This window comes from Urocitellus parryii, chromosome 12 (assembly GCF_045843805.1).
Source record: "Urocitellus parryii isolate mUroPar1 chromosome 12, mUroPar1.hap1, whole genome shotgun sequence".
Lineage (NCBI taxonomy): Eukaryota > Metazoa > Chordata > Mammalia > Rodentia > Sciuridae > Urocitellus > Urocitellus parryii.
The window spans coordinates 54878653-54950165 of record NC_135542.1 but is presented as its reverse complement, the minus strand read 5'-3'; the positions used below and the strand labels follow the sequence as shown (position 1 = coordinate 54950165).

The 71513-nt window shown below is 46.6% G+C and overlaps 1 protein-coding gene across 1 annotated transcript; it reads left to right on the top strand.

The window, feature by feature from the left end:
• Nucleotides 1-14345: 14345 nt before the first annotated feature.
• Capn13 (calpain 13) lies at nt 14346-70837 on the top strand. Its single transcript, XM_026414005.2, has 21 exons — nt 14346-14543; nt 30484-30556; nt 31641-31756; nt 37231-37367; nt 43026-43200; nt 44061-44135; nt 48291-48376; nt 51657-51731; nt 52856-53001; nt 54732-54874; nt 56127-56138; nt 58189-58391; nt 59289-59325; nt 59667-59723; nt 62652-62718; nt 62808-62857; nt 64424-64492; nt 66781-66856; nt 68731-68859; nt 69850-69905; nt 70811-70837. The coding sequence occupies exons 1-21, from the start codon at nt 14346-14348 to the stop codon at nt 70835-70837; spliced, it is 2007 nt and encodes a 668-aa protein (XP_026269790.2).
• The last annotated feature ends 676 nt before the right edge of the window (nt 70838-71513 follow it).

Here is a 71513-nt window from a genome sequence, read left to right as displayed (position 1 = left end):
AAAGTGGTCCTAGAAGATGCTTTAAGAATGAGGGCAAAGGACGAGTTCACTTTCTAGGAGAAGCTTATAGAGATTGTGCCCAGTTGCTGCAGAGAGAGGACCTCACAGTCACTGAGCCATCTTTGCCTTCTGCTCAAAGTCAAAGCCTTGAGTGCACCATGGACCATGAGAGAATTGTGCCCCTGTGTTCCCCTATGTATCATTTCTGACCCATGTAAGTGCTTAACGAAAATTTGCTAAAAGGAGAAAGGGGGCCCAGGCCTTCTGTTTTCTAAAGATGTAGCAGAATAGTTACATGAACAAAGTGGCAAAGTCTGGACTAATCACAAAAGACAGATCACTGCAGTTTCAGAGAGTCAGATGCTTCCCTTCCCCCTACAGCTGTGTCAGTCACAGATTGGTCCCTGTGGCTGCTGGAGTCGGATCATTTTTGAAATGTGATGCTATTCTCAGGGAGATAGTCCAGCTGCTTAACTTGAGCTCAAATGCAAATGTTTTCCAACTTCAGTCACCCTAGTCACTGACTGCCCTGTTTGTCCTGGGTCACAAGAAAAACTTTGTTCATCCCTAAGAGAGATTAAGTGGATCTCTGACCTGCACATTTTCTTGAATTGCTCCACCACAGGGGCATTTTTTAATTTTTTTTGGTGGTGGAGGGGTGCATGGTAGCTGTAGGAAGGTTTAGTTGTTTGTTCATTCACTGATGAGAATATAATAACCTAACAATTTCTAATAGGCATGAGTTACATGTAGCATGAGCTCATGGTTCTCAAGTTATAGATGGACAAAGCGTCTACCAGACACAAATGACAGAACTAAAGTTCTATCATACCTCAATTTGTCCCATTAGCTGATAGTGTTCAATGGCCCATTTGGAAGAACACCTTAGAAGAAGAGGTGATATCAAGAAAGGAATTCACTAATGACCCACCTCCCGGGACTGAGGGCATATTCTGTGTCAGGTATTGTGCCTGCTACCCTACTATATGTGAGCTGAGGGACTCTGGGCCTCAGTTTTCTCATCACTGAACTGTGGTAGCCATAGTATCCACCTCATACCATTGAAAAAGTTAGATGGGGTTGGATATGAAAAGTACTTAGCTATATCTGGCTCATGGTAAGTGCCCAAGAAATGTTAGTTATCACTAATGATATTTCTTTAGACTGGTTCTCTGTGAAGCAAAGCCCAAGGTGAAGCATCAGCAACATGCACTCACTTCCCTGGAGGTGTGATACCTGGGCAATGGGAGTGAGGGAAATGGGAAATAAGCAGAGAATCACGGGAAGCAATGCAGGCCACCCACCCAACCTGTCTTCACAAAGAGGCATGGAGGTCACTTGGCAAAGCAGGCCATCTCTGGGCTAGCTTTTCATAAACATTTTGGCTTAGAATAGAGAGAAGGTGGAGAGGAGATGATGATACACCGGCTCCTTGTCTCCTCCCTCGTCTGGTTCAGAGGAGTTTTCTCTCTTGCTTTCCTGGCTTGTGTCATTTTGCTCCCTTGGCAGCCTCTGAAAACTCAGATCTTCTAGTACTTGAGGCTGAGGCAGAATGACCAGTAGAGCCATGTCCTTGGCTAGAGTAGAAAAGGAAACTTAAGAGTCCTGGAGACAGGTGAGGCTAGAAGAACCTGAGATAGCACTGGAGATATGCTCAATGAAGATCAAATTACCATGGTTATTATTTTCTGAACACTGGGCCAAGAACTAGTGTTTCCTGGGGTCACCTCTTTCTCCCATAAAGAGAACTGTGAAGGGTCATCTGAAGTCAGCTGCTCCATCCCGTTTCTTCTCAATGTTTGGAAGTCCAACAGAGTACATTCTAATGCTATCAAACTTCATGGTGGAGCCTACCACTGAGAGGTGGTAAGGAAGCCCAAGACCATACTAAAAACACCAGAGCAGAATCAAGAGGGGAGTGTTGTTTTTCTACCACCCTGGAGACAATAGGGTCTCCTTTTCTGTGGTTTCTGCATCTGTGCATTTGACCAACTGCAGCTCAAAAAGATTGGGAAAAAAATTTGTGCTGAACAGAACAAGCTTCTTTTCTTGTCATTATTCCCTAAACAATACAATATAACAACTATCTGCACTGAATTCATATTGTGTTAGGTGTCATAAATAATCTAGAGATGTTTGAAAGCATACAGAAGAATGAGCATAGGTTATATGCAAATGCTATGTTAACCTTGAACATCCTCAGATTTTGGTATCCACAGGATACTACACTACACAGTGTAGTCTTCTCAGTATCCACTGGGGGACAGGTTCTAAGACCTCCTGTGGATACCAAAATCTGAGGATGTTCAAGGATTGTGCAAGCATAGTATTTGCCTATAACCCATGCTCAGGATACTTGGGCTGGGAGAGAGACAGAGTTCTAGAGCTAACATCCTTACTCCACCAAATAAGCCCAAGAGGCTTTAAAACCACGAGTGGCCAAGACCCTTGTTTGCTTTTCCTCTGAAAGAATGGTCCCTTGGGCAGCAGTCTGCCCTCTGATCCTATTAGGTCAGCCCTGCCAGGCCCACCTGCCAGTCCTGACCAGGACCTCTCCTTACACACAGAGAACAAGCTGACCCCAGCACACATGAGGGGCATCCTCTCCCTCAGAGTGACCTCACCTGCCTTCAGTGACCACATCTGGATCCAGTGGACTATCAAGGGCCTGGGGTGGGAGAAGCAATGAGGTCCCAAGCCATAGGAATGTGTGCTCCAGATCTCTGTTCAAACACTGGCTTTCCCCAGCAAGCCTTCACCAGCTTGCTGCCAGCGTTAAGCTCCACTAGGACTTTTGTGGCATTACCTGGGGGAGAAGTTCAGGGCAGAGACTTTCTGGGTCCCAGGACTCTGGTGGGCAGGCTGGCCCATTCCATCAACTCGGTCCATCTTGACCCAGCTCTGCTCTCTCTGTCTCACCTGTCTGTGAACCGTGCCTATTCCCTCAGCCAGGTTGCTTTCTCCAGATGGACACAGGCCTCTCCCACGGCTCCCTGTCAGCCTCTTCTGTACTGGAAGGCTGTCCAGGCTGCAGGAGGGCCCTTCTCAGGTAGAGGCTCCCAGGCCTGTCCACCCTCGTGGGCCTGTCCTTCCCTCACCTCCCCTTCGACCTCCCCACAAGCTGGTTCTTAGACCATTTCCGTTCCCCTCTCTTTCCCTCTTGCCTGAAGCCCCTCCTGCAAACGCTCCGGCCCCCACCCCACCCCCACCTCAGAGTTCTAAGGGATGGGAACAGATGAAGGAGGAACACGGGGCCCTTCAGAGTCTTTTCTTTGCTCCTCTCTCGCACCCACAAACGCTTGTGTCTTCCACACTGCTCTTTGTCATATTTAATCAGAAAGCTGTCACTTTATTCCCTCTCACTGGTCCACACACCCCTGTCCCTGACCCCAGAGGTGTGACTCAATCTGCTTGGATGGAAGCTTTTTTATTCAACCCCCCCCGCCCCCACCCATCTCAGAACTTCTCAGAACATTGAGACCCTTGGTTCCATGCCCAGCGCCACAGAAAAACAAAAACAAAACAAAACAAAGGCACCTGAAGCCCAGGATTCTCAGAAAAAAATCTGAGAAGAAGCTCGGCCTGGGCCCTCCTGAGAGCCACCACAGGGTGACCTTGAGCTCCTGGATGGGACAGAGATGGCTCCCTTGGCCAAGGTGCCTGGCTGCTGATGCTGATTGGTGTTTCTCCCACCCCTGCCCCATGGTTGGGGGGGGGGCATTGGCAGAGCCAGGCTCCCACTCCCAGCTCTGCCCATGCACCTCTGTGGCTGCCAACAGCCTGAGATGCCCAGAATGACCAGGCCCAGGCTGGTGTGCCTGAGGTAACCAGGCCAGAGGTCCAGCTGCCAGCTCAGCCGCCTCTCCTCCCTGCTCTGTTGTAGGCAGTGCTCGGGGGTGAAAGGGTGGAGTCTCAAGGGCTCCTCCCAGGGGTACAGCAAGCAGGTGCAAGTCTCTTTTCCTGCTGTCCTTCAGCATTCCCATGGGATGGATGAGGCACAATGACAGTGAGCCAGGGACACCCAGGCTACACATGAACGGCTGCCTTGTTGTGTCTTTGCCCTTCATTTCATCTTGGCCTCTCCTGGGCCATTCTCCTCCTTACAGTCCCTCTCCCCACTGACTGGCCCTTCCTTTCTCTCTTGGCTCCTCTCTGGGTCTCCCTGCCCCGCCCCTTCCCGCTCCCTCTGCCTTTATCTGCCTCATCTATTTCCTTTCTCTGTCTCACTGCAATGAAAGACTAAGAAGACAGGCCAAGAGGAAATTCTTTAAGAATAAATGGATAATCTAATTGTGGCCTCAACTTCCAAAAAGCCTTTGGAAGGGGCAGGGAGGGGAAAAGATGCCTAACCCAGTCCTCTCTGGTTCATGCCTTTTGGATTAGATCAGGTGGGGAGCCTGGGGAGCACTGGTCCAAAACAGAAGCTCTTAAGACCCAGCATTTTAGGTTGACAAATGGGCCCCATCCTCCTAAGTGCCCCAGTTGACTCAGTAAGTGAACAGAACATTCCTTCATCCATGCCTAGAAATCTAGGAAAATATCAAATATTTCACAGTGTCTTTGAGAGGCATATAATTGCAGAACCCAGGGAGAATGCTCTATCTACTTTGTTTGTAGAACACAGTTGACTGTCTACTCAAGAATGTTCTAGGCCTCTTTCTCAGTTGAATGACACAAATCAAAGATGTCTAGAGGGGAAAGAGGAGAATAGTTTTATGCAAAATGTGTTTCTTTTTTTTTTTTCATGTTGCCACACGATGAGCCTAAATTTAATGGCAAAGAATAAAAACATTCTGTGGGTTCTTGTTTTATCATCTTCCCAACAATATCACTTAGGCCTTAGAAGAGCCCATATTCTCAACTCCAGAAGCACAGAACGTTAGGGTTGAAAAACACCTAGAAAAGGAAATCCAACCTTCTTAGTGTTCCCAATGGGGGACGTTGGGCCAGAGGACGGAGCCCAAGGCTCAGAGACTTTAGTGGAGCTGCACATATCTTTCTTCCAGGCAAATGTTCTTGTTCTCTTTGCTGCCCCATGGGAACTTCTGAGAGGAACCCATGTGCTGCGGTCTCTGAGCTCTCATGGTCCCCATGCAAGGGCAGTGGGGAGAGAGAGGATGTGGCTGCTCCAGGCCTGGCACCATGGGAGGTAGCTTCTGTGTTCTGCTCTCTCTTGCCAAGCTGTTTATCTCCTTGGCAGCCAGCCCTGAGGCCGAACCCAGTCACTGGCAGGCTGTGGATAGTTCCATTCTGAGCACTCACTTCTCTGGCACCTGCTCCAGATCTGGGATGCTTTGTAGCATTCTAAATCTGCCTCTTTCATGTCTCCCACTTCCGTGGCCCCTGGTGGATTAGAGATTATCTTAGAGGATGAAAAACACTTGCTTACCTGCACCCATCTCAGCCCCGAAGAGTAGGATGCACAGGGCCGGGCCCTGCTTACAGGCCAGATCTCCAGCCTGCAAGCTGGGGCAGAGCAGGAGTCTCCTACAAGTGCTGTCCAATTCTCCTGATTGATCTTGAGCCTCAGTTTCCCCTTCTGCAAATTGAGCCCAGCAGAGTCTTCCTCTGAGACCTGCCTTTCTGGGGGTCACAACCCCCACCCAGAGTTTTTAGGCCACCAAGGCATGAAAAGGCTCTGAGATGACTCAGATGCGTGGGAGCAGCCTGGGACAGCACCCTTCTGGGGTTAAGTACGATATTCAAAATCCAGAATTAGTGCTCATCCTCCCTTAGCACCGTCTCCCACAGTTCTCCCGAGATTAGTCATGTGTCCCCTCTCTCCGTCTCTTCCTCTCTCTTGCTTCTCTCTCTCTGCTTTCCCCTTTTCCTTGCCATTTCTCCTCTGTTTTCTCTTCCCCTTTCTCTCCCCCCTCTTCCTTGCTTTGTCTGACTCTCACCCTCTCTCTCTATTCCTCTCCCCCACATTCTCCCTGCCTCCCTTTACTAGCTTCTCCCTCACTCCTTCCCTCTCTGTCCCCGAAGCCCTGAGGTGTGCCGAGGTGGCACATAGCTGGAAGTGATTTGCACTGGTTTTTTTTCCGCCAGAGAGCAGTTAAGTGCCTTATTTTCTCCACTTGGGTGGCTAGATTATTCTCCATGTGTTAAACAGTGTAATTAAACACATACACACGAGAGTGCGCGGGCCCCTTCCCCCACCCTTCCTTGTTCCTTGTCAGCAGAGAGAGTGTCAGCCCCAGCCTTCAAGCTCTGTTAGTTTTAATTTGAGTTGTGGAATTAGTAATGGGTTTTGCTGGAACACTGTTGTGGGAAATAGATCGCTCCTCGTGCAGGGCTTGGGCACCATTTCAAATGAGTATTTGTTAAGGGGAAAACCGTCCCTTGTCGTGTTCTGCTACATTACATCAGATTTATTTCCATTGTTCTGAAAAACACCAGCCACGGGAGAGGGCTGTGCACATCACTCCTGGGCAGACGACGATTGAACCGCTGCTTCCTGTTTCTTAGTTTATTGGGAAAAAAAATGCAAACAAAGTCACCCTTTGTGGCTGGGAGATGCTAAGCAAGTCTAATGGCGCAGTGGCCAGGCCAACTCCTGCACCCTCACTGTGAGGCTGGGGCAGCTGCTGTCCTGCATGTGAAAACTGGATGCTGGAGGAAAGCACCAGAGACGAGAGCCCAGTGGGTCAAAGGTGAAAGGGAACTGCCCCGCTCAGGGATGCTTCTGCACCACCTCTGCTTGACCAGCTCCACTCAAGTGTCCTCACACCCTTGTTTATATCATTCATAGCTTCTTTCTTGGTGCTGTCCAATAAGGCAGCCACTAGTTGCATGTAGATATTTACACATTTAAATGTAAATGAAATAAAATGGAATAAAATTAAAATTCAGTTCCTTAATTGTACTAGCCATATTTTAAGGGTTTGATAGCCACACGCGGCTACTGGCTACTGTGTTGCCTGGCGTGAGTTTAGAACATCTTCCTTGCTGCGGAAAATTCTATTTTAAAGATCCTTAATCCCTTCCCCCCAAATCTGAGGACTAGTTGCACCCTCTAAGCCACACAGATGATGTGTGCCTCCTTTGCCTTCCAATTCTTTCCACTGGGAATGTGCTTGGCTTCAGGGGCATGCTGCCCATCATGGCAGGACAGGGTGGGCACGGAGATGCAAATGCTCTGGGACAGGGTGGAGGCTGTGGGATCCGGGTGCAGTTACAGGTGCTGAGCAATAGTGCAGTGTACAGCTCAACTGCGTGCCCATGTAGGTGGGCACTCAGAGTGGCTACCAGGCAGAGTGGTGAGCGTCCAGACATTTGGGAGGAACATGACTCTGGAAACCTGATGTTGGAAGTCCAGAGGAAGTCTGGCCAGGGCTTGGGGTACCCATCACATGGTATGGAGCCCCAGTCAGTGGACTCAAGTTCAGTAGGCCAGGCAAGATACCTGAGGACTTCCTGATAGGATACTGGTCACAAGATTTTCTACATGCCCCACCAAGAGTCTTCTCCCTTAATACCCACGTGGCACTATGAGGCTGGTTTTACTACTTTCACCTCCAGTCTATTTTATATGTTAGGAAAGGAGGCTCGGAAGTTCCAGTGCCCAGGGTCATGTAGTCAGTAAGACACAGCTGGATCCAAACCAAAGTCCCCACCTGATTTCACCTGCTTGTGCCCACCACCTCATTCTGCCTCTTTTGCTCTTTTCTTTCCTCTTTCTAAAAGGGCAAGGCAGAGCACAGCTTTTCCACACTGGATCTTAACATTGGGACAGAGAACTGCCAGGGAGACAGGAGTGGGGAGCCCTGTTGTGGGTCCAGTGGTGGTTGAGCCTCTGTTGTCTCGGTGACATCCATCTGGAGGGCCAGGGAAGGGGGCTGCAGGGACAAAATGATGAGTCTGTAGACGTCTCCTCAATCTGCATTTCTCCCAGTAAACTCTGGAACTCCAGCTCCTCTTCCCAGGAAGTGACTTCTAGGCTCCTGGTCTACTTGGCTCAAGTCTGGATGGCACCCTTGTGCCAGTTAGATGGCCATCGCCTGTTCCTAGTTGGTATAATGCCTGCCAGGAGAGCTTCCTGCCAGCACAGTGCTTGCCTCCCTGGCCCGGTGACTCCATGCCACTCAAAAACTCTTTTTTTTTTTTTTTGGATACAACTGAGAATGCTGATGAACTTCTTGGAATGCAACTTCTAGAACTCAACCCAGACATTAACGCGGCTCAAGAGAAGCTTCATACCTGGGACTGGAGCCTGGATCCCAGTCACAGCAATGCTGTACTGCCCTAAAGGCTGTCAAATCTCTCCTAGTTTTGCCTCATTATAAAAAGGAAGGCAAGGAAAGCATGCAAAATATTTTTTAAATGAAATGTAGCAAGACAGACCCTGCTCACTGTGTACTTGCACAATTAACTTTGAAATGTGAAGACAGGTTTGCAGTCGCCTGGAGTAAGTTTCATCTCCTGGGTTCTGAGGTCATTTAGGGTTTTAGTTCTTCCCTCTGCTTGGTTAGTGGTTCTTCCTTTATTTCTATTATTAAGCCTGAAAGAGATGAAAAGGATTTTTAAATTTTCATTTCAACACTTTCTTCCAGGATTAAGATTTAAAAAAAATTTTTTTTTGAACAGGAAAAAACAAGGGGAAGAGCTCTGTGACCATTATAATAAAATGATTCCAAGATAATCCAGAATCTTTCATCCATAATCTCTGCAGCAACTGTGAATTCTATTTACTAAGCTCTACTCTACCTTCCTGTGCTACATTTCACAGCTCTACCATATGACATGATGTACAACTTAGCCTGTACAATCTGTTTTCACCATCTTATATGTAAGAAATAGGTGATTTCATCAAATGATTTTTAAAGATTAAGAAATTACACACACACACATCCTCTTCATTCAGCATATCAACTAAGTACTCAAAATACTCCTTTGTAAGTCCATTTCAGGTTTTTGCTATGAATATTAGACTTCTTAAAAATATAATTATGGAGCTACAAAAATTTTAAATCAGTATTTGGAAAATGATGGCCTTAATTGCAGATAAACTTTCTGTTAGGAAAAGAATCTCTCACAAATTATCTTATGTTAAATTTCTATAATAATTAACATTTGGCTCAATTTATAATAATTAAACTTATCAGCAGATGTTTGTAATACCTCTGTATTTGCATAAGGTAAAGAATAACTGTGCTCTTCAAGAGACACTGTTTAAAGATTAAGAAGATTAGCTGCAAACTGGGAGAAGATATTTGCAGCATATATAACCAACAAAAGATGAATATCCAGAGTAAGTAAAGAATTCCTACAAATCAATAAGAAAAAGACAACCCAATAAACAAATGGGCATAAGATATGAATATTCATTTCTCCAGGGAGGGAACATGAATGGAGAAGAAACATATTGAAAGATGCTCAATCTTACTGGTAATCAGGAAAACAAATTAAGACCATAAGGAGTTGCCATTTACTCCCACTAGACAGACACAAATAAGAAGCTTGCCAATACCAAGAGTTACTGAGGATCTATAGCAATGGGGGCTGTTTGCAATGCTGGTGGGATTGTAAATTGGTACAACCTTGAAAATCATTTGCCATACTTAGGTTCAGTATGTGCATACCCTAAACCCAGAAATTCCACCCAGGAGTATACCTGGAGACATTCTTGCATGTGTTTATTGAGAGATCTGCTCCAGAGAGGAGAGGTCTAAGTAAATTGTAGAATGATTATTTTTTATATATACAGCAATGAAAAGGAAAGAAATACAACTACTTTTTAAATTTATGGGCTTATAAAAAAAGGAAGTTGCTGAAGACTAAGCTATGTACAGCATTTGATTATTTAAGATTTATTCTAAAAATTAAAGTATATATGACATCAGAATGCATTTTGATTCATATTACACATATATAGTACAATTTTTCATATCTCTGGCTGCACACAGCATAGAATCACAGCATTCATGTCTTTAAAACAACCTCATTTAGGTGCAATGAATGTACAAAAACTGCACATATTTAAAGTATAAACTTCAGTAAGTTTGATATGTGTGTTTACGTGTGAAATCATCACGACAAAATGGTAAATATTTACATGGCCTCCCCAAATTTTCTAAGAACCCCTTTAATCCATTCCTCCCTCCACCCTCATTTCTGAACAACCACTGAGCTTCTTTCTGTCATGGTACATTAGTTTGCATTTCTAGGATTTTATATAAATGAAATCATAACAGATGTACTCCACTTTGCCTGGCTTCTTGCACTCAGAACAATGATTTTTGAGATTTGTTCATGTTGTTGGATGTATCAGTAAGTGTCTAAGGCCCTTCCACCATTAAGGAACCCTCATTATCTTTAATCCAAATGATGTCTGCATACTCTGCACGTTAGGTGCTGCTCTGCCATTTTTGTGTCTGCTGTCATCCTTTACCTATACCCCAAGGTCCTAATTAATATGCTCCAGTTCCCCCGTGGTCTGCATTCTTCCTGGAATACACAGTCAGAGCCTGAAAAGTCAAGTCAGCCAGGGGTTAGTCACTGCTGTGGCCTGAACCATGTTTACCCAGAATTCATATGAAGCCCTGGCCCCCAGTATGACCATGTCTAGAGATAGAGACGATTAAGGTTAAAAGAGGTCATAAAAGTGAGACCTAACAGGCTAAGACTGTGTCTCCTCCCCTCCTCCTTTTTTCTTAACATGTGAGGACACAGAAGCTGACATGCTAACACGCTGGTCTCAGATTTCCAGCTTCCAGAAAGAATTGTGAGAAAATAAATTCTGTTGGTGAAGGCACCAGTTTGCAGTATATTTTTATGCAGCCCCAGCTGATTGTGCCTGTCCCCCGACCCAGCAGGGGAATCACAGAGGCCTAGAATCAGCCTCTTTCACAGACCCTGAGGCCAGCAGAAGAGGCCTCATGGCCGCACTGTTCCTCCTGCCTGCTTCAGCCTGCTTCTGAAGCTCCACACATCAGCTCACAAAAGTTCTCGGAGGAAGACCTTTGTGTCAACTCTCTTTGCCAATTTCCGAGCTCCTCCTGTATCATTTTTTCTTGCCAACCCAAGAGATCCCTCTTGAAATAAGACAGACTTTAACCTTGGTAGGTCTTTAGGTAGGCCTTTTGTCTCTTACTTCCTCTTTCTTAAATCAAGGCAGGGAGTCTCCTCCAGCCTTTGTATATCTTACACGATGGGGCAAGCAGGAGAGAGGTGGGGAAAAGAAACCATCAGCCCTCTCCAAGTTGACCATGGGAAATTTGGTTGGTCTTTACTGGGTAACAACAAGTGAAATATTAAGTTCTGTAGACCCTTTCTGAGAAAGTGAGCCCAGAAGCTATTCCCTGGTCAAGCCATGAGCAATTCAAGAGAAAGCAGACCCTGGTAGCCATGGAACGTGGGTGTGAAGGCTGAGCTAACTTCCCTGTCTGCCTTCTCTGTTCCCCAGGAAGGTTCTCCCCCAGAGCAGCCATTTCCTCCAACAGCCAACTTCCGGCCGGCCGGATGCCTGTCCTCAGAGCCCTGCCCTGCCCTCTCGGCTCTGGGCAGCTCAGTGAGCTATCACAGAACAGCCAGGCATAGTGGATCACCCAGGCAGCCCTCACCCCTGCAAGCCTCTCTGAGCCTCGCCTGTCCTTGGCCATAAGTCAGTCCTTAGAGGGTGTCTGGCTTCTGCACAATCCTTCCAAGCTCCAAGTGATAATGATCATGGAACTAATAGCCATTATGTATTGACTGCTTTCTATTTACTAGTCACTGTGCTAAGCATTCTATAAGCATGATTTCATCCGAGCCTCACAACAACCCTATTATGTGTGTAATATGATTATGATCTCCATTTCACAAATGAGGAAGGTGAATCTTAGAACAGGGATTCCTTAAGTCTGACCAGCCCACCCTCCAACCCAGAGTGGGCAGCGAGGTCCCCCAGATGGGTTTGGAATGGATTCTCACATGAAAGGCCTTTGTATAGTTCTGATGGAAAAATGAAGCAAAATTCTTTAGACTTTTATTTTCACCTAGTATTAGGGCTGCTTACCAGCAATCCTATAATTGTGTTATTAAGGGTAACTACAATTTGGTTTTCATGAATCAAAAATAGCTCATTGCTGGAGTCTATCACACTCCAATTTGACAGAGAGGTGGGAGCTTGGCAATGCTGTGCTGGTGCCCCCATCCCTGAGCACGCACAGAGAGTAGAAAACCCACAATCTCTCAGCTCTTCATTACCAGGGACCATTGCCTTTGTCTCGAATTGACAAGCAATTTCTATCACTATTTTCTTGCTCTTGAATGATAGCTTGCCATTATTTTAGCTTCATCACTATTTATTTAATTTGTTGTGGGCTCTCCATGTAACTCCATTGCGAGTGGTGGGACATATTGAATATTTTGGTCTGTTATTTTCCAAAGATAAGATTGAAGAAATTCATCTATCACATTAAGTAAGATCAAATGAAACTGCCTGTATTTAACCACTATTTACCTTAGCCTATACCACACGAATACGACTCTATTCAACTATTTTGGATCAATAAAAATGCCAGTTTTGCACAGTTCAAATGAAAATTATTCACATCCTTTTTGGAAGACAATTGTATGTACTATTCCTTCCAAATACACTTGTATAATGACACTTAATCGGTGATATTCTGCCTATGAATCTGCTAGCTACAGAATTTGCCACATACCATTATAAGAGAACTGCAAGATAATTGTGAAGTTATTTCAAGTTTGCATGTGTTTTTCTAAGATTCAAAATCTTGATTGCAAACTCATGCTCTTTCTTTGTAAGTTATTTATGTTCTTTCTTCTTTATCATTTGACTTTTTTTTTTTTCACTGAGATTCAGTAATCAAGTGGGACACTTGGTCCTCAGGGTTTTTTGTGCCACTCAAACAAGCTTCCAAAACACTCCTTTGAGGCCTGAGAAGCCATCATTAATAAGGTAGATTTGGGATTCAAATCTAGGCTAATCTCATGATTGAGGATATGATGCATATTTTGGAAAACAGCAATAGTTGCCTCCCTGTGGCTATCTGAATGAGAAACCTCACCCATCCTTGAAATCTCTTTAGGGAAACTGGACACCAGCATTTATTGAATGCCTACAGTATGACAGTCCCTCAGGTTGATTTATTAGGTCAAATTTGAGTTAATTCCCCAATGAACCCAATGCGGTTGGTACAGTCATTCCATACAGATAGAGAAATGGGTCCATCAGCTTGAATACTAGCTCAGGACTATAGAAACAGGAAGAGGTGAGAGCAGAGAGCAAACTTCAAAACCCATGGTGCACTGCCTTTTCTTCTCCCCACTCACCTCCCATATTTGATTCAATCTCAAATCCTATTGGCTCTACCTATGAAATGACACTGGAATCTGGCTCCCCTCCATCTTCTTCACCACTAATGCTCCATCACGGTCTCACAGGGACAGAGGCAGCAGCCTCCTAGCCTCATCCCTGCTTCCAGGCTCCACCTATACCCCAACTTGTTCCCTGCAGCACCGTCCTATCTACAGATCTGATCAGGTCCCCAGTCTTCAGTGGGGCTGCAGTACCTGAAGGGTATAAAAACATCTCAATCCAGCTTTCCAACCTGCCTTTCTGGCCATCTCTTCCAATGCTCCCTAAACCCAACCCCCACCCACCAATCCCCCAGTAGCTCCCTGAGCCCTCCACACCCATGGCCTGCCAACACAGCTCCTGGGCCTTCAAGCCCTTGCTACCCAGGGCACCTGCAGGTAATTTCTAAGAAAATAGTTTACCTATCCATTCTCCATTTGGCAGATCCTTCTTCCTTAAAGGCACGACTCACTCTCTGTAGGAGAGTCATGTGGGAATATCCTCCTCCAACTTCCTGTGGGAGGATAATCCCAGACTGTCTACGACAGCTGCTAGCTCCTCCTCTTTAGGTCCACAAGTTCTTGTACACATTTTTAATTGACAGCTTATATCAAATGATAGCTGGCTGCTGAAAGGTCTAATCCATCTTTTCCACTTGATAATGAGCCCTGAAATTATAAAAATCATGATGTGGTTCTCTCTGGATTTCCAGAATTCAGAAGAGTGCCTGGCCCAAGGTCAGTGCTCAATAAATGCTCATTAAATGTACAAATAACCCCCATAGCCTTTCATGCATGCGTCAGCACACTGAGAGGCTGCTTGGTACAGCGGACCGAATGCTGAACTGGAAACAAGGATGCTGAACTTCAGTTGAGGCTCACCCATCCACTGGTTATGCCACCAGCACAGCATAAATGTGGGGAGATGGGAGTGCCCTTCTGGGACTCACATCTGATGATGCAAGGCCTGGGCATCTCACCCCTAAAAACATTCCTTTTTCTCACCAGAAAGAAAAGGCGCCAGAAGTCTTCTAAGGCGAGTCATGGCACATAACCCAGAGCCTCTGTCAGAGACCTCTGTCATCAAGTTCAATGATCAGGACTTCCACTCCTTGCGGGATCGTTGCCTACGCAGGCGCCTGCCATTTGAGGATGAGACTTTTCCAGCTGAGGCTTCTTCCATAGGACAGAAGCTGCTCCAGGGAAAAAATCTTTCCTTCCTGGAGTGGAAGCGGCCATGGGTGAGTCCATACCCCGAAAACACACCCAGCTCTGCCGCCCTCAGAGCTGCCTGTCATGGCACCTCCCAGTGAAAGGAGCCATTGTCATGGGTGGTCCAAACCAAACTGGAAGGAGGATGAAATACGTTGGGACCCTCTGCTACAGTGTTGTGTCCTCTCAGTGGGAAGGGAAGATCCCGTGCCAGGAGCCAGAGCCCAGATCTTCGGTTCTAACCCAGTTCTAACCCTGGGTATACCACTGGATTAAAACGCCTCAGCTCTGTCATGGAAAAATGAAAAGCCATTGGTATGAGGACTGTGGTAGTTGGTCTTTAGGGTCTCTCCCTCCTCCATAATTGAGCCCATCTATCAGTCTGTCACCCTTTATTCTCTTTGGATGTCAGTGTCTTTATATTCTTTTTTCTGTCCCTATTAGGATGCACTCAAAGGGGATATATCATGCTGGTCATTTATACTATGGGATGAATTTGAATAATTGCCTGGCCTCTTTTATATTCACATTCTCAATCTTGTAAAGGGTTGATGGCCTATAAAAGAATTTCAGACTTCCACTGTAAAATTAGGGAGATATTTCAAGGCAGCATTCGAGCTACCCTGACTCCTCCCCTCAGCAGACGGCCTCTTACTCCAGCTTGCAGCAGGGTGAGCCCCACTAGTTTTTCTAGAACAATCGTAGTTTTAGAGCATGAAGCTCCACAGGGAATTTCTCAGCAGATTCAAACTTCTCATAATCTCATGAGGACTACTACTGATGAGAAGGGGACAGGTAAGAAACACTGTGAGGATCCTGAGACTCCAACCTCCTGTTCATGCTTCCAAAAGCTCCAGTAGAACCTTTAATAAGAAAAAAATAACCTAAAATCTAGTAGGTGAATGATGGTCAGTATAAATGACTGACAAGACATAATTAAGTAAATTCTAATAGGGAAGCAGAAGAGACTATAAAGACACACTGAGCACAGATGAAATGCCAAGCTCTCTACTGAGCACATCCAATAAAGTTGGTTCAGGTATTTTCTGATGATGCCCAATGAGATGCCCAGTGAGAGTCCTAATGATGCCCAATGAGGGCATTTTCTGATGATGCCCAATGAGAGGCTGTGCAACCCCAAAAGTATTTGTCTGGTGTATAGATAGCTAACTCACTTCTGCCCATGAGAAGGACAAGTCAAATCCTCCAGCTCTGGAGACGACACCTCTTGCTTACATCAGGACAGATTTGTATGGGATTGGGGGCGAGGGTTCGTGGAGATCAGGTGAATCATAGGATGGTGCTCAAAGGAAAATGAAGGTGTTTCAGCCTTCCAGGGTCCATTGCATCAGCCAAGGGCAGTAAGTCCACACCAATGATTTCTTCTGGCCTTTACCTCCTGTGCAGAACTGAGGCAAGTGAACTGTATTTTTTTTTTTTTAATTCTGAGCAAAACCCGGTGGTGCACACCTGTAGTCCCAGTTACCTGGGAGGCTGAGGCAGGAAGATCATAAGTTCAAGGCCAGCTTGGGTAACTTGTGAGACTCTGTCTTTAAATAAATAGTAAGTAAATAATAAATAGATAGATAAAGGGCTGGGGATGTAGCTCAATGTAAAGCACACTTGGGTTCAGTGCCCCATACTGAAGTAAAGGAAGAAGAAGAAATTTTGAAGGGTCATTCTTTGTTATTTTATTTCAAACACTGAGATTTTTTTAGAAGCAGTAGGGTTTTTTTTTTCTCACCCTTACAGGTGTTGAGCAATAGATGTGAGACATATTTATAGTGTTGAGGAATTTATAACATTTCTATTTAGAAAGAGTTGACTTTTTCTTACTATCTAATTCCAGCAATGCCTCAATCTGTGATGCATTTTAGAAACAAGGAGAAACTGAGGCAAATAGACGTGAAACCATTCATACAGAATCGTACCAGGAGCCTAAAATAGAGGCAGCTAGGGGCCATTGTGTTTTTCCCCTTACTCTCCTTGTCCAAAAGCTTTCCTGGATTCTACTGGAGGTCATTCTTCACTTCAATGTTTCTTTTTAAATATCACATTTCTATGTGTCCCTTTTCAGAATCGACAATACTTAACATTGTACAGGACTTTCCATAAAATCTTTGTATCCTTTGTTTTCTAATTTTATAGAAAAGGAAACTGAGGTTCAGAGAGGTGCTGTGACTCACCAAGGTGACCCAGTTAGGGAGGGAAGGACCCAGGATTTTAACAAAGACTCCTGACCCAGATGCTGCCCTCAATGCCCCTCTCTCCCTCTTTCCCTTTTCCTACTTTCCCTTCCTCTGCCGAATCCATTTTGCTGATCAAATTTTGGTTTAAGAAGAAGCTCCTTCTCCACCTATTTTGTTTTGTTTTCCTTTAAAGAATTTCCAACCCCTCCCCACAGCCCCACTCAGCTTCTTAAACAGCCTGTGACCTTGTGGTGAAGGGACTCAACAACTCATCAGTCTCCGTGCTTCCCGTAACCCCCGCTCTCAGCAAGAGATAATACTAAAAATCATACTTACATCTGGGGTGTCTGTGCCACATTCCCCTGAATTAAATGGAATACTTAGAGTAGCTCCCTTTTAGGAGAAATTTTATATCATGGATAGCAATAATAAATCCGTTTATCGAGAGCATGCATGTGTTAGCTTTATTTGCACTTTTTGTGCAGTTTTCATTTAATTCTCCTCACAGTCCTGAGAAGTAGATGATATCACCCTCACTAAATCGATCAGCATTGTCCCAGGGACCCTTCCGTGATGCTGGAGACGTTCTTTCTGTGCTATCCAATGCTATAGCCATTAGTCACATGTGGCTTTCGAGCACTTAAAATGTGGCTGATGATACTGAGGGACTGAAGTTTTATTTTATTTTATTCTATTTTTTTTAGTCTGAAGCATTATTATTTGTTTATTTATTTTTAAATTTTTTAAATTTATATACAACTGAAGAATGCATTACAATTCTTATTACACATATAGAGCACGGTTTTTCATATCTCTGGTTGTATACAAAGTATATTCACACCAATTCATGTCTTCATTCCTGTACTTTGGATAATGATGTCCATCACATTCCATCATCATTTCTAACCCCATGCCCCCTCCCTTCTCCTCCCACCCCTCTGCCCTATCTAGAGTTTGTCTCTTCCTCCCATGCTCCCCCTCCCTACCCACTATGAATCAGTCTCCCTGTATTAGAGAAAACATTTGGCATTTGGTTTTTTGGGATTGACTAACTTCTGTTAGCATTATCTTCTCTAACTCCATCCATTTACCTGCAAATTCCATGATTTTATTCTCTTTTTTTGCTGAGTAATATTCCACTGGGTATATATGCCACATTTTTTTATCCATTCATCTATTGAAGGGCATCTAGGTTGGCTCCACAGTTTAGCTATTGTGAATTGTGCTGCTATAAACATTGATGTGTCTGTGTCCCTGTAGTATGCTGTTTTTAAGTCATTTGGGTAGAGACCAAGGTGAAGTTTTAATTTTATTAAATTTAAATCTGAATAGCCACATGTGGCTTGTGCCTACTGTATAGGATGGCCCAGCATTGTAGATGGTGGAGCTTCACAATGGTCACCAATGTGTGTCAGACCAAGGGACAAGAAGGTCATCTTTGTCCCCATTCTATAGTGAAAAAACATTCCAGTTTTCAATGACAAATGGGCTGAGTGCCAAAAGCATGTTGTCTACTGGGCACTCAGAGCTCAGCAGCAGCCCCGTTGTGGGTCCGCCTGTGGCCGTCCCAGAGCCAAGTCCTGCCTGTCCACAACAGTGTTCATCTTCACACAGCCAGAGCAGTTTCTGATGGGATAATTCACTAGAAATGATTCAGCTTGGTACCAAAATGTGTTTTTCAGAAAAGGAAGAGGTTAAAGAGTGGAGAGATGAGTGTAGGGTGGATTGCATAGATGTCCCATCAGGCAACAGAAGGTGACAGAAGTGTCTATGCCAACAGCCAATTGCCACTGAATCAAAGAACTTTGATAGCAATATAGCAAAGCCCTCTAGGAAAACTAAAGGGCGTGAAGTTCTACCCGTCCAAGGCTTACCTCTGGACACTGTCTGAAAGGGCCACATGTCAAGATGCATAGTGTGTCCTCATCCAGAGCAGCATGCAGTGTGGGGAAGTCTTGAGCAGCCTTTGAAGAGAGTGCAGAGGGATGCCAATGCTGACACATTGGGAGAGACACTCCAGAGGCAATGGGGGGACAGGGGCTGAGGAACCACTTCAGAGGGGCTATTTACTAAGATCCCAGGAGCCCTTGCGTTATAGGAGCTTCTGAAATAGCTAATAGAACAGAGATCACCCCAAACTTTGCTCCAAAAATGCTCCCCCTCCAGAACTCAATTTCTGAAATTACTTAGTTTGACTGGGTTCTCCAAGACACAAAACCAATGATATGTATCTCATTGAGACACATGTGTAAGTTATAAATATTGAATATTTATTATTTTGATAAGTATATTGACTGTATGTCCTATTACATAGCCTAACATATATACCCTATTATACACACACACACACACACACACACACACACACACCCTATTGATAGAGTTATATATACATCCTAATATATATGTCCTATTGATACATTTATTAGAAAGATTTTTTTAGGAGCTGTTGGCTCATGTGACTCTGGAGGCTGAGAAGCCCCATGATACACCATCTGCAAGCTGCAGCCGGAGGAGGGCCAGAGACAGACTTACATCTGCATTAGGGGCTGGAGAACCAGGGGAGCTACTAGAGTCATTTCAGTCTGAGGACAGGATAGAGCTCAAGCTGAGAAGGGGCTAATTCTCTTTCTCAGCCTTTTGTTCTATTCAGGGCCTCGGTGGATTGGAAGATATCCCCCCACACTGGGGAGGGTCACCTGCTTTAGGAGCCCCACAATTCAAATGCTCACCTCACCCCCAAACACCTGCACAGACACAGCCAGAAATCATATTCCCCAGCTACCTGGGCTGCCTCTGTTCCAGTGAGGAAGACACATCAAATTCACCCCCACAGCTTCCTTGTGTACACCTGGGCATTTCCAAGCCTCCAGGGCCCAGGCCATCTCACGGAGTCAGAGACCCTAAAGCCCAGAAGACTGTGACTGCTGCTGGGGTTAGAAGGAAGAGCACGGCTCCCCGTGGGCAGAGTGCCCAGTTCCTAGCCTGCTCCCGTAGGAACTGGAACAAATCACTCAGCTCTCCCTCACCCTCGCTGGGCCTCACCTGGCCTGAGGAACCGTGTCCATCCTGCACCACACCTCTGGCTGACCTGGGAAATCAGACCTGGGAAGGCGGGGCTGCCCAGGGATCCTGAGTCACCCTTAGGCGGTAGCTCAGTGTGATCTGATCTAGCATCTGATCACGCTGACTTCACCACTGCTCTAGTGCCCTGCCCACCTGGTCACCGGGCACCTGCCCAGGCCAGGGCTTATTTTCCTTATGAGCCTTGTCTCAGGTACTTAGTTTCATTATGGGCCTTGTCTCAGGAAATCAGATGAAAGATAAAAATGCTTCTGAGCATGTCTATTCCTCTTTGTGGTGGTCTCTCACAGCCCACGGTAGGGAAGGGACATGTGCCTAGAGGACATGAGACATAGGTGCCCGCCCATCTGGACACAGATGATTGCAGGGTTTCTGTGTAAACTTGAGGTTGACTATTGATTTCATGTTTGAAATAATCTCCATTTAATTTTCATCGCACTAAAATAGCCTCTGTTCCTAATTCACTCATTTTTTTTTGTTTTTTAATTATAACTTTTATTGTTTCGGCAAAATATAAAAACTTGTGTATTAAATGCCTTCATAGCAATTAGCGACATGAAATGTCAACGCTTTACCCCTAGAAATGCTAGTTCATGTTATTAGAAGTTCTGAAGTCATTTTTGCATTCTGCATTTCTACAGCAAATCCTATTTGATGGTAATATATTAGGCAAAATCAGTCTGGTGTATATATGTATGTATACACGCACACACACTATGTATATAGTGTGTGTGTGTGTGTGTGTGTGTGTCTGTGTTCTCTCAGGTTGACCATCAAGGCTATACTGGCTTCTTAATTGGTAACAAGATACTTTTTTCTTCCTAACACTGAACTAGTAAATGACACAAGAACTGTCTATTCCCTATAAGTCTGAGAGACTCAGCAGGAAGATTGCATGTACCTGGAAGCCTTTACAGATATATTAGGGAGCTACTCCTTATCGTAAAAATATTATCCCAAAGGTATTGGGATTTCTAGTTAGTAAAGAGTCATTTCAGCCATGTTAATTTTTTAAAATTACTAGTATAAAGTTATTTAGAAATTACTAGTACTTCTTAATTGACTAGCATAGAATGTTACCTTTTATTTTAGTATTTCCAAAGCCCATTTTTATCTAATCTTGTTTGGGTTTCTCTACCACAGGTGCCAAAGGTTGGGTTTGTGTAAATTGCCTATCCTGAGTACAACTTTTTTTTTTACTTGATTAATTTTGCTGTTCTTCTGATTCATCTCACAATTCACAGTTGTTCTCTTCATCACTTGCATTTGCTATTTTTGGGAGGCCCTTTTGTCTTTTTCTTTCTAATGTCTATGTATTGATGGCTTTTAATTCATGTTTTTATTCTGTCTAGCACAAATGCATCTGAGCCTATGGGTTTATCTATGAGCTCAGCCTTTTTAACCTTGCAGGTATTTCAGGAGAAGGGAGTCAATATTTATTGAATATATACCCTGTAGGACGCTGTGCTAAGTATTTCACTTCCTTCCTCTATTTGCAGAATGGAAGGACTCACACTGCTCTGCAAGGCTGTCTGGAGCCTGCAGGCAATAATCCAGGAATAAACAGCCAGCCCTCAGCCAGGGTTTCAAAAACAGCAGCCATTGCCTTATTTCATCATTTGAGTCTCCTAACTGTCTTTACATCCTGTTCCCATTTTACACATGAGGAAACTGAGCCTCTGCAAAAGAGAGAAAATGGCTCAAGGTCTTCAGGTCATCTGGGGAGAAATGTCAGGGCAGGAAACCACAGCAGGTCTCTCTGAAGGACCCCTCTGAAAGCACTTGCCCGCCTTCTATGCAGGTTGATGGAGGGAAAGCAGCAGGATAGCAGCAGAAGAGCTGGTGGTAGGTCAAGAGAACAGAGCAAAATCTGGGCTGTGTTGGCACACGCCTATAATCCCAGTTACTCGGAAGGCTGAGGCAGGAGGATTGCAAGTTCAAGGACAGCTTAGGAAATTTAGCAAGACTATGTCTGGAAATAAAATTAGAACTAGGGATGTGGCTGAGTGGTAGAACCCCCTTGGGTTCACTCTCCAGTGACAGAGAGAGAGAGAGCATATGAGCTCTTGAGAGTGAAATAACAGGACTTCTTTGAGACCTGTAGTTCCTTTTCATAGTAGAATGGGAGAATTAGCGGTTACTAAAGTGCCCCAGGTTGTTTTCAAACTGGCTGGCTGCCCTGTGCACACAGCTGAAGCCCCCAGGGCATTCTTCCCTGACTGCTTGGCTTAGGGACCCCCAAGTCCAGCCAGACCATGGCTCTGGCAGAGGAGCCCCCTCTCCAGGCAGGGCCTGCGGGTGCCCCTCCTGGCATTTGATGGTCAGTTAGTTATTAAGAAGGCAGGGGAAGCTGGGTAAGAGGATGCCCTTACCCGGTGCAATGTGTTTGCAGAGGGGCACACCTTTGTTTGTCCCATCTGGGTCCCCTCCAGGAAACTGGCCACTTGCACTAGTCTAGCAGTTTCTACAAGGTACAACACTCTGAACTTTCATGGCTGTTGGGCAATTTAATCTATTTCTACGGTGCGACCCACCTCTCTGGGAACTTATTTGTCAATGTGAAAAGAAATTATGCAAAATTATGCATACTATGCAGTGGAGATCAGGAAGAGCTGCACTGACTCCTCAGTAGGATAATCCTGTGGGCCCTTAGTAGGGACAAACTAGAACATGGGCCAGTTCTGGGGCAGGAGCTGGACCTTCAGCCCAGTGTGCCCCCAGAGTGCCTGGGGATTCCCTTAGGAACTCTCACAACCCTGCTGAGATCCCCAAGTTTCTCCAGATGTTGCTGTACCGTGGAACCCTCTAGCATCCCTTTTTTCTGGTGGGCGGGTGTGTGTGGGTTGGAGGTTGGAGAAGGACAGGGTCTTCCAAATTCAGTTTATGGGTGAGCCAGGGGTGGGAAAAGATAAGGTCATGCCTACCTTTTATCCTGTGCAACAAGTGGCTGATCTGGGACCCAGAATCCAGAACACACCCAAGCTGATGTCTGAGAATTGCCATTTCACAAGTTTTATTATGAAAAGCTAGAGCACCTGTTACATTTATAAAAGTCTCACTCATCTAACACATGTATCTTATTCATTTGTGTTGGGAGTCGCTCCAGCTCCAAAGACTAACCTCCCCATCCCCTGAGAAGAGCCAGCCAATGGTGAGCCCTGCTGGCTCACATGATCCTTACCCACCAATCAGAACTTCCCCATCGCCATCCAATGGTGAGTCCTGCTGACTCACATGATCCTTACCCACCAATCAGAAAGCACCCCATGCCAGCTGCCAAAACTGTTAAAACTGTTAAACTGTTTCGACCGTCAGACCACCCCCGCTCTATACATATGCAGAGCTGCCTCAATAAAAGGGCATTTTCTCTGACGGCAAGCCTTGATCTTCTTTCAATTTGTGTGTGTGTGTGTGTGTGTGTGTGTGTGTGTGTGTTTGTAGCCTCTTAATAATAACATTGGCTTTTGGGGACCAGAAAGGCTATTTACTATAAGGATCCTGAGCCTTTATTTATGTTGTCCCCTCATGCTTCTATGTTTATTGCCTTTGACACCTGCTTTCCTGAGAACAGAAGAGCCTGAAGATGAAAAGAACTTTCCTAATTTCGTTTTTTTATATTTCTTTGTTTTGTTTTCTGTTACTGGTGATTGCGTCCCAGGTGCTTTACTACTGAGCTACATCCCCAGTCCTTCCTTAATTTTTTTTTTTGAGATAGGTTCTCGATAATTTGCTGAGATTGATCTTGTCCTTATGATCCTCTTTTTTTTCTTTTTTTATTGGTTGTTCAAAACATTACAAAGCTCTTGACATATCATATTTCATACATTATATTCAAGTGGGTTATGAACTCCCATTTTTACCCCAAATACAGATTGCAGAATCACATCGGTTACACATCCACATTTTTACATAGTGCCATATTAGTAACTGTTGTATTCTGCTACCTTTCCTATCCTCTACTATCCCCCCTCCCCTCCCTTCCCATCTTCTCTCTCTACCCCATCTACTGTAATTCATTTCTCTCCTTGTTTATTTTCCCATTCCCCTCACAACCCCTTATATGTAATTTTGTATAACAATGAGGGTCTCCCTCCATTTCCATGCAATTTCCCTTTTCTCTCCCTTTCCCTCCCACCTCATGTCTCTATATAATGTTAATCTTTTCTTCCTGCTCTTCCTCCCTGCTCTGTTCTTAGTTGCTCTCCTTATATCAAAGATGACATTTGGCATTTGTTTTTTAGGGATTGGCCAGCTTCACTAAGCATAATCTGTTCTAGTGCCATCCATTTCCCTGCAAATTCCATGATTTTGTCATTTTTTAGTGCTGAGTAGTACTCCATTGTGTATAAATGCCACAATTTTTTTATCCATTCATCTATTGAAGGGCATCTGGGTTGGTTCCACAGTCTAGCTATTGTGAATTGTGCTGCTATGAACATCGATGTAGCAGTATCCCTGTAGTATGCTCTTTTAAGGTCTTCAGGGAATAGTCCAAGAAGGGCAATAGCAGGGTCAAATGGTGGTTCCATTCCCAGCTTTCCCAGGAATCTCCATACTGCTTTCCAAATTGGCCGCACCAGTTTGCAGTCCCACCAGCAATGTACAAGAGTGCCCTTTTCCCCACATCCTCGCCAGCACTTGTTGTTGTTTGACTTCATAATGGCTGCCAATCTTACTGGAGTGAGATGGTATCTTAGGGTGGTTTTGATTTGCATTTCTCTGACTGCTAGAGATGGTGAGCATTTTTTCATGTACTTGTTGATTGATTGTATGTCCTCCTCTGAGAAGTGTCTGTTCAGATCCTTGGCCCATTTGTTGATTGGGTTATTTGTTATCTTATTGTCTAATTTTTTGAGTTCTTTGTATATTCTGGATATTAGGGCTCTATCTGAAGTGTGAGGAGTAAAGATTTGTTCCCATGATGTAGGCTCCCTATTTACCTCTCTTATTGTTTCTCTTGCTGAGAAAAAACTTTTCAGTTTAAGTAAGTCCCATTTGTTGATTCTTGTTATTAACTCTTGTGCTATGGGTGTCCTATTAAGGAATTTGGAGCCCAACCCCACAATATGTAGATCGGAGCCAACTTTTTCTTCCATCAGACGCAGTCTCTGATTTGATATCTAGCTCCTTGATCCACTTTGAGTTAACTTTTGTGCATGGCAAGAGGAGGGGATTCAGTTTCATTTTGTTGCATATGGATTTCCAGTTTTGCCAACATCATTTGTTGAAGATGCTATCCTTCCTCCATTGCATGCTTTTAGCTCCTTTATCAAATATAAGATAGTTGTAGCTTTGTGGATTAGTCTCTGTGTCCTCTATTCTGTACCATTGGTCCACCCACCTGTTTTGGTACCAGTACCATGCTGTTTTTGTTACTATTGCTCTGTAGTATAGTTTGAAATCTGGTATCGCTATACCGCCTGATTCACACTTCCTGCTTAGAATTGCTTTTGCTATTCTGGGTCTTTTATTTTTCCATATGAATTTCATGATTGCTTTGTCTATTTCTACAAGAAATACCATTGGGATTTTGATTGGCATTGCATTAAACCTATAGAGAACTTTTGGTAATATCGCCATTTTGATGATGTTAGTTCTGCCTATCCATGAACAGGGTATATTTTTCCATCTTCTAAGATCTTCTTCTACTTCTCTCTTTAGGGTTCTGTAGTTTTCATTGTATAAATCTTTCACCTCTTTTGTTAGGTTGATTCCCAAGTATTTTATTTTTTTTTGAGGATATTGTGAATGGAGTGTTTTTCCTCATTTCCGTTTCAGAAGTTTTGTCGCTGCTATACAGAAATGCCTTTGATTTATGCGTGTTGATTTTATATCCTGCCACTTGCTGAATTCATTTATTAGTTCTAGTAGTTTCTTTGTAGACCCTTTTGGGTCTTCTAGGTATAGAATCATGTCATCTGCAAATAGTGATAATTTAAGTTCTTCTTTTCCTATTTTTATGCCTTTAATTTCTTTCGTCCGTCTAATTGTTCTGGCCAGTATTTCGAGAACTATATTGAACAGAAGTGGTGAGAGAGGGCATCCATGTCTTGTTCCAGATTTTAGAGGGAATGCCTTCAATTTTTTTCCACTCAGAATGATGCTATCCTAGGCTTAGTGTAGATAGCTTTTACAATGTTGAGGTAAGTTCCTGTTATCCCTAGTTTTTCTAGTGTTTTGAACATAAAGGGATGCTGTACTTTGTCGAATGCTTTTTCTGCGTCTATCGAGATGATCATATGGTTCTTATCTTTAAGTCTATTGATGTGGTGAATAACATTTATTGATTTCTGTATATTGAACCATCCTTGCATCCCAGGGATGAATTCTACTTGATCATGGTGCACAATTTTTTTGATGTGCCTTTGTATCCGATTCGCCAGAATTTTATTGAGGATTTTTGCATCTAGGTTCATCAGAGATATTGGTCTGTAGTTTTCTTTCTTTGAGGTGTCTTTGTCTGGTTTCGGAATCAGGGTGATGTTGGCCTCATAGAATGAATTTGGCAGAGCTCCCTCTTTTTCTATTTCCTGAAATAACTTGAAAAGTATTGGTATTAGTTCTTCTTTAAAGGTTTTGTAAAACTCCGCTGTATACCCATCCAGTCCTGGGCTTTTCTTGGTTGGTAGTCTTTTGATTGCTTCTTTATTTCATCCATTGATATTAGTCTGTTTAAATTGTGTGTATCCTCCTGACTCAGTCTGGGCAAATCATATGACTTAAGAAATTTATCAATGTCTTCATTATCTTCTATTTTATTGGAATATAGGTTTTCAAAATAATTTCTAATTGTCTTCTGTATTTCTGTAGCATCTGTTGTGATATTGCCTTTTTCATCCCGTATGTTAGTAATTTGAGTTTTCTCTCTTCTTCTCTTTGTTAGCATGGCTAAGGGTCTGTTGATCTTATTTATTTTTTTGAAGAACCAACTTTTAGTTTTGTTAATTTTTTCAATAGTTTCTTTTGTTTCAATTTCATTGATTTCTGCTCTGATTTTAATTATTTCTTGCCTTCTGCTACATTTGCTGTTGTTTTGCTCTTCCTTTTCTAGGGCTTTGAGATGAAGTGTGAGCTCATTTATTTGTTGGTTTTTCCTTTTTTGAGGAATGACCTCCAGGCGATGAATTTCCCTCTTAAAACTGCCTTCATTGTGTCCCATAGATTCCGATATGTTGTGTCTGTATTTTCATTTATCTCTAAGGATTTTTTTATTTCCTCCTTTATGTCTTCTGTAACCCATTGATCATTCAGTAACATATTGTTTATTTTCCATGTGATGTAGGATTTTTCCTTCCTTCTTTTATCATTGATTTCCAGTTTCATTCCATTATGATCAGATAAAATGCATGTTATTATCTCCACCCCTTTATATTTACTGAGGGTTGCCCTATGGCATAATATATAGTCTATTTTTGAGAAGGATCCATGTGCTGCTGAGAAAAAAGTATATCCACTTGATGATGGTTGATATATTCTATATATGTCAGTTAAGTCTAGGTTATTGATTGTGATATTGAGTTCTATAGTTTCTTTATTCAACTTTTGTTTGGAGGATCTGTCCAATGGTGAGAGAGGTGTGTTGAAGTCACCCATAATTATTGTGTTGTGGTCTATTTGATTTTTGAACTTGAGGAGAATTTGTTTTATGAACGTCGCAGGCCCATTCTTTGGTGCATAAATATTGATAATTGTTATGTCTTGTTGGTGAATGGTTCCTTTTAACAGTATATAATGTCCTTCCTTATCCCTTTTGATTAACTTAGTCTTGAAGTCGATTTTATTCAATATGAGGATGGCCATCCCTGCTTGCTTACAAGGACCGTGTGCGTGGTATATTTTTTCCCAACCTTTCACCTTCAGCCTGTGTATGTCTTTTCCAATCAGATGTGTCTCCTGTAGGCAACATATTGTTGGATTTGTTTTTTTTAATCCATGTTACCAGCCTATGTCGCTTTATTTAAGCCATTAACGTTTAGAGTTACTATTGATATATGGTTTGTACTGCCAGCCATGTTTGATTATTTATCTTTTTTTTAAATTTAGTTTGTTTCTCCATTATTAGCTTTCCCCCTGCCCTCTGTCATTATCAAGGCATTTCCCACTGATGGTTTTGGTTGTTGTTTTTCATTTCTTCCTCATGTAGTGTTTTGCTCAAGACACTTTGCAATGCTGGTTTTCTGGCTGCAAATTCTTTTAGCTTTTGTTTATCATGAAAGATTTTTATTTCATTGTCATACCTGAAGCTTAATTTTGCTGGATACAAAATTCTTGGTTGGCATCCATTGTCTTTCAGTGTTTGAAATAAGGTTTTCCAGGATCTTCTCGCTTTCAGCGTCTGTGATAAAAAATCTGTTGTTAATCTTATTGGTTTACCCCTGAATGTAATCTGCCTCCTTTCTTTGTAGCTTTTAATATTTTCTCTTTGTTCTGTATATTGGATATCTTCATAACAATGTGTCTTGGCGTTGGTCTACTGTGATTTTGTGTGCTCGGTGTCCTGTATGCATCTTCAATTTGTATATCTGTTTCCTTTTTTATTTCTGGAAAGTTTTCTGTAATTATTTCATTCAGCAGGTTACTCATTCCCTTGGTTTGAATCTCTGTACCTTCCTCTATCCCGATGACTCGTAAGTTTGGTTTTTTTATGTTATCCCATATCTCTTGGATGTTTTTCTCGTGATTTTTTACCAGCCATTCTGAGTTGGCTAGACTCTTTTCAAGATGATAAATTTTGTCTTCATTATCTGACATTCTGGCTTCTACTTGCTCCACTCTGTTAGTGATACTCTCAATTGAGTTTTTAATTTGGTTTATCGTTTCCTTCATTTCTAGAATTATTGTTTTTTTTTATAATCTCTATCTCCTGATAAAGATGCTTAACTTCTTCTTTTATCTGTTTATGTAATTCATTTTCAATGTGTTCTTTCACTGTTTGGATTTGCTGTCTCGTATCCTCTTTAAGGTTCCATTCCATCTGTCTAAGGGATTCCTTGAGTTCTTTATATGACCATTTTTCTGATGACTCTAGGTCCTCCTGAATATTTAGGCTGTCCTTCATTGTTTGTACTCCTTTTCTTCCTTGCTTTTTTATGCTGCTCATGTTACTTCTTGTTCTGTTTGACTGCTGAGTTACTGTTTACTCTTATAAATTTATTTGATGCTTGGGAGGAAAGATATTAGAAGGGAAGTGAAGAAGTCACTAAAGAGAATGAGAGTAGGCAGGTAGAATTCAAGGAAGGGGGAATAAGAAAAATGAAAAGACAAAAGAAAAAAATAGAAAATAAAGAAAGAAAGAAAAAATTTTTTAAAAAAATAATGATAATAAAAATATGAAAATTAAAATTTAAAATAATAATAATAATAATAAAATAAAATAATTTTAAAAAATTAAAAACATTTAAAAAGGAGTTAAAGAACAACAAAAAATGAAAATGAAAGAAAAAAACCCAAATTAAGAAAATAATAATAATAATAATAAATGCAGTCATAGAGTTAGATTAAACTTCTCTTCCAGTAGTTGGAGCTGTGCCTACTGGGCCAAGCTTCTCCTCTCAATAGGTGGGAACCAATCACTATGCAGCAGCTCTTCCTCCCAGACTGGGTGGGTCTCCAATCCTGAGTGCCTAGGGCCTCCTCTTGTGTCTAGTCACTTCCCCACTTTTCCTCTAGCCAGGCCCCTCTCACCTGTGACGCTCACCACAATACTGGCTACATGCCAGGTCTGCTGCTCCTGGGAGCCCTGTTTTCATGAATGCCTGGGCACACTCTCCCTGTTTGCCTCCCTCAGACCCTAAGTTTATAGAGCTTGGGGCTGAGAACCCCCAGCGAATTTGCTTGCCCTCTGGTAGCCACGCCCCCGGTAGCTGGTGCAAGAGACCTCAGTTGTCAGCACTGGTGGGAGCGATAGCCGGGAGTTCTGCGCCGCAAGTCCCACGCCACTCCTGATTCCCTCGGTCTGGCTATCGCGCTCACGGTAGAGCTGGGAGGGGCCCTTACAGGAGAGCTGGGAGGGGCCCTTAATGTTTCCCCGCTGTGTGGGGAGGGATGGCTAGGGGATTACACGCCTGTCGCCGCTGGTTTCAATGAAGTTATCTCCTCCGCCCGTGACATCAGTTCTCTGCCATGGTGGTATCCCATGCAAATGGTGTCTGTTCTTTCCCTTTGCCAGGTGACCAATGCAACGGGTGGGTCCTGACTGTCTCTCCCAAGCCCCATTTCAGTCCTGTGGCCACTGCCTATGAAGGCTCGGTTGGCTTTTACCTCTGTAAGTTTAGAAGGGCTGACCAGTTGTTTCAGCAGGATCATTAGTGCTGAGTCAGGAGAAGCAGGCGAACTGGAGCTTGAATGTAGCCGATCCGGGCTTGGTGTGTGTTTCGAGAGGCCCAGACTGTTCGCCCCAGATCCACGTCAGCTCAGCATTGCCTAGTGATCCTGAGCAAACAGCATTTAGAAAGTTGACGACTCCCTATGCCCACACAGCTGAAGGGGTCAGAGACTTGATCTCTCTGCGCCCACCGCCATGTTGGATCTCCCCCTTATGATCCTCTTGTCTCAGCCTCCCACCTAATGAAGATTTTAAGCAACTTTTTAAAAATTAAACTCTATCCCTCAAAGACAAAGTGAATGAGGTCTTAGGTCCCACCTCAGGGCATAAAGAGGTGAAAGATGCTCACAGCCTTTCTTCCTCTTTCCTAAGGAATTATCAGAGGTTCCCCCTCACTTCATCCTGGAAGATGCAAGCAGATTTGACATCGAACAAGGAGTAGCAGGTGAGAACTCAACATCTTTCCTCAAAGCCCTTGGACTTGGACTTCACCTGCTAATAAAATTTCTACCTGGCCACCACCCCATAGTCCACTCACAGGGTTTTGCTGACTGGAGAAAGGAGCTCTCTAAGTGTGTCTCTGTGGCTTCTGCACTGAGCACAATGCCTCCTGAAATAGGATTCAAACAATTGTCCCTGTTGAAGGTAAAGGAGAGACTCAGGGGAGGGGATAAGCATGTTCAAAAGGGCCCACAATGGTGCCCAAGGAGAAACACAAGGCCCACATCCCTCAAGGCAAGAAGAGAAAATCCTTGTGCGGCCTACAAAGGCCCTGTGTAGGTAGGAGCTGAGCAAGTATCAGCAAAGGTCAGTTTCCCATGTGGTACAAAGCACCACTGCCACCTTTGCTAGCAGCAGAATTTTCTATGACTTTAGCTCTGAGCACTTTGACAATAAGAGAATCAAGGAGTAAGTTGGACCCAGCTCTGTCAAAGGGTGGCTGGGGTTACCCCGTGCTCCCTCACCACACCATCACCCCCACCGCCACCACTACAACAGCCATTAGCTGTCCCTTCTCTACTTGCTTGGAACTGGCCCTAGTGAATCCTTTCCCCAATTTTCTCCTCTCAGAGGGCAAATATGGGTTATACATTAAGCCGTCTTCATTCAAAATCTGAAATGTTCCAAAATTCTAAACTTTTTGAGAGCCAGCTTATTGCCACAAGTAGAAAATTTCACATCTGATCTCACGTTATGGGTTGCAGTCAAATACAGGTGCACTAAAAATATTGCTCTGCTTAAAATTTGCCTTCAGGCACTATGTATAAGGTGCCTATGAAACATATATGAATTTTGTATTTAAACTTGAGTCCCTCCCCAAGATAACTCATTGTGTATATGCAAATATTCCAAAATTTGAAAAAAATCCCAAATCTGTAACTTGTCTGATCCCAAGCATTCAAAATAAAGTATGCTCAACCTGTATTCATAAGGAAGTGTGCCAATTCTGGGGACCAAGGACCTGTAAAGTCATGGGATGGGTCTTCCAGATGTGTCCACATGGTCTCTATGACTTTATCCCTTCCCAGGAGACTGCTGGTTCCTGGCAGCGCTGGGCTCCTTGACCCAGAACCCTCAGTGTCTGCAGAAGATCCTGATGGACCAGAGCTTTTCACACCTGTATGCAGGGATTTTCCGTTTCCGGGTATGTATGCTTCTGTCACTCCTTAGACGATAGAGCACCCCTTGAGCACAGAGGCACAGAGGAAGCCAGAGTCATGGGTATTCTTGTGGCCTGGGAGCCTGAGATGAGAGTGACATTCCTGTGTTAGGTACACAGCCTATCTCATGGGGCTTATGACTTGATTACACATATGAGAATTAAAGTGTTTTCATGGAAATAAGAAGAAATGACAGTAATAATTAGCAAAAGAAAAGAGTTATTGACTCAGAACCCTGTAATGATGGCGGGTTCTTGTCTCTGTATCTATTCCTGCACCGTGTCCTGTTATTTTGATTACAGGAGTATCATAGGAAGTTGTAACCCCTGGAGCAAAGTCCCCCCCTTCATTATTCATTATTATTTTCTCAAAAATATCTTGGTACTTCTTGCACATTTATTCTTCTGTGGGAATTTTAAAATCATTAGTCTAATTAAAAAGAAAAGCCACTGTGATGTACAATGTATTAGCATCAAATTTATGTATTAATTTGGAAAAAATTACATTTTTATTGTTTTAATTATTCTCTTCCAGAAACGTTGCCTTTCTATTTATTCAGAACTAGTTTTATGCCCTTCAGTAAAATGTTATAGTTACGTTTTCTTATTGGTGCTCTACCTTTCTTGGTAAATTTATGCTCAAATATTTTATAATTTTATAGCTAATGTGAATGAAGTTGGGGTTTTTTTGTTTATTTGTTTGTTTTTGTTCTGCTCATTTCCAAGTAGGCATCACTGGAAAAAAGAAAAGCTACTATTTATTATATGTTAAACTGTATCTAAATACCTTACCAAACTCTTTAATAATTTCTTATTTTGTTATTTGGCAGAATCTGGATCATTTTAGTTACCTAATAACTGAAGTAAAGATAATTTTTCTCGAGAATGGAGTTGTGGCTCAGTGGTAGAGCATTTGCCTCACACTTATGAGGCACTGGGTTCGAACCTCAGCCCCACATAAAAAATAAATACAAAAATAAAGGTATTGTGTTCATCTACAAATAAAAATAGAAAACAAAGCAATTCAATTTTTTAAAAGATAATTTTGTTTCTCATTTTAATTTTTGTAGAACTTATTTTGCTCTTCTTTGCCCTGTCACATTAGTTAGCAACTCACAATTTTGACTCAAAGTGAAAAGAGTCAAATTCCTGTCTCCCTTTGATTTGGGGAATATACTTTCCTGATATACTGTCAGATTCAATTTGCTAAATACTTTGTTAGAATTTTTGTCCCTGTATCATGTGTAAAATTAGCTTCTAGTTTATGTTATTTTGTCACATTTGCATTATGCTAGCTTTTAAAAATGAATTGGTTGATATTGAGACTACTTTTTAATTTGAGATAATTTGAATAATATTTGCTAATCATTATCTGTCCTTTGAAAGTAAAATAAATAAAAACGAAAGAAAGAAAAAAATAGACAATGGTTAAATTAGCTGACCCTGCCTAATCACATTTTAAAATATAATTTCTTTAACTCCTTCTATATGTTTAGTGGCTATTAACCTGCTCAGATACCTTATTTCTACTGAACTTAGTTCTTGAAATTTATCCTTTACCAGAAAAATCAACTATTTCTTCTGTATTTCCAAATGCATTTCCTTAGATTTGCTCATGTGATTCTCTGAGAATCCATTGTATCTGTGGCTAAATCTACTTTCTCAACAACAGTGCTATATTTCTATTTTTCCAGTTTTTCTTAATCCAACTAATCTGTTTGTATTGATATTTTAAAACAAATCAACTTTGATTTTCACTATTCATGTTATTTTTTTCCTTTTAAGGTTTTTATTTCTATGCTATTAATTTTAATTTTATCTTTATTAATTACTTTTTTCTTTATCTTGGTTAATTGTATTGTTCTTTTTTGTTTATTGAAATTACACAGTTTAGTATTTGAATTCTTTTTTAATGACAAAAGCTTTTAAAACTATAAATTTTCCTCTGAGATCTTATCTGAATCTATAAGTTTTATTATAAAATATTTTACTTTTGGCCTGGGAATGTAGCTCAGTTGAAGAGTAGCTGACACAAGACTCTGGTACAATCTCCAATACCCGCCGCCCCCTCCGACAGATTTACTTTTATTAATTTTAAGATGATTATTTTTGGTTTTTAAATTTTGGTTTGTTCATTCATATACATATGGGGGTTATTCCTTTAAAGTTTATTTAAATTATAAATGATGACATTTTATAGGAGAGGGCAATCATCTGGTTGCTGAGTTTTAGTTTTGTTAGATTATAGCTGAAGAATATAAATCATAAAATATCAACATTCAGGGAAATTATTAAACTAGTTTTAGTTATGGTTAAGTCTGTGACAGTTTTTGTTGATGATTCACGGACACGAGAATATAGGTTATCCAGGGGTCATGAGGGTATTCACTGAATCAATCTTTCTGATTTGCAGATTGTACTATCTACAATTTTCTATTTTATCCGGACTTAATTTTTCTGCTTAATTTATCAAATACTAAATGGACAATTGAAGTTCCTCCTCAAAGTCATCCTTTTGAGACTTCTCATGCTTCCAAGTATTCTGGCTCTGCACATATTCTCCTTGTATCCTTTGGTGGCCAGAGGTTTATGATCTTTATCTTTTTGTTAGGATAAACTTGTGTAGCATCTCTATTTGTTATACTTAAAGCCTTTGGCCTTGAATTTCTCTTTATCTGACAATCACATTGCCACACCAACTTCCTATTATTTACATTTCCTTCTTACATCTTTGCGTGTCCCTTAAATACCAATTTCATTTTCACTATTTTAGGCCTGTTTCTTATAAAAAGCCTGTTAAGAACTCATTGATTACCACTGTTTCTTCTACCTTTATTGCTTGAGATTTTTGTTCTAATTTAACTTTCATTGGATAGAAGTAGCAATTTGCATAATTTCCTCAGTCTACATGAAGGATTTTCATGTGCTCTTATTTAAGAAACGACATTTTGGTTAGATTTAGGATTCTTGGAACATGTTCCTTTTCTCAAAATTTCCGTTGCCCCATTGTCTTGTGGCTTCTAATATTACAGAAGAAAAATCCAATGCTAATCTATTTTCCAGGCTTTGTATGCAGAATGTACTTTCAAACTGCACATCTCTAAGAGGTTCTCTTTCTTTCCCCAGAATTCAAAAATCTTTCTAGAATATATTCAGATGTGTGCCTTTAAGAAATAGTCCTGCCTGGAATTCAGTGAACTCTCTATCTGAAGACCAGCCTCCTCCTGCTCAGTCTCCCTCCATCATTGCTGGGCCTCTTGCAGTGCATCCTCAGCTGGATGTGTCAGCCCTGTTCTCACCTCCTGAGGTCCCACTGTGTGCATCCTGGTTCTTTTGATAGGCACCTTGGTGATACTGCTGCCACTGTTGGTCCAGGGACAAAATGAGGAGTGCACTGGAAGATTCAGGATTGAACTACACCTGGGCTCACCCTGGAGCTGCCAACATGGCGGTGGTGGCGGGGGTTGGAGGAGTTACTTAGTGGTTATAGACCCAGGCAGGACACGCTTTGCCCTTCTGGGTGACAAAGACAGTTGCAGAGTTCCCCAAAGGCATCTGCAGTGCTGAGCTCTGAAGACCTCTTCTCATGGTTGTGTGCTCAAGCAATTCTTCTGGAGAGCACCCAGTGCCCATGGCCCCTTGGATACTTTACCCAAAACACTTCTGGTTTTCCTGTCAGGCATTTGGGTGCAGGCAAAATGGTGCCTGCATGGTACTTAGAAAGGGTAGAAACTCTGTCCAGACACCAGACCTCCTTCCTCATCCAGTAATGCAGACCAAGAAATATAGGTTCATGGTCCCATTCCTGACCACCAGTCAAGCCACTTACATCCTCTCCTGCAACAGGAAACTTATCTGATGCTCTCTTTATCTAGGGAGAGAAAGTTCCATCACATTTCTGGTACGGGAAGATGGAGGCAAGGGTGATTTCTAGTCATGGTAACCAGAGCAGCTTACTGGAGCCAGGATGCACTCACTTGTGCAGGCCTTCTAGGCACTAGGCTCTACTCTGGGTGCCAAACAAAATGACTGTTGACAAACAGTCCCTCAAAACAATACTCTCGCTTTCACAGCCATCTGATCCCAGTCACTGCCTATCAGGAAGTTGGTTCTTAATCTTACCATCATTTGACAGATGAGGAAACTGAGTCACAGTGAAGTGTCTCACCCAACATTTGTTGCTTGGGCATGAAGGGTCAAAACCAGAATTCACATACAGTTCTACCAACTGGACAATCTCTGCTCTGTGTTGCTACTCAGTTAAGCCCAAGACCTAAATGGTGCTTCCAGTCCCTGACTCTTCTGGGAGCTGGGATCAGCTCCTGATAACATGCCTACTCCCTCTGCCTCTCCACCTACACATCTTGCTGCTGGATGGGAGAAGATGCAAGTCTACAGTATGCCTGAGTCAGCTGCAGTGCACAGACGCATTCGGGTCCATGAGGACGTGTTCTTTGCTGCCTCTGCTGACATCTCTTCGTCTCCATCTCTGCTCTGAAAGTGCGTCCTCAGCTGGATGTGTTAGCCCGACATCTGGGACATCCAGCTGTGGAAAAGGCCATGGGGATGAGAGATCACATCCACCCAGCTTTAGCGGAGCCCCTGTGGCTTCGACTTGCTTTCATCAAGGCTCAGGGCTGAAGCTGGAAGCCCTGCTGCTCATCCAGCACAGGGGAGGCCAGCAAAGAAACTCAAAAGTCTGGCTTTGTAATGGATTCTCCTCATTTGGCCATGTCCCCGGGTGAACTGTTTAGAGTTGAATGCTAAAGATGAAAACAGTCTGTTTTGGAGAGGAACATCTGGCTCATTGGAGCTCTTAGCAGCAGCAGTGCCAGCCAGTTACATATCTCTGCTGTAATGGCAGTGCCAGTGTGACGTGAGGACAGGAGGGCCAGAGGGAGACTGTCACCATCTCGGTCCTCCTGAGCCATGAGCATCATTCTGCCTCCAAGCCTTTGCCCGAGTGGTCTCCCCTCCTGAGATTCCTTCCCTATCTCCTCATCAACTGCCTGAATCTTACCTCCTCCCTCAGGCTCTCAGCTCCTGGTGGGTTTTCCCGCCCCTCTTACAATCCTGCATCTACCATTCTTCTTGGTTATTTAGCACATTCTCCCTCTACTGCCCTTTGTGCACTAGAACCTAGAGAGTCTCCATGTCCTTGCAATTCACAAAGAACTTGCCAATGTGAGGTCATAGTTAGCAGCAAAGCCAAACTAGAACCCAAGTCTCCTTCCTCCCTGGGCTAACTTGGTCTGTGCCTCATTTTCTCCATCTACCAATATGGGTGACACGCCCTTGTCCTGTTTAGCAATCTGAGCTGGGATTGCTCTGGGTCTAGTTTGTTTTTGCATTATGGAAGTCTTGTTGCAACTGTGGCTGTCTTTTTACTTAGGTTAGAGGGCTGCAGAGGCTCCTTCCTGCCTCACCACTCCTAAGACATACATGTGTCTCTCTTCCAGTTCTGGCAGTATGGCCAGTGGGTGGAAGTGGTGGTTGATGATCGACTGCCTGCCATAGGCAGAGACTGCCTTTTTGTACGTCCTCGCAAAGGCAACCAAGAATTCTGGCCCTGCCTGCTGGAGAAAGCTTATGCCAAGTAAGTATGGGCCTGCTTCTCTCCCCAGAGTTCCATGCTGGCCCCGCATGCCTATGCCTTGCCCTTGCAGATGTTCCCCACCAGCTGGTCCTGTAGCTCTCAGCAGCTCTCCTGAATGTGGGCAATGTCCCTTGGAATATCAGAGCCATTGCCACCTGGCTGGGCATCCTCTGTAAATAATCATCATGTGCAAGAATCAGTGCTGGGGCCATCAAGAGGGACCCAGGGAGACATAGTGAAGTGTGGGCAGGGCAGAAGACAGAGATATGCACAGATAATATTATTGCTAGTCTGGTGTGAGTCCATATGAAATATAGCCCTCCTTGGAATCTGAAGGAAAGTGGTTCTAAGACCCCACATGGATTCTAAAACCCACAGGTGCTCAAGGTTATTATATAAAATGGTTTTTATATAACCTATCACATCCTCCTGTATGCACTGTATGCATTGAATCATCTCTGCATTACATGTAATACCTAATGCAATGTAAATGCTCTGCAAATTGTTGTTAAACTGTATTGTTTAGGGAATAATGGACAAGGAAAGATTGTGCATGCTCAGTACAGACCCAGTTTTCCTCCCAAGGGTCTTGATCTGTGGTTAGTTGAGTCCTGGATGTGGAGCCTGCAGATACAGGGGGCTGACTGAGTGATACCTCAGTCAAAGTCCAGTGAGAGGGCAGAGAAGAAACTGAGCCTGACTGTCCGACCCACAGAGAGGTCAGGCTGAGTCTGTAGGGGGAGGCAGCATCCGAGTGAGGCGGAAAGGATGGGGGATCCTGCGCAATAGGGGACTTAGGGGCAGAAGCAGCCCCAGCAGAGAGTGTGTCAGGCAAAGATATCAATGGGGCACTTCAAGTTAAGGTCCAGGCAACTGGAGGCCTGGCATGGCTGATGTGAGGTGGCAGTGGGTGTGGGTGTGTGGGGCAGCTTTTGCCCATTCTCCTGTGCTCTGCACACTATGCTCAGGGACTACCTTCTGGCGCTGACAGGCTGAAGACTTACAGCATCTGACTCACATTTCACCTGGGCTTTGGGGCTGGCTTTCATTCAACGGATGTCTCCTGAGCATCTCCCCAGATGCCAGGCACTGGGGTTGGCACTGGGACAGACTCTCAGGCTGTGTGTGAGGAAGAGGGCACTGTCATAAAGCCCCTTACAGGTGAACAGATGCTCAGACTTTCCAGAATCAGAAAAATGCAAATAAAAAGAATAATAAAACACCTCTCCACTCCTAGGAGACTGCAGAGGTTAGAATCCTGGATAATGCCGAGTGTTTGCCAGGAATCCTCGAGGAGCCCTGGAGGAAGTGCCACACAACAGCCTTCTGAATAGCCACTCGACAACAGATTAGTGACATGCACATCTCACACCCTGTAAGACACTCCTAGAGGGACACTCAGGAGACAAGTCTAAGGCTGTTCCTGACAGTGCTATGGGGGTGCAGATTGAATCTATGGTGGCACCTATCACCAGTGCATAGGTACCATGGGGCAGGTGTGCTCATGTGGAAAGCCACACAGCAGTTGGAAGCCTCAGATCCAATCTGCACATAGGAATGTCTTCAGAGGCCAGGTACCGAGAGAGTGCGGCAAGAGACACTGAGCAATAAAACACAAAGTTATTTATGGGAAAGAAACTATGCCTTGGAAAGTGTGCACTTGACAAGGACACATGAGAGTGAGCAGTTATCCCTCCCAGGGCAAAGGCCACACAGAGAACCACACCCTGGAGAAGAAAATGAGCAGACGGGGGTTCTAGGATCACCACAACCAGACCCTCATCTCACACGTGGGGAAGCCCAGCCTCCCAGCAGTTGGAGGTGGCAGGTGTAGGCAACCTGAATCAGCCAAGGCCTCTGGCACCTGACCAGGGGACCCTAGGTACAAAATCTATCAGGACTGCAGCCCTGGCTGCATCCAGTGCTAGGCCCTCTGGGGTGATAATAATACCACCCAATAATACCTCCCAAGTTCCTGTCCTTCTGGAACCTACACCCTAAGGAGCAAGGTACCCGAGTCCTCTTGGCAGCTTGTGAAAAACCGAGGTTGTTGCTCATTTCCAGTGTTAGGAAGAGCTGTTCGTTAGCCCAGGAAATGAAGCCCAGATAACAGCAGCGGCTGTTGAACTGGTGCACATGTTTGGGGAGGTTAATTCACTTCTAAGCTACTTACAAAAATACTGCCATTATCTTTCCAGCATGGATCCCGCCCCCATCAGGCCAGGGCCTCCTTTTTCTCTTCTGTGAAAGGGGGTAGCGTGGAGGTTCACTGGGAGAATTAGAAAGCTGCGGAATGAAATGATGACTTTGACCCCATTTTGTTAACAGCTGACCTAAAGCAATCATTCAGCTTGAAAAGAAATGGGAAAGTAGACCTGGAATCCAAATTCCGCTGCCCAAAGAAATCTAGCAGAAGGTAAAATGTTTCAAACTATTAAAGCCATTTAAAAGCTTTGCCCCCACCCATCCAAAGAAGGAAGCCGGTGAATGCAGGAGTGAGTCAAATAGAATTAGAGCACTTGAGAGCTGGAGGGGACTTCTGTGAGTATTGAACCATCTCTTCTTCTGTGAAAGGTGAGGAAACTGAGGCTTAGAGAGGTGAAAAGGCTTGTCCAAGGTCACACAGCGTTTGAGGCCAAGCTGGTACAATAACTGTTCTCCCTGTCACATACTTTCCCACCAGTCCTCAATAATGTTAGTCCTACAGAAAGAGATTTGTCTTCTTGCTTTGGATAACTTCGTGCCTGGCACATGGAGACTGTAGCACACGTGTGGAAAACACGTCTGTCTGTGTACAGAGCCCTCTTTTGCTCCAGGGGTGTAGGCAGCTGCCGAATAAGCATGGGGACTCCAAACTTTCAACTATCCTTGTGCCTGAGGATTCTGGAAATGAATTGGTCAAGTCAGTCAAATGTGGGGGGAAGAAATAAATCCATGTTTGGAGATTCTTTTCCCCAGAGGTTATAAAATAGAGAGCAGATTAGGTACAAAATCTGGCAGGCTGCATACTACCCTTCATAAAGTCTCTGCAGGTGAGAATTGCAGTATTTCAGCATCTTGTCTGGCTCAGATTTAGACATCTGGATTCTTCCCTCTCGTATCATTGCAGGCAGATAGACATTTCCCCCAAATAAAGCTGAAGCAGAGAAATAAGGACAAGACTCTCAGAATTCCTGGGTTCTGGTGACAGGGTTTAGTGACAAGGTGGCAAGCCCAGTTCTCTCTCTCCCCTTTTCTTTCTATTTTCTGTCCGCCAAGGGGGCTAAGAATAGTTGCCGAGTTCCTGAGCATCAGCGGGATCCTTGAGCTCATGTTTGGAAAGCAGGGCGATAGCTCCTTGTCAAAACACCCAGCTGCTGCTGGGACCAGCTTTGTGAACACTGCAGACAGACAGTGAGAGAAGGTTCTGGAAGTCCTGGAGGGGTGCTGGCCTTGGGAGTCAGGAAAGGGGTGTTTCTGGTGACTACAGAACAGTGTGGGTGGGAGACCTCAGATGAAACCCAGGGCCACTGAGACTGTGTCTGTGAGATAGCCAGGGAGGGGACAGAGCCCTCCACTGCTGTCCTGGGGTGGCCAGGATGCTGCCCTGGAGGGTTTGGCCAGGAAGGGGCTATTGCAATGAGGCTCCAAAACAGGCTCCAGAACCCCAGCCTGGAACCTTCAGTAGCCCTGCAATGACAAGTGTGACCTCAAGAACTGAATGCTGAGACCCAGTTGGGCACTATTGTGATCAAAGGGTGGCTCTGCAGTTGACTGAGCAAGTGCTCCTGAGATAAGAGTCTCCTATCAGTCCTAACCCAGGGTCAGAGAGAGGGAGAGGGGATGATAAGATCAGAACCAGTTTTAAAACAAGTTGGGTAAATCTGTCACATGGTGGTTCCTGGAGAATTGCCCCTTTGTTCTGTGGGTCCCTAACTGTCTTTAGCAATTGGCTTTCTAAGCGGTCTAGGCATCTGTGCTGCATTCCACTCGATACGTATTTGCTGAAGTGAATTTATTGGAATCTTAGGTAGTTTCCTGGAAAAGTGACCTAGGTGGAAACAGGGTAAGAAAGAAGAGTCTGGGCTCCAAGAGCATCAAATCCACCTTGCTCTTTCCAGCTGAGTGGCCAAAGACAGGGCAGGGCAGGGACTTGTCCAAGGCCAAAGACACTGTAAAGTCCGCAGTGGGCATGGATCTAGGGCCCGACTCACATCTGATTTTGCAGCACTAGAAAAAAATGGCACAGCAAGGTTCCCCCAGCCCACACCCGCTGCCTGCCACCTGTCAAAGGCCTTGTCCCTGCTTGCTACAGACAGAAATGTACAGGACTCTGGAAAAAAGCCAGAGTCGCAGAGATGACAAAGGCAAGGGCAGCAGCCGCTGGGCAACTTTGAAGCCAGGAGGCAACCCTAGGCCCTGCTGCCCTCTGCGTCCCTGCTGCCTGTCCTGTGTGGCTGCCCTGGGTGGATTTGGGGATTCCACAGAAAGACAGTTCACCCCACTGACAGGAACTAGATGACCCGCCCCACCCCACCCCACCCCCGTCCGCAAAGTAAATATGTCTTGTCCCTGCTTCAGTGGAACCACTGTGACTGGTGGAACCATAGGACGCTCCCTTCCCCATTGCTGGCCCCGTCACCAGCTCTTCAGGTGCTGGGGGTCTCCCCGCTGCGATTCTTCCTCCTTGGAATACCTGTGCCTCTTTCCTTACCTGGGTCCCTCCCAGAAGTCTTCCCTAGACCCCAGGTTAGGTTCGGCCTGCCCTCTCTGTTCCACAGGGATCCCCCAGGTTTGTAGCAAATACACACCAAGAAGGGCCAAGAAACCTGGTATATTGTTATTATGACCCCCTTCTAAGGAGAGTGTGTCCTGATGTCTCACGCTGACACCAGTGTCACAGAGCCAGGTGCACACCATCCACTCACCAGCAGTGACCCCCACCGCCCCACAAGGCAGGTGCTGTTCATGCCCATTTCCCAGATGAGCCCTAGAAACCTTCTGCCTCTTCTCAGGGATGGAGGGCTCAAGAGCTCCGAGGCCAGGGGTTGGGCCCAGGTGGTCTGTGATGAGCTGCTGAGGCTTGGGGCAGAATCCAGAGTAGGGCAAGATAGGGGTATAGAGGCTGGGTATTTGGGGGTGCAGATGCAAAAACAGAAGGCCCAGTGGTGGTGGGTGGTGGGAGATGGGAAGAGGTCTCAGGATGACAGTCTGAGGGAGTCTTATGTCAGATTTGTCCCTCTCTGTGTTACCTGAGTAAAGCCACCTTGTCCCCCTGCTGATTCCAGGCTGGTTCTGGGAACAGAAGCTCTTGATCAGGGTCCGCCCAGGTTGGGAACAGGCTTTTTGCTGCTTGTCCCTGCTGGAAGGCAGGGACGGGGTCTTAATTGTCTTTGGACACATAACTGGTGTGCTCCCTAGCCTGGCCCCTAATGTGGGCCTGGCACACAGTCAGGGCTTAGCACGTTGTCCAGCTGAACAAGGAGTATTAGATACTCATTAAATAACACCCAGGGTTTACTAAGGGCTTGTCATGTTCTTTGCTCCTGGGGGGTTGTCCTCCAGAGTGGATCAAGCCAGTCCTCACCTGGGAACCCCGCAGAGGGTCAGTGTGCCATCTCCCTTCCTGATGTGTCCCCTCAAAGGGTTCCGAATGCTGATATGACTTCCCCCTCCCAGGTTGCGTGGATCCTACTCCCAACTGCACTATGGCTACATCGAAAACGCCCTGGTGGACCTCACAGGAGGGGTGGTCACCACTGTCAACCTGCACTCCTCCCCTTCTGACCTGCTGATGGCAGTAAAGATGGCAGCCAAGACAGGCTCCCTGATGACTTGTGCCACCCCAAATGGGGTGAGTAGATGAGGAGCCTCTTTGCACTGTTCCAGTCTTTGCTCCCCCGGAGTGTCCAGCCAGGGACCCAAAGTCGGGGAGGGGAAAGGCAAGGGCCAGGGTGGAGCATTTGCTGGTGAGCTTTACCCAGCTCACATCTCACCTCGTCTAATCCCAGTAGCCCTCCTTCTGAACTGAGTAGTGCAGAAATCACTTCCCAGAAGAGGACACAGGCTGAGGGGTAAGCAGGGTGTTCCGCACACAGCCAGAAAGTGCTGAGCAGGGACTCTGGTGCTGCTGCCTTCAAAGCCTGGACCTACTACTTCTTCCTGACCAGGAGCCTGATAACCAGGGGGTCATCACGCACTGCATAAGGCAGTTCCTGCTGCCATCAGGAGCTTCCTTGTATTCTGTTTTGGGTTTATAAGGCCAGCACGTCTCATTTTGAAAAGCTTGGAGGGGATCCTCCAAGTTATTTGAGTCTGTTAGGCAAGGTCTGTGCCCTATCCATGGGATACTCCCTGCACTCTTTAAATGCAGGGGTTTGGAGTCCCACCTCTCTAACCCAAAATGCCACCAGAGATCTACAGTAGATCAGAGATCTACAGTGCACTTTAAGTCCCCATTGCTCATTTCAGGGGCCTCAGCAGAATCCCTGCCTCCTGTTGTCTATTCGGGACACACTCTGTGCTGGGTCTTGTCCGTCCTGGGTGGTGGGTGGAGCAAGCAGCCCAGATCACCAGGACTCTGTGGTGTTCCTTCAGCCATGGGGCCGTCTCCTGACCCTCAGTCACCCTCCCGCTGTCATCTCTGCCTCTCTATAAAAGAGTTCTGCACTCGGGGAGGGAACTCAGTGCTTGGTCTTCCTTTCTCCTCTGCAGCCAACTGCTGGGGCCCAGGTGATGAAGAACGGGCTGGTGAGTCAGCACGCCTACACCGTGACCGGGGCTGAGAAGGTGAGGCTGGCCGGCTGGCCTGGCGTCCTGCCCCTGGGTTCTGCCCTGGGGTTCTTGTCCCTCTCAACAGGAGCCAGAATCCCATGCCTCCAGCAAGCCCAGCAAAGCTGACATGTGTCCCTCCTACCCTCACAGTGGCAACTTCCGTGGGCAGCCTCGCTCCCTGGTCTTCAACCAGGAGTTCTGGTACCCAGGACCCTCTGTCCCAGGAACCGCTCAGTGACCTTGCTCTCCTTAAGATGATCTCAGGTCAGAGCCTCTAGCTAGGCCAGGGAGTAGCTAAAAGAAGGCAGAAGGATCACGCAGTTAAGTCAGGGCTGGGGTGATGTGCCCTGTGATGTTCACACTAAACTGATAGAACAAAGGTACTCTAAACTATAGGGGCTGAACCAAGACAAATTTCACTTTTCTCTTGGTTAAGCAGACAATTGGGCCTCGTAGTTGGCTCTGCCATCCTCAAGAGGGGCCGTCCACCTAAGAGCCCAAGACAGCTGCTCTGAGTCCCTCATCTCCCAGTCAGCAGAGGAGAAAGAGGCCTAATTTAATCCCGTGGCCACACCAGAGCCCAAGGGAGGCTGGGAGACACACCATCTAGCCGGCTTCCATGTGCCCAGATGAAACATGATTCCTGTGGAGCGAGGGGTGGGACAGCACTAGAGGGCAATCTCTCCCCAGATGCATGAACTGACGCGGGTGGACAGAGATGTGTGTAATTGCTGTGTGGGCATGATTTGTCTACACTGAAGTCCAGCTTTTTCCATTCATGTGGGGAGAAGCTGAAGCCTGATGGGAAAAAAACGCTTTTTGCAAAGTCATGGAACAGCAGCCAGAAAAATGGCCCATTGAGGGACCTCGTTTCCCATTCCCCATCTGTGCTTGTCGTGCAGCTGGAGCAATTCCACTTGCCAGGCTTGTGCGGTTTCTTGCTAATGGCCCACCTCTGTATTTCCCATTTCCCACTACTCCTCTAGGCCCTAAGAGACAGAGTTCCAAACTCCAAAGTGTCTGTCTCACAGCTTCAATTTGTGGCTTTCTCAAACTACCCCCCTCTGTATCGATCTGTTTCTCCTGGCCATTGACTGAGGCCAGTCGCTCCATTGTTTCATGTTTTACTGAGTGTCTCGATTCACAGAACAGGGCCAGTATCTCCTGTCTCCTGAGTGCCTCCCTAAGGTAAATCAACAAGGAACTGCTCCCTCTGCATTAGGTGCCTACTAGAAGAGAGCTGGCACCTAATAAATGTTCGCTGGATCAATGGGTAATTGCGCTAGCATGAGTGTATGAATGGATTTGTCTTTGGCCTGTGACCATAACATTGCAGATCCACCATCACAGAACAGAGCAAGGAGCCCACAATACATTTCCCACCAGCAAGAAAAAGCTTTCCCTGATCACCCAGGAAGCCCGAAGAGATCTGTCACAGTGGCTCCAGACTCTGGTCCTCCAAACTGTACCCCAAACCCTTGCCTGAGTTCTCAGTGGGACAATCAGTACCATCATCACCCCTGACCACAAATGAACACTCTGCAGTGTGAAGCTCCCCTGCCCCAGATGTGGACAAGTCTGGGGATGGAAATAGCTTTTATCTTCAGCTTTTTCCACTATCCATGCTGTCTGGACTCCTGTGCGGAGGAGAAGACCTTGCCACTGAGTCCAAATGTGGAAAAGAGAGCGGAGATCCAGTGACATCCACCGTGTTGGTCGTGGGAAGAAGGAGTGGTCTGAATGGAGCACCTCACCTGGGATGATGGATGATCAAGACCATGTCTTCTGTGGTCCATCCCACCCTGCCATTCTGAGCAGCTGACCCTTTGCAGAATGTGCCTTTAGGAGCACGAGCCTAGAAGATCCTCTGTGAAAACAGGTTTCCAAACACATTTGGGAAAAATGCAGCTCACCATTTCCCTTTCTGGGAAACTCACAATATACATTAGCAGTTTAAAGGTTCTGAGAAGGTCTATATTAACAAGATAAGTACGACTTGGTTTTAATTTACCTTTAGCCATGAAACTATTTTCTGGGAATAACTATCAATGGCCAATGGAACATATTCCAAAGAATACGTCTGAGGAGCTACTGCTATTCCAGGGTAGGTAACCTGGGCCACCTCTTGCCCAGCGACACCTTTTCTGAGAAGTTGGCCAAAGTAAGGAGTTAAGGTCAGCAGCTAGGGCAGTGAAGAAACTGAGTCAGCCCACTCTTACTTGTAGCCATGACCTTGCTTCAAATGTGACCCTTGCACCCCTTGCCAAGGTCCATGTGGTCACTAGTAGGGGACCATCATAAAGGACACCATCACACATGGTCCAGAACTTGACTTGGTCAAGGAATCCTCCTCCAGGGAGAGGAGGCTATAACGCTGAGCCACCAGTGTTAAGATTAAACCAGCCCATAAATGTAGCGTGCTTTTTAATCTGCTCATCCTCCCTCCAGGCAGGACACAGACAGGAAGATAAATGAAATTGGCATTTTTTATTATGCACCTAGCTCCGCAGTGACTCCCCTGGGCAAGGGGGGTGAGTGTTTATCGGCATGCCTCATTTAGCCCTGCTCCCAGCCCCTTTGAATCACTGGCTGCTTTCCTTCCATGTGCCCAACTGAGCCCCTGACTATCTGCTGGGCACTGAGGGTGGCTCATTAAGCTCTGTGGGCCACCGGGCAACCATTTCTCATGTCCCTGCTCAGTGGACTCCGGCAGGTGCTGGCAGCTAATGATGAACTGTGTGCAAGGCCTGGGGGTAGATCAGGGAGGGGTGGGAACTCTGTATCAGGAGACCCTGTGGTGGCACCAAAAGCCAGAGCATGTTCCACTGTGGTGCTGGCCAGAGATGGGGCAGACAAGACAGCAACAGGAAAGACCCTCATCCCAGCCAAGTTCCAGAGCCCCCATGTGGCCATGTTACTTCTCAGGGCAATGCCCTGTTGGCAGCTGGGCCAGGGGGATCAAGGGTTAATTTTGAGGCCAAGATCACAGCCACATCTCAGAAGGGTCTTATCTATGTCCAGTTTCAAAATTAAGAGCCTGGTCTTTGGAGACGAACAGTATCTAGGATAAGAATTCTGCCCCACTCCTGGCTTACTTTGTGGCCTTGGGAATCTCGCTTACCCTCTCTGATGCTCAGTTTTCTCCTCTGCAAGACAAGAGGAGAAAACCATCATGTAACCATCTACTCCAGAGGACTGCACCTGAGGTAAGGCAAGTTAGCCGGCCCCTGGCTCTGAGCCCAGCCTCCACGTATGGTCTTCTCTGAACGCTGATGTGCTGCTCAGTTTTCTCAGCCCTTCTGACCTACAGTCAGTGGACTCACTCGCTCCCACCTTCTGCTCTCTGCTCAGAGAGCCTTAGCACAGATCAATATCCCAGCTACAACTCAATCATATTTTAATCCCCCCCCCAGGCTGAGGGCTCCAGGCCCCTGGAAATGCAGGTTCTAGGGTGTGCTGTTGTTTCTTGTACCTTTCCTACAGTCCTGCCTTTGGCTTAGTGGGAATAAAGGAGCCAAGGTGCGACCTCAGTATCAGATGAGTGACAACATGGAGAGCTTGGCCACTGCAGGCCATCTGCTCTTAGAGGCTTCTGGCCAGCAGGATGAGGTGCAAGATGAAGAGGTCTAGCCTTAGCCCCTCAGTTCCCAGGCTGTCCCAGTATGGCAGCACCCTTCTCTACCCTCTGCCTTCGCGACAGCACTATGGAGATCGCACTGCAGCTCCCCACAAGAGCTGGCCGGGAAGGGGGCTCTGTCCCTGGGATAGAAATACCTTCTGTGACAGGGGGTGGAGGAGGCTGGGAACCCATAAAGATCTGTCCTCTGCAGCCGGAAGCTACATCCTCTGCTATTTATCTGCTATTAAATCTGAGCTCACCCAGGTCCTTGGATGCAGTCGGAGACTATGATAAAGTGGCACCTGCCCTGCAAAGGGCTCAGCAGAATGAGGGGCCATTTTCTTCTCTATCTCATTCCAACTCCATGCAGGCGGCAAGAGAGACATTGATTTTTTTTTTCCTTTCAATTTTTTTTTTCCTGGCTGCAGCCAAATGAGGTCAGAAGTTAAATTAGTCCTTGGAGATAAAGAAGCAGCTGCATTCATATTCCCTCTTTCTGCTGACTTTTGCCAGAGAGCCCTGACGGTTTCCTTTTCTGTTCTTCGTTGCAGATTCAGTACAGGAGGGGCTGGGAGGAAATCATCCGCCTGTGGAACCCCTGGGGCAAAACAGAATGGAGAGGGCGCTGGGGAGACTGGTATGGCTTCTCACTGAGAGCACAGCACTGAGAGCACCTGCCCCCGCGGGCAGCGCGTCCTGCCTGAGCAGACCTTTCTGCAGGCCTGACCAGTTCACTGCTAGGTGTGGCGGCCCGTCCACCTCACACTCCCATGATGCCTTTCTCTAATGTCTATCAGGCAACGACAGTGTGCCCTCTGTACACGGTCTGCTCTGTGCTGCTGGGTGGGTGCTATGAGGTATGGACAGATGATGAGGCCCTCATGATAGGAGTCAATGGAGTAGATGGATCTCCAGTGTCCAGATGAGCATGCCCTGGTAGGGGTCCAGCTGTATGGTCAGCAGCCAGGGGACAATCCCTGGTGTCCCACCCACCCCACACCCAACTGAGAATGTGCAGGTGGCCCTGGGAAAGGTCGAGGGTCGGCAATAGGTTGCTTGCTTCTCCTGGAAGCCCTAGAGGCACTCCTCTGAGGGCCTGGGCAGATGTGTGAAATGCTTCACAACAGAGTGGCCACAGCCTTGTTGCTGGTGGGGGTGGGGGTGGGGAGCATTAGGGAAAAGGAAATGCAACACCTTCAGACAGGAGACCGACCCAGTGAGCAGTGGGAAGCAGCGCTGTGAGCACAGTGGGTTCTAAAAGGTGGGCGCAGTCAGCTGGCTCCAGACCCCACTGCCGCCTGCCCAGACCCAGCCTGCAGCCCTGCCAGGCTGTGGCACCACTGCTCTGATTCTCTGAGAGACCCAGTGGCTGGTGTGTACCTGGCACATGTGGGAACTCAGCAAATGTTGAGATGAAGGTTTAATGGGGGTAGGGGACAAGTAGAAAAGCAAGGGAGAGAGGACAGAAAGGAGGGAACAGCAAAATGAATTTGTAGACGCCCCCTGGAAAACAGAGCCACCAAAACCAGCCACAGAAGGGAAATAAACTTGCAAAACCATGAACCAGTCCAACCTGGCAATGTCTTCCTCACCCCGTTCCCTTCCTCCTTTTTCTCTTGCCTTTATTCTTTCTTTCTCCTCTGGGGTCTCCTTTTCCCTTTCAACATCAATTCTAGAATCCTCTCCCTTTTCAAGTTCTTCTTGTCATTACCCCGAGCTGTCAAATATGGCACAGTAGGTGATTCGATTTAGCCAGAATCCCTAGTTTGGGGTTGGCTATTAGAGGTAGGAGTAGAGCAAAGGCCGGTGGCAAGGACAGATTCTGTAGGCTGGAGAGCAGGCAGTATTCTCCCAGGAGTTGCTATTTCAACAGTGTCCCCGTGCTAAGCCTCGAATGACTGTAAGGGACACCAGAGATCAGGGAAAGACAATGTCCCCTGGATGGACATGTTGGGAAGAATGTCATGGACTGGATTGAACATGAGTTGCCTCTGCAGGGAGGGAATATGCTACACTTCAGAAGGGACACTGGGTAAGAGGACCAGCATCCCAGCATCCCTGTCCAGGAATATGTGTAATCTGCTCAAGGCCAACAGCTGGCCTGAGTCAGAAGAAGTGCAGAGAGTGGGGCTGGGGCTGGATGGCCCGATGCCAGCTTAGAAGCTTGGATTTATTCCTTACAGGCTCAGGCATGAAGGGGAGCCGTGCCTGCAGAGAGGGGATCTAGCAGCACCAGCTCTGTAGGATCATGTCCCTTGTGAATGCTGAGGGTTGCCACCTCCCAGCAAAACCCAGGCTGGAAGGAAGCAGTGGGGTCTGCATAATCACTGTCTCCATGCAGGTGGTCGATTTCTTCCTACTTTTTAGGAATGGAGATGGATGGAGGGAGCTGGATGGTCTAATCTCAGCCATAATTGAAATTTCAGTCGCACACACTTAAAGGCAAACTTACATGAGTCGATAGAGTATTGATTTACACTACATTTATTTTCCCTTACACACTGCAGAAAATGTAATTATCACTTAATTATAAAATTGCCATTTTACAATAACACATCTGACTGCCTCAGCCTGCAGCCAGAAGCCCGAGTGGTGGTCCCTGCCTTGCTGTCCCAGCACAGAGGTGACCCAGGCTGTCAATGTGAGCTCCTCTACAGGAAAGATCTCATTAGATTTTGTGCCTCTGGGGCCCATTGCCTATGAGCTTGCCTCTGCTTTGAACAGCAGACTGAAGGAGGGTCTCCTCCTCCCTAGACTCTGGATGAGCTTCATCCTCCCAGTGATGTGGACAGTGGTAATTAGTTATCTAAGCAAGGAAGCAAGCAAATCTTCTTGTGTCCTGAGTATGTGACAAGGCATGTGTCAGACCCCTGTGGTGGTATTATGGTACACAAGGCTCCTAGCACTTGGAATCTAGCAAGGGAGGGCAACAATAGCAATACATGGTGCTGAGACTAAAATAGGAGTGGTGAGGGATGCTGGTGCTCAAAGGAGGGCACCTACTCTGGGTGTGCAGCAGGTGGGTCATCGGGGCCATGGGAGGCTTTCTGGAAGAGGTGCCCTTTAGAAGGAGAGATCAGTGAGAGTTAACAGGTTACAGAACAGAGTGGAGGAAAAGCACTCCAGATGGGGGAACATCAAGGTGAAAGCCAGCCTGTGGGGTTGGAGTGTCTTTTAAAAAAATAAAGACATTCGTGACTGCTGGGGCACAGAATGAATTCAAGCACAAGGTGGGGTGGGGAAGAACAGAATTTCCCAGGTAAGTTTTGAGATGTGGGCAGAGGCCAGAGTTTTCTTTAAGGAGGTTGAACTTTGCCTGGAGAGTAATAGGGAACCCCTGGCATGTGTTCAGGAGGGAAATGACATAATCAAGTTCATATTTGAGAACCACGATTTGAATGACAATGTGGAGAGTAGGTAGGAACGTGGGAAGGACCCAGTAGAGGGAGACCAGTTCAATGTTCAAGGGGGGTGAGGGTGATATGAAGAAGGACAACAAAAGTAGGGGTAGAAGTGAGTGAGTGGCTGCGAGAGGTGTCTAGGAGGCAGAATCGATGAATGAATAATCTTTGGTGACTGTTTAGAGCTGAGGGTACAAAGGGAGAGAGGCAGAGAGGGAGAGAGGAGAGACTCTTCATTTTTCTCAGGCAATAGAGGAGGTAAAGGGTGAGTACGGGCAGATGATTTGAGGTCACTGAGAGACTCTAGTGGAAATGGGTGGTGGAATACAGATCCGTCCAGAGCTCAGCATAGAGGAACAGGCTGGGGACAGGTGTTTGGAAGCCATCAGCATGAGAGAATGACTGAGTCCTTTCCCTAGGAAGTAAAAATGGCCTGTGACAAGTGACCCTGCTAGGGCAACATATGGTTGATAGAGAATGTTCTACGAGATCTCACTCGTGTCTCTCCACGCACAGGTCCTGGGAATGGCAGGAGACCCGTGACCAACGGAAAAGCCAACTGTATGAGAACAAGGAAGATGGAGAGTTTTGGTATTAGCCTCTTTAAGAATGCTGTTTTGAACCTTTAACCGTCGTCCAAACCCTCGGTCCCTACCCCTTTCCCTAAACTTTCATGAGGTTGGAAATGAGAATTGCAGAGACCTGTTTAGAGGGAGCCTATTTTTTCTACAAAGACAAAAAGACTTTGGGTGGGACATCATTGCGTTCCCTGTCTTAGTGGGAAAGCCACCTTGGTTATGAGGTACTGGGCTTTCCCAGATATTTTGATGGTAAAGGGAATGAGGGCATCCAGGGTTTGAAAGGAACAGCTTCTTGGAAGCCAGGCAACCTGGTTGTCATGCCCATATCTTCCATGTCATCTTGTTGTGACCCTGCATGCAATTCCACAATCTCCCTCTGAAATGAATCTCCAAAAGAGGAGCGGGAAGTTCATTTCTTAACCGGACTCTGGAATTCTGGGAGGGATGTCACTGTCGTCACCCAGAAGTCAGGCAGACTAGACAGCCAGATGCTTTAAAAAGGCAGGTCCCACCATGTGCACACCTCTTAGAGGAGGAAGTGGACCTTTCTTGGAGGGGTTGTCGAGTTTAGTTAGTGACATATTTAGATGAAATTTAGCAGGTGTGAAAAGGAGCCTGGGTTATTAAGAATCAGAGGAACAAATGTAAATTAGAAGTATAAATATCCCCCAATATTTCCACTTTTTCACAGTAGGAGGTGGGATTTGGGGTGTGGACTCAATTTTGTTTTCATAAAAACCTCAACAATGGATTTGGCAAAGGGCCCCAGGGAAAAGCCAACTTCCTGGCAGTAGGTGGGGCCCACAGCAGAGAGGCTGGCGTGTCCCACTGGTCATGGAGGGCTCACGGTTGGATCAGTGACTCAGGGAATAATTAATGATACAGCCCCTCCCAGGTGACACGAAAAAAACTCAAAATATGACTCTGTTATCGCCCTCCCAAACACTGGAGGGAGAGATCCTAAAAAAGCAGCATGGTGCTAAATCTGCAAGAATCCGACCCAGGTCTTTGTGTGGGTCTGTGGTAAGTCAATGGATACTTGAGCTGATGCTGAAAAGGTACAATGAAGCGATGGGAACCCCCACCTGGGGACACACTGGCCGTCCTGTAGTGACATGGATCTGATTTCCACAGGATGTCATGTCAAGATTTCCAAGAGAACTTCTCCTGCCTGTTCATCTGTAACCAATTCCCCATCACCCTGGACCATGGGATCACACCCCATGAGAGATGGCACCTAATCATGTTTAAGAACCAAGTGCTTCTTGGAAACCCCACAGGTGGGTAGGATGTTGGGAATCATTCTGCCAGACCAGCAGATCATTCTTCAGCCCTACTGCTGCCCTGGTTTTGACCATCTCTGACCTTTAGTTCTAAATAGACCATTAGCCTGATGCTGAAAGGAGAGGAATTTGTCAGCCTAAAGAAGCTACTGCTTCTTCAAGGAACATGGCAGCCGGTGGGAGGTGGCGGGAGAATCTCTACCATGCCTCCCTTGGCCCTTTGTGTTCCACCAAGTTCCTTCTTCTCACCTCCATCTACCTCTAGGGAGTGCAACAGAATCCCTGCTCTTTAGAACATATCCAGGACGGTGGGTAAGGCTGTGAAAAGAAGCCCAGACCAAAGTTGAGACCTTGCTTAAACTATTGTCTTTGCTGCACACTAACTTTGTGACTCTGAGAACATAGCTTACGTCTTTGTCCTCAGCCTCCCCAACTGTAAATGGTGGAATGAGTAAGCCTGTCTGCTCCTTGAACCTACAAAGCACCACCCAGACTCAAGGAAGAGTGTCCCTACCCCAGGTTGGTTGTAAGACAGCTGTGGTGGCACTTCTGAGCCATTGACAGGTCCCCCTGGGATAAAACTTGTTGACTTTGTCCTTACTTCTAAGTCACCTTCCCTTATTGTACCTCCCGCTCCCTGTGACATTGATAAGTGAAATTGCTTCCTGTGGAGTTGAATCAGAGTGTGCTAATATTTCCTTGATAAAAGAGGTTGTGTACAATATATTTGTGTGTGAAAGTGCGTATGTGTACATATGCATTTCTTCTCCTGAGCGGCTGCCTGCTGAGAATGTGCTGTTTGAATGACCCCAGGCCCCAGGGTGTCCCTCTTTTCAACCTCCTGGTGCTAGTGATCACTCTGCTACTCAGATAGCCTCCTCACCAGGAGGCCATGGACAGACTCAAAGAACTGCCCAGTCATTCTTGGGCAGCAAATGTTCTGATTCATCTTCCTGAGCTGTGCCTGCCTATACAGCCAAAGCCCTCTTCCCTGGATATGATGCATATCAATGAAACAAACAAAATTATGCATTGGGGCCATTTTTAGGAATACCTTACAGGGAGGGAGAAAAGGGAGCCATTGATGCAGCACCTGCTGTATGCTGCTCTGTGCATTTTAATGCATTGTCTTGCTCAATCCCCATAGAAAGCCCATGACTGCGATGGTCTTTAGGTCCCTCCCCCACTCTCAGAGCTTCCCGGTTGTGACCTAAATCTTCTGATATGTGTCTATTCACCTTGATCCTGACTTACCTTTATTATTTCATGCATTGAAGAAATGTTTCCACATGAGATTTTCTTCTCGCTCTAGCTTCCGCAAGCATGCTTGGGTAGAAGAGCAGTGTGGATAGCCCTCTCTGCCTATTTTCTCATTTCCTTTGATGCTTGAACCATTGACACCATTTCAAGGCTCCATGGTTACATCTGAGCATAAGGTCATGCAGAAGGACTCTGGAATTTCACTTATTATTATAAACACAGCCCTTGACTTTACATTTAAAAAACATTAGCAAGTGGGGACTTTACTCCCTCCCTGTTTTTAAAACAGGAGACTGGAATTTAGGAAATAAAGAAACTTGTACCACAACTGGGTAGAGACCCAGGTCTTAGGTCTCCAAATGCAGAGTTTATAAGCCAACCCCACAGGACTCTCTGAACTGGACATAACCCTCATTGAGGGTCCCAGCTGTGGAGCTGAGCACCAGTAATGGTTCTTTCTCACCCAGGAGCACCCAGGAGGGAAACTCAGTACTTCTTCGATGTGCCAGAGCTCACGAGGGGCCACAACGTTGTGGTGTCCTTCACTGTCAGGCCACAAAGCTTGGAGGCAGAAGATGAGAACCTTCCGATACGCTTCCAGGTGTTCAAGGTAAGGCAGCCTGTCTCAGGGCTTGCCCTTTGGGACATTTCTGTATACCTTGGACTGGGGAGAGCGGCTGGTCAGGCTGGGAGATTGAAGTACACCACAGCTTTGAAGATAAAGCCCAAGGGTCTGGAGCACTGACCTGTCCAACTTGAAATTTAAAATGAAACAAAATGAAAAAAAAACAACCTTAAAACTAGAGAGAAATTAGACTTGACATTGTTTGTAATGGGACATACCTCCTGCCTGGGTCACTTGTCAGCTTTTCCTGGTATGATGCAGAACTTAATGCCTGTACCTTAAAAGGTGGTCTGATCTAAGTTCAGCTGTTGTAATTAGGCAGATTCCTGGGCCTGCCACAGACCTCCTAATCAGATTGTGCAAGAACAGAGTCTGAAAATCTGTGTTTTAACAAGCTCCCGAGGGGCTGATTACACACATTATGTTTGAGAATCATTGGTCAAACTTTTGTAAAGAGTTAAAGGAAAACAAAACAAAACAGCAGTTATAAATCCAGGAGCTGTGTTGAGGTACCTGGTCTGCCCAGCCAGGACTCAAACACCAGATGAGTCTACTAAAAGCACCTCGGCCACCTCTTCCATTTCGAATGGAAGACAGAAGCCCCAAAGACGGTCTCAGGTCTGCCCCAGTGCACAGCTCCTGGGGTGGTTACTTGTGTCATTGTCTGCAAGCCTGGGGCCCCGGAGCTGGGCAATACAACACCCTGGTGTTAACTGTTTTGCCCAGAGTCTTTTCATTTCAGAAGCCCTAGCAGGGCTGTAATCATTCTCATTTTTAAAAATACTACCAGAGCCCACTTCTCTCTTTTCTACCAGAGATGCATTATTTCTCAGCTGCCCAAGATCTCCCCAGGCTCTCTGGATATCTCAGTGGATAAGGATCCTGATGGAGTTAAAAAACCAAAGAGGAGTCTAGACCTTGACAGCTCAAAAGAGATTTGAGTTCTCTTTTGCTGTGCAGCTGAGAAAAGAGGCTCTATGTGTGCCAGCTGCTGGGCTCTCTGGCGCACTTGGGACTCAGTGGGAACAATGTCTGGCACAACTAAAATTGTACCCCCTGGTGCAGCCCTGTGCTCCCCAACTGCTGCAGGAGCAGGGAGCAGTGGTGGATGAGCAGCAGGCAGAGGAGAAGACAGTGGAAAAGGGTAGACAAGCTGGGACCCTTAACACATGGGCCTTAGGGGACATTTCCCAACTCTAGCAGGCCTCCTGAACATCTTTCTTCCTCTTCCCCACAGGTGGACTCCCAGGTATTGATCACCACCGTCCTCACTGGGCAGGCTTCTTGGTGCTGCCCCTTGGTAAAGTGTAACCTCTTCCAACACCGTGTCCTTCACATGTCCTCTGGCTGCAAATTTTGGTTGACCTCTCCAAACAGGTCAACAAAGCAGGAAAATATTTAGTTGTCCTGGTCTGAAATCTGGACCCCTAGAGGGTTCTCTTGTTTAACATTCAAGAGGGGCTGCAACCACGAAGCCATCCTCGGTTTTGGGCCCCTAATGCAGAAGGCGGGTGCAGCTGGTTCGTCTGTATGGTTGAGGGGACCCGAGAAGAACCTTCAGACTCCCAAATCAATCAGCCCCAAATCCATCACAGACCCAAGTGTGCAGTCCACACGCAGCTTCAGGCATACCCTCTGGTTCCTCTGACAAGCAAAACGCTGCCCCTTCTAAACAGATGACCTGGCTCAGTACTGATGACAGGTGACTTCAAACTCTAGAGGATAATAGAGAAGGATGGATGAAATCCAGAAACCCGTCCTCCAGGCACGTAGTCCCTCCAACGGCTGTGAGTCCCTCCATGGCTGTGAGCTCTGCAGTGCCCTCGGCTGCCAGAGGAAGGCACAGGAGGTGGAAGGGAAGCAGGTGGGCCACAGCCAACAGAGGGTGACTGCAGCCCCTCCAGGCCTTCCAGGGGAGTCTCAATAGGTAGACAGAGGCCAGGACAGGGAGACTGAGAGCAGGGGAGACTCAGAAGTCCTGGCAGGAGACCTGCCCCACAGTGGTGGCCGAGCCACAGAGCAGAAAGTTAGGATCTGGCCCCTGGCCCCACCAGCCATGGATGTGGGACAGTGAAAGGGCCTTGAGGAAACCCTCAAGGGCTAGGAATGGGATGGCACTCTAGTTCCCAGAGCTGGAGAACAGGGTAGGGACTGGATCCAGGAAAAGGCACAAGCCCCTTCCCTAGAGTGACAGTCAGCTCTGTGCCCAGCCAGCCCTGTATTAATTTGAGGTGTGCTCCTCGGAGCGCTGGACCAAGACCTCTCATCACTGCCCACACCCCACTTGCGGGCTGCCCTGAACAAGTGTTTTCCAAAGAATAGGAAATCTGGCAGAGCTGTGAGGTCTAATGGAGGGAGGAGGGCAGGACACCAAGGCCATCCTTGCCTCCTAGACTATAGCAGCCAGGCTGCCCACGCACCTCTGCATACACACTCCTGCTCAGAGCCACAGGACATAGCTCTGAAGAAGACAGTTATCATGGCTTCTGCCCAAGAAAGTCAGGCTCCCAAACCCATGGGGGCTGCTTCCACCCAGCCCTCTGCTGTACACCTGGGGCAGTGACCTACCTCCTGTCTCACTCTGCAGCCCAACTCTGTTCCTGCTTCCTGTAGAGAAATTCTCCCCTTCCCCCATTTCTCCCCCACAGCAGAACTCATAAATAATCATTTCATGCTGCATAACCATTCTAAATGGAATCCCCATGCTCCACTGTAGTGGGGAAAATTTGTTTAGTAAGGGGTTTTTATTATGTAATATGTATGTGACATCTGGTAATAGGAACTGCATTATATTTATTGTTTTATCTCTCAGAAAATATTGAAATAAAAGGAAAATGATCAGGGCCTATTATTTTCCAATGAGAAGGAATCTCTGGGCTCTTCTGGAGAGAGGGAACAGAGGAAGGGAGAAGAATGCCACTCTGTCATGCAGTGACAGCCAGAGCATTTGCTAAAGGTTTAGGAGAAAGTGGGATATAAGGCCCCCAAGGAAATTCAGCATTGGCACGATGTCACCAGCCTTCTCTGTGTGTAAGTAGGGGGAGAAAAAAAACAAAACGAAACCAGAGACCCAGGATGCTGGTAGGCTTAAAGAGATAGTTTTATGTGTCATTAATTGTAGTGTGTGGAGTCTAGATAAAAAACATCACTATAACTCTAGTGGGTTTTTTGAGAGTTCACTGTCTCCCTGTCCAGGCCCTGTAATTGCTGCTCTGGTGAACAGAGCAGGATCTGGAAGGTGAGCCTCTCTCCTGGTGGCTGGGGACCATGCTTTTTCACAACACTCACCTTTCTTCCAGTTCCAGCAATTCCAGGAGAGGTTGCCGCCCACATTTTTCTCCCCATTCAGACACGATATCCAAGGCACAGAGTATGAAGTCAACTCCAACTTCACAAAGTCCTTCCATCTGCTCCCTGGGCACTATGTGGTGGTTCCCTTGGCACCCAGAGAGAAGACTGAATACTTGCTCCGAATCTTCCTGAAAATGCCAGACAGTGACAGGTACGGAGCCTTTGGGATTCTGAGTGTTTTATTCTACTTATTTTTGTAAAAATGCATCACATCACTGTGTGCAGTGCTCTGTGCCTTGAATACAACATGGACGGTCAGTGGAGACACAATACTGGCCCTGCTCTCGAGGAGATCACCATAAAGGGGGACAAGAGAGACTGGGAATCAATAACTAGACCCCAAGCGATGGGGCCGTCACTGGAAGTAAAGCTGCGTGAGAGGACAGCGTGAAGGGCTCACTGCTGGCCAGAGGGATGGGAAGAGGCTTCTTTGAGAAAATGGCAGCACTTGAGTGGGTCCTAGGGGAAAATAGAAAAAAAAAAAATAGAATTTAATGGCAGAAAGGGGAAGGCCACACGAGCCAAAGAAAAAAGACTAGGCAAAGGCACAGGTTTGCTGAATAATGAATGAGGCCGGTCAAGGGTACGGGAAGGTGGTTGGTGGCATGTGTGTCAACTTGTCTCAAATGTATCCAAATGGGGGGTAGACAGCGGGACTGTGAAAGGTGGGCCCGAGTGACACATTTCTGGTCTTGGAAGGTCTTGAATATCCAGTCATTTGTGTCAACAAGGACTCACCCCACTGGGTACTTCATCCCCCTGGCCCAAGGCCCATTACTACCAATTCAAGATGGAACTCAAAACAAAGCCCTTCCCCACCCTGGCAATGGGGCTTGCCGTACACCCTCACCTGGCTGTGAGAGATCAGATGGTGAGAAGATCAGACTGTGTTCATCCGACAGGCTGGGCACATAACCGTGGTGCTCCTCTGTCTGCTGACCTCCACGACCGCCCACTTCACATCCCGTGATACTGAGGTCTTTCCACTCTTCCTTATAGAAGTGTCAGTCCTGGTCATCCTTGTCACACTGTTCTTCTGTTTTTTTAGGAACTCGAGCAACAATTTCGACCTCAGAGAATTGAAGGTAGGTGTGTAGGAAGGTCTGGCTGGCAAGCTTCCTTGGCCACACCCTGTCCCTAGGGCTTCTGCCTCTCTCCTTGCCCCACCACTAACTGGTAAAAGAAAGGTACCATAATGGGCCAAAGGTGGCTCAAAGAGGTGGGAGTGAGGGTGGCCTCCAAGGCCAGTTTGGATCCAACCTCTTCCTTCCACAAGCTTTGGTTTTCCAATTCCCCTAAAGGTTTTTTCCCCAACTGCCAGACAAAGCCTCAATCTCAGATCTTGGTGGGAGTTGTTCCCTCACTGTACCAGACTGGCGGCCTCCTCCCCAGAAGTTTAATGCTGGCTATTTTCCCTTTGATCCAGGGAAGTCTTCCAGAAAATGGCTCCCAACAAAGCATTTTCTACAGATATGCTCGGCAGGTACAGTACAGGGGACCTGTGAAGGCAGGTGATGGAGGGACTCAAGGGAGGGAGGCCTCTCCAGGCCCTTCCTGGGAGGCAGAGAGGAAAAGTGACTTGATGCATCATTTCATCAGCCTCTTTGACTCTGGACCATCTCCAGAACTGATCTGGCCGCCAAGCTCTGGAGAGAATTGGTGGCACCATCTGGGTGGGTGACATTGGGATACAATGTGGAGCTTAGAAAAGAAGGGAATAATTACAGGGCATGCGTATGGGATATGTCGCTTCTTGCATCTTTAAACAAGCCATTGGCAGCACACTCTGAAATCGTCCCTTCTCTGATTCGGCCTCCACCTCCCCTGATCTGGCATGGTTCCTCCCAGGAGCTGGCCAGCTTCAGAAAGCACCAACAGCACTCTTCCTGCCAAGTCACCTATGTGCACACAGGATTTTCCTAATAGTTTAATAAACTGTTATAAAGAACTCCTTGACTTATCAGGAAAAAAGAGCTGCCAAGGGCTCCGCATGATGGGCTGTATACCATTAATAATTGTGTTTGTGTGGGAAGCAGAAAGTGATTCAAATGATTATGCATACCACACCGGCTTGGGCCAGGCAGAGACCAAGGACAGGAAGGTTGCTGAGCCCTCCTCTACATTCAGAAGACTAATGGGCTGGTGGCATCCTGGAGGCAGGCTGGGCCCAGAGGGAGAAAATGAGAAATCAAGAACATGGCTGAATGAGGGGTACATGTTCCAAATAGCAGCTGACTGTCGGTCTCCCTGAAATCAGAATTAACCCAGGATTCAGGGCCACCCCCAACTTGATTCCATAGGCCTTCACTTGATGCATGACAAGTCCAGCCAAGATGATTGTGGTCCCCAGAATGTGAGTTCCTGAAGGCAGGGATAACATCATATGCATTCCTTGTCCCCAATGTTGATCACTGTCCTTGGCCCAGAGTAGGTGCTCAATCATTTCTGTCAAATTGAATAAAGACAGATTAGCTTCCCTAGAGCAGATGCCGAGCCAAGTTTAGCTGTGTGCGGTGGTCGGCAGGGCCTGATTAGAATGCCTGAGACCTAACTTCCTTGGGAGGGTGGAAAATTCTAACGCATAGTCTATGCACCTGGACCTCTAAAATAAAAATAGGTTTTGTCATATGATAAGATGGTACAGATTCCAAACAACATCCAAATTCCTCCCCATGGAGAATGATTACCATCTCATATTGGGCCTTGGTGGAAATTAGAATAAGACACAGACACTGCATTGTGCTAAGGTGACCCTCAGCTGGGCATCCATGAGCAGGGCCTAACTGCAAAATACCTCCGAACTACCTTCAGATGCTCTGTCCTCCAAAGAAATTTTAAAGCAAAACATTCCTCCACTGTGTCCTCTCTCCTTATCTCTTATATTGGTTTCACTGGCTTTAAACTAATACAGTGACTTGTTACCATCCCTACCACTGGTTGCTTTCATTAGCCCTGGTAGTGGTGGTTATAACATCACCAGAGCCTGCCTGTGGGGAAGGGAGGGTGTCCTCTGACTCTGGGTTGGGCTAGATCCATCCACCATCTATCCTTTAGTCAATTAGCAAGTATTTCCCAAGCACCTGGGGCATTTTAAGTCCCACACTGAACTTTGGGAACACCAAAATGTCAGCCCGTGGGTAAATCCTGTGGTGGTGGTGGTGGCAAACATGGGCTTCTTTGGGAATTTGTTTCAGCAGCCATCATCTCCCTCCCTACTGTCTCCACAAACTCTTTTGTTTGGTTATGGAGTGTGATGTTCGGGTCAGAGTCTGTGCCAGGTGAGGAATATGGAGAAGGAAGAGACGTGGCCCGTGGCCCATGTTGCTTGTAGTCTGGTGGGTGGTCCTGTGTGAATCAAGTTCCTCATTACCGTGTCACTGGCTAAAGGGAGGCATCAGGTTCTATGGTAGGAACTTTCCTGTGCTACCCACACTGGGAGGTGCTAGATGGAGAACCTGGCAGGATGTGTTCTCAGGGGGCATCCGAAGGCTCGTGCTTCTAGCTGAAGGTCCATGGAAACACGGGCTGTGGGGTTGCTTTTGCTTTTAGTGCTGGTTGGTGAGGCCACCCCTGGGAAATGGAAGGGACAGCGTGTCTGTTTTTCTATGAGGTGCTGGTTCTCAGAAGAGCCCCAGAAGCCACCCTCTTCCTCCTGAACCCCTGTCCCTCTGCCAAGTCACCTGTTGAAAAACCAAACTCCTGTCCCAGCTCTCCAGTAAAAGTGTCCCCAAAGCAGTACACTTCCTCATCTCTGTAAACTGGCCCATCACACTGCACACTTCCCCCTGAGAAACCTAAGGTCATTAAGCCTTCCGAGTTCAGGCCCAAGCACGTTCCTCTCCCCCTTGGCCTCCATTGCTTCCTCTTTTAATCCAAGGGGAAACCACCTCTCCCTCTGGCTGCAGGGCCTGGGAAGACTAATGCTAAGTAATGTGCTTGACTGTAGCACCTTCTCTGAGCCTAGATTCCTGGTATTTTTAACTCCTACCATCACACACGTGCATGTGTGCACACACAGTTGTCTCATTTCCTTGTAGTCCTTTTTTTGAAGCAGGTGGAGAATGCACTTAAAGCCTGCCTTGATTCCCCCAACAATCCCCATCCCCAGAAGTTCCCCAGTGCCAGGCATGCTGGGGAGAAGGCCAGCGCAGCCTTCAGCCCAGTAACAAGGAGGGAGGGATGCAAGGGAGCCCGGTGGGGACCAGACGTTGCTCAGGGAGGGTTATGGCCATGGCCCAGAGCATGGCCCAGTTAAAAACCCCAGAGCAACAGGCTTCAGGACAAAGGCGAGGCAGGCATGTCGTGGGAAGAAAAGGTTTAGAAACTGGAGAGCTTTTACAGGGTAGGGCTGGTGCTCCCCTCAAGTCCTGGCAATGGGCTGATGCCCGTGTCCTTCCTTTGTTTGAATCAGGGACTGGACATAGATGCCACTCAGCTTCAGAACCTTCTCAACCAGGAGCTTCTGACAGGTATGGTCAGCCCTGGAGCCTGCTGGTCCCAGCCTCAGCCCGACACACCTCCTGCTGCCACATCTGTCTTTTCTGTTTTCTCTCTTCTGGATCTCTAGGGGACACCTTCTCCCTGGACGAGTGTCGCAGCATTGTGGCTCTGATGGATGTATCCTTTGCAAGTCATCCCATCTCCAAGACCTAGGAGTCCATCTTCTGTGGGTTTCCCTGGGGGTCTCTTAGGGCTCAGCACAGGGCCTGGGTCCTGTGGATTTTCCACCAGCCCACTGACTCTTCTGATCAACCACGTAACAATGGAAAAGTTACTGTTGATCAAACACCTACTGTGTGCTGAGACTTCTTATGGGTGAATATATATGTATATATATATATATATATATTTTCCTTATAATTCTTGTAACAACCCCTGGGATACAAGAGGTATTAGCCCCTTGTGCAACAGAAGAAATAGGGGTTCAAGGGAGTCAAGTAATTTCCCCAGATCACAGAGCTAGCCAGACTTGTGCCTGGATATGAAGGAGGAGTTTAGCCTTCAAACTCTATGTTCTAACTTCATCCTGCTTCCCCCCTCCTTAGAACACTGATGGGAGCTACTTTCCTTTCCCCGCTTCCCTTACCGCTCAAGAATGTTCCTTTACTCAACAAGCCTCCAATTCAATAAAGATAGCCACCAAAATGTGTAGAAACCTCCTTGGTCTACACAGCAGCTGCACCTGTTGCTTGCCGATGTGGACATTAGGTGGAGGAAGTTTGATGGCTCACCTAGTTCCATGGCTACAAGTGGCAGGACCCAGGGTCACACCCCAGTCCTGGCTCTCATCCTGACTTCGACACTCCACCCAGCAGTTTCTGTCCTCCCACCTCCTTTCCCTGCAGGCTGGAGAGGCTGCGCACCTGTGCCGTCCTGGCTGCTGACTGGCAGCTCCTCTCAGCCCTGCGCTGTCTCCCGAGAGAGACAGATTGCCCGGCGCCCACACTGTTAACAAGGCTCGATTGGGAATGCGGAGCCGGACACTGTAGAACAAGAGGGCTTCTTGATGAAATCATAAATCAGACCTGTCTCTGCTGGCTGTGGTCACCATCATTCAGGGACAGAGGAATCCAATGCCCTTGCAGCCCCAGGCCAGGGCAGATACCCCAACGGATGAGGCCACGATGGAAGGACCCCAGCAAAGCAGACAGGTCTTTTCTAGCTGTCCTCTTCCTCCCCCGTGGCTCCCTTCCAGTTCCCATGGGTCAGTTCTTTCCCTTCATTGGTCATCAATGAGCCCCTTACATGGAGTGGCCAGGGCTTGTGTCAGTACAGGGAAAGTGTTCTCTCCACACACAAGTGCACAGGGCTGGCACACTCACCTAGCACTGCTGCAGGACCCCTTCATGCTCCTCCCCACCCTCCCCTGCCAGGAAACCCACCCCTCAACTGGTGAAGGCCATGTCTGGACTCACGCTCTTCCCCTGGGTACAAGTGACACCGGCCTCTCTCCCATAGGGCTCCCTTCTCTTTCCAATAGTCCATTTTCCTTTGTAAAACAAGCCCAAGCCAGGTTACCTTCAGACACAAAGGGACCCAGCTGGAATGGAGCCACACTAGGTGACACCAGAGCCACTGAGTTCCTAGGTGATGGGTGGGGCGACTCTGGCTTCATTGGCAGGACCAGCACCCCCTCCCCCATTCCCAGCACCTGGACTAGTTAATTCTTAACTTCTCGTCCAGCTGAAAGTGAACGGGCGTCTTGACCAAGAGGAGTTTGGGAGGCTGTGGAGGCGCCTTGTCCACTGCCAGGTATGGCTTGTTCTCTGAAATTACCACTCTTATTTCATCAAGTTTAGCAAATATTTACTGGGTGCCCAACCCTGTCCCAGGGTCGAGGGGCGTGAAAGGAGAGGAAACCTGACCCCAGCCACCAAAGAGAGCTCACATTTTGTTCCGGGAGATGTTCCTACACCGAAGGCCAAGGCACTGCCTGATGGAGTGGCAGGATGAGAAATGCTCTAGGAGGTTGGAGGGGAAAGAGGTCACCAAGGGACCACAGCAGGAGTCACCAACCGGCATGTCCTCCTCATTTCTCCCCAGATTAATTATGGCATCCCCTAAGGGAGTCCATCTCGTTCTCCTCTGAAGCCTCTGCCAGAGGATCTGCCAAAAACACAGATGTGGTTTGTCCATAGCCTCAGGTGGCCTCCCCAGTGCCCTCAGGACAAAGTCTAAACTCATCAGAGTGGTACACAAGACCCTTTCATTTTGCACCCCAACTTTGAGGCCCAAGAGAAGCCCATTTGACCCATCCCAATCTTCTTTAGGCCCCAACTATAAGACTTAGTCCCAATAAATGCCATGGCCTTATACCTTTGAGGTCCTCCCCTCTTACATGCATGCTGGGCATGGCCATTGCCAACCCCACTCAAGAGTCCAGCCTCGGACACATCTTCCACACTGAGCCTTCCTCGCCAGCCCCGGAGCCAGTTAGCTCCCGGCTCTGGCCCCTAACATGTGAGCCCAACATCTGTCCGAGCAAGCCACGCTGCTGTATTATGATTTTGTACTTTAAAAGAATCTTTCCTCATGATAAAAGTAACACTTGTTCATACTAGAAAATGCAGATGAACAGAAATAAATTTTAAAAAGAAAACCTGATCTTGCCAACCAAAGAGAAACTAGTAAAACCTAGTGAGTATTTTTCAAAAAGTTTTCCTATGTGTATGTATACCCACACTAATAAGTGATCTGCTTGGAGAAAATGAAAACCACCAATATATTAAATGTGTAGCCAGGTTACTAAATGTCTCAGCAACATGTTTAAAGTCTGAATACGGTTCTCCCAAGTGGCTGGCCAGGATGCACCGCCCAACCCCTCACTTGGGGTCATCTGGTTTCTCACAGGGACCACAGTGGTTGCCATGGCCACCCCTCCCCTTTACACTACAGGGTTCTCCAGGGAGGGGGTCCTTATTGTCCTCTTTCTACAGTGTATTTTTGAACAGTGGTGTTCAAAAATGCTGAATTAGTGACCAAAATAGTCGATTAGTGAAGGAGCAAGAGAATACCCAGTTGAGAACTTGAGACTGTCTTATACAGGCCAAGCCAAATAAGGCCAAGAAAAAGCTCTCAGGCTGCCTTGCACAATCCTCATTTCCCACAGATGCCCTCACACATGTGGGGGATTATTTTGCCTTGAAAAAGGACCTGTGGGGCAGCTGTGTTTAAACTAAAATTGGGAGTTGCGCATTCAGTTCTATACAAACCGCACATTTCATGCAAGGCGAGGTCTTACCTGCCTGAGCGTCCGTTTCCTCGTCTGGGAAGAACAATGACAACCAGGATTACAGAGAGGATTAGGCAGAGGTGGAAAAGTCCTGGGTAAATGAGAGAAGAGTGTGCCATAGTGGCACATTCCAGGTAGTACTTCCTGCAACTGTGCTGGGACCCAGAGGAGGTTTTAACCTGCCTTCAGTATTTTCTATAGAGTACTCATTAATGCCTAAGGCATGCTCCTTAGCAATTTTAGAGTATCTACCGCCTCCCCCCCAAAGAAGAATATCTGCCCATTTATACCTGGCAACCAAACTATGAGGTAGGTATTGTAATTAATCTTATGCTACAGACGAGGAAACTGAGGCCTAGAAAGATCAAATCACTTGTCTAAGTATTGGTTACATATCTGGTGGTGACTAGTTCAGCTGGGACTTAAACCCTGGGCAGTTTGTCAAGTCTGTGCTCTTTTAACCACTACCCTGTACAAACTCCTTAGAGATCCCTATGCTTCCCTCCTAGGCGGCAAGCTGCCCCCACATGTCAGGGCCCCAACAAGGGGTGGGAAGAAGAGAGGAGGACAGGTTGGGAGAGGGGAACCCACTGGTCCCAGCAGCAGCCAGGCTGGTGGACTAGATGGGGTGTGGCCACTCCTGCCTGCCCCAGTCCTCTGCCTACTGCTCTGCCTGTCTCTGTGCTGGCTGCACCCACGCTGTAGTGCCACAACCTCAAGGGATGGAAACAGATTTTTTGGCACATCCCAGCCCTCAGGTCACACCCCCAGTTCTAACTCAGACTTCTTCCTTCTTTTCCCACGTCAGCATGTCTTTCAGAACTTTCGGATGAGCTCTGGAGTCCTCCTGAGCTCAAACCTGGGGAAGGCCATAGAGAATACAGGTAACGCAGGGGCCCTTTGAGCAGTGATGGTTGGGGGCCAGAGTACTCGACGCCCACGCTCCAATTGCTGTGTCCACGCTGGTGCAGTAAGGCTGGGCAGGTGGGAGAGAAGAGAGCCACAGGTCCCCTGTCTTCCTGGCCTGTCTTGATGGGCGACCTGGGCTCCGGACTCAGACATCATCCCCACCTGAGCTCTCCTTGCCCAGCAATCCCCCAGCTGCCTTTTCTTCCCGACACAGCTCTAATTGAGAGAAAATAGCCCCACATGACTGATTTTGTACCAGGAATGGAGCTCTCCTTCCAAACGCTTCCAGCGCAGTGTCTGGGCAATCAAGGTTAAATACCCACGGACAGGCAGATGATCTCTCGTCTCTCTCTCCGAAAAGGGCTTAGCGCTAAATTAAATCAAATGGCACCTGTCGGTTTCAAGTAGGTAAAAGCTTTCAGTCCTGGGGTACTGATAACAATACCTGAGGGTGCTTAAGTGCTTCAGAGTTCACCAGGAGTCCTTATTCACGTCATCTCATATGATTGTCCTGGCTCTCTGTGAACTGGGAAGGGCAGGATTCATTACCCCCATTGTACCTGTGAGGAAACGGTCACACAAAGGTTATGTAAGGGAATGGCTACCTTTCTTAATAAACGATGAAATCATGTGTCCCCAGGTTAACTCTGGAAGGAGACTCTGCCTCCTGCTCTGGAGTAGGGGTAAAAAAAACCAGGATCCCACTCCCCACTTGATCCCCCGCTGAATTCTTCACAACAGCAGCTGTGATGCTGCAGCTGAGCTCCTCAGAGTCTCCTGCGGGTCTGAAGGCTGAGCCTCCCTCTCGTTTCTGCATCAGGGTTCCAGTTTGGAGCTAGAGAGGGGCATTTCTAACACTTCCCAGGGTGGGTGCTCCTGCCCCTGGTCTGGGACCACAACTTGAGAATCACTTGAAGAGCCAAGTAAAAATGAAACCACACAGGAGTCTTCACTAATGACGCCAGTATAATAAAAGGGACACAAAATGGAAAGAGTTCAAGTTCAACTGAAAAGCCTCTGGGGCCACTTGGAGTCAACCCTAAGAAAATGGGTGATTTGAGAAGGGGGCAGCCTGGAGAGTGATTACCCTAACTGAAAGCATCCCCATTCCCATTTTGTTAACTCTACACTCACCAAATATATCTCTAGCTGCATGGGGTCTACAGGCCACCAGGCTGGTCCCTTGATGAAAGGCTTGCAAGGTTCCACTTGTTATCAAAGCTTGCAGGCCCAACTGTTGACCAGTCTGCACATGTCCCCTAGGGGGCTGGTACCTCCCTAGAGCTTATAACTAGACATGAAAGACGGCACGGCCAAAGAGGGCAGGGTGCTGACCTCCTGCCCAGCTAGGCCACCTGCTTAGTTTGGTCTCCCCTGTGAGGACCAGCCTTTTTCTTGGATGATCAACTTAGAGCTGAATCTCCCTCTTCCAGGGAGACCCCACCTGCCCACACTAGCACCATTCATGCACTAACAATTGCAGGATCAGGGTGACGGTTACTTTATAAAGTCACCAGCAGAGAGAGGCCTGGCAGAAACAGGGCTGGAAGCCGGCCCCAGCTGTCCTGGCTCCTCCCTTGTTCTATGGGGATTATCTGACCATTTCAAAGGCCCATGTGTCTCTAGAACAGCCAGTGTCTTGAGGCTCCTGAGTGGTCTCTGGCCAAGCTCCAGAACTGTCATTGGGACCCAGCCAGAGAAGATAGAAGTATCTGAGAGACAGACTCTGGGTGAGGTGGACCGAGTAGGGAAGGTGGCATGAGTCCCCCAGGCCCTCTGAATAGGCTTCTCAGGTCTTGCAGAAGGCCACCCGCCCCTCCCTGCTCACCAGCTTGCCCTGCCACCCCAGTCTTCCTTACAGGGATCTTCGTAAGCAGCGAGCTGCTGGACCTCATGTCCCTTCGGTACAGTGACAGCATGGGCCGGGTCACTTTCCCTAGTTTAGTCTGCTTCCTGATGCGACTGGAAGCCATGGCAAGTAAGTGTCTCATGGGCACATTCTGGAGAATTTGCAGTGACCAAAAACACAGGAGAGGACCAGGAAGTCATGGCTGCCCCCAGATTTTGGGAGTCAGTGGGATGGCTTCCTGCCTCAGGCACCCTTGCTCCAAGAGGACAGTGCTAAATGAGGCCGCAGATAATACGGTCAGCCAGGCCCCGTCTCCCTCCCACACCCTTCCTTCCCTAACATTCCTCCACCCCGGCTCTCCTCCCTATCAGCTCCTCTCTCAGAAACAGTTCACTTAAATCCCCTCTCCAGCTCGTACTTACAACTAAGACCTTGCTTCAGTCATGCCATGAAGGGGTGTTGGTCTCTGCTGGAGAAATGTCACACATAAGCAAATAGGTGGGGGCAAGGTTTCTCCCCTGAAGCTTTAGAAATCCCACCCTGCAGGCCAGAGGGTGCGAGGCTTTTTAGAGGCATCACCTTGGTTTTAAATGAAATGTTAGGTGAGACCCTCATCCAGAGTGTGGCTCAGAATGGATCTGGTGGGGGTGAGGTAGAATGGGGCTAGAAAAACCTCCACGTCTTGGCACCATCCTGCTACGGCTCTGGGTGGGCCAACTTATAAGGCCTGAGAGAATAGAAACCTGGGAGGGAACAAGAGAAGCCTGAAGCTTAAATCTTGTCACCAGGGAGTTCTCACATGGACCAAGAAGTCTCCAAGACTTTCCCAAACCATGCCCCGAAAGAAAGTCAAGCCCGCACACAACTGAATGGGGAAGGAGGCAGGGTGCGCGGAGGCCGGGCAGGGGAGAGGCCAGAGAGACACAGAGCCACCCTGAGGAGGTGCCCTGAGCTCCTGGCAGCATAGAGCCTGACCCAAAAGAGAAGAGAGAGGACACAGGCACAGTGGAAGAGAGGCTGCCTTCCCGGAACCTCATTGGGTTTTACCTTCATATGGGCCCTGGCCCACCCTGAGTCCCCCCTCTTAAGTCAATCAAAACCTTTCCTTCTTTATCCTAGAGACATTCCGCAACCTCTCCAAGGATGGAAAAGGTCTCTACCTGACAGAAATGGAGGTGAGGTCCTTTCCCCTGCCAGGGCCAGGCACAGTCCCAGGCTGCCTCTCCTGGTCCTGTTCCCTGGGGGCATTCTTCTCCTGAGAGTACTGAACAGTCTCTCAAAGGCCAGCCAAGCTGCCAGCCCCCTGCCTCCAATTACTGTCTTTATATATTGCAGGCTGCCAGGTTGCTTTAGGATCTTGGCAGACAGATTTTATTTTTTTCCAATAGCTTAATAAAGCAGAGGATTATGTGGGAGTCATAAATCCAAGAGGGAACTAAAGAACAACCCGCTGAGCTCACCGTACATGAAATTTGCTCCCACTGAATTTTAGAGCCTCCCAACCGGCCAGCTGGTCGACCTCAGATACACTTCTCACTGCCTGGCTATTCAGGGGGGAGCAGAAGATATGTTGTGACAGGGGCCTGAGACCTCCTGCTTGACTTGGAGTTAGCTGGAAAGGAGTGATGAGGCGGAACTGAGATCTTTCAAGGGAGGAAGGTGGCATTTTCTCCACTCCATGTTAAATAAACAAGCTTAAAGAATTAGTTGTGATGCATTGGAGAAGAAGCGCAACAAGAGGGAGGGAGGATGGGAGGGCAGCCGCTAGTGCTCAAGATTGTAACCTTCCCGTTATGCTATGTGCATGTGCAAATATACCACAGTGAAGCCTCGTGTGTCTGTGTGTGTGTGTGTGTGTGTGTGTGTGTAAGTAATAAGAAACTAATTTAAAATAATAATAAAGGGGAGATCAGTAGAGAAGAGCAAGTGGATCAGGGTGTGGAAGGGCAGGTACTAGGGAATGAGATTGATCAAATTATGTGCTTATATGAATATGTCATCATGAGTCCCATAATTACATACAATTAGAATGCACCAATAAAAAAAATGATCGTTGGTAATGATGATGCTTTTTTCTCAGTGGATGAGCCTGGTCATGTACACCTAAAGCAAGGAGTATAGAAGACCCTGTGGACCAGGTACGACATGGTAACTCTGGAATCCTTTCCTCCTGCTATAAACAGCTCCCCTTTTCCTCCAGGAACCACACATAAGATTCCCTGGGAACAGCCCCCCAGCAATTACAGAAACCTTATCTTTGTGAGCTGAGGCTCAGCTGCTCAGGACCCCTAGTTGTAAGGCCAATGCTGAAAATTTCACGCAGACCATTTAGACCAATGGACATTCATGTAAGCGTGTGGCCTAAAAGTCACAAATGAGGAATTTAACATTCTTGGTTGATGTTACAAAGACAAAGGCAATAGAAATGGTGGAGATGGAATGGTGGCGGAGCCATAGAAACAGCAGGCCTTGGGGAGAGGAGAATTGGATCCAGCCCCAGCTCTACCACTGCCTGGCTACCAGCTTGGACAGATCGCAGACATCTGTAGGCATCAGTGTTTATATATCTAGCATGAGTGTGCCAGAGAATCAACACCCACGTCCCATTTTCTCTACATTTGTTTTCATGGAACAGACTCTAGAGTTACATAATCCACACCCACACCTTGCTGGAGGAGAAGCCCCAGCAGAATCTCTCTCCTAGAAGCCTTCAAGACTGAGAAACTCAAGCTTTCTCCATTGTTGGTCATCTCCTGGTGTCAGACGGAACGGTTTTCTTCCCT

Coding starts and splice junctions, on each gene's coding strand:
- Capn13 (XM_026414005.2), top strand. CDS start 14,346: ATGGCACATAACCCAGAGCCTCTGTCAGAGACCTCTGTCATCAAGTTC. Junction 51,732..52,855: donor AAGGAAGATGGAGAGTTTTG/GTATTAGCCTCT, acceptor TGATTTCCACAG/GATGTCATGTCAAGATTTCC. Junction 68,860..69,849: donor GCGACTGGAAGCCATGGCAA/GTAAGTGTCTCA, acceptor TCTTTATCCTAG/AGACATTCCGCAACCTCTCC.